General features: G+C 47.1%; 1 long non-coding RNA gene across 1 annotated transcript; it reads left to right on the forward strand.

Moving 5' to 3' along the window:
* Positions 1 to 5,415: 5,415 nt before the first annotated feature.
* Positions 5,416 to 28,326, forward strand: LOC137532460 (uncharacterized). The gene is made up of 2 exons (XR_011023937.1): positions 5,416 to 5,776; positions 28,084 to 28,326. It is a non-coding gene; the product is annotated as an uncharacterized lncRNA (long non-coding RNA).
* The last annotated feature ends 43,763 nt before the right edge of the window (positions 28,327 to 72,089 follow it).

The raw sequence follows: 72,089 nt of genomic DNA on the forward strand, positions 1-72,089 counted from the left end.
TTGGCCAGGCTGCACAGGGGGTCTTGGGGGGGGGGGAGCGGCACGGCACGGCGAGTAGCGGCGAATCAGCGCGGAGCAGCGGTGATCGGTATATACACGCAGCTAGCAAAGTGCTAGCTGCGTGCAACAAAAAAAAAATTATGCAAATCGGCCCACCAGGGCCTGAGAAAACCTCTGTGGCGGCTTACCCCAAGCTCAGCTCGGGATTATCCTCCAGAGGGTTAATATCACTGTCCCTTTATAAATAGGCTCCTTAGTGATGATGTCTGTAAGCATCTTCCACGCAGCTTTCCTCTCCCACATCACACCTGGCATAAAGGAAGAGATGGTAATACTCACTGACAGATGAAGAAACTGCAAAGTCGCTGAACAACTGCTTCTGGCTCAGGAATGAACAGTCTGTAAATGGAAAGAAGAATGTTATTATTATGTATTGGATTTATATAGCACCAACATATCACGCAGCACTGGACAATAAATGAGGTTACAGCCAATGATAATAGGGGTGACAGACTACACAATACAGGTAATGAGCAGTAAGGCACACAATGCCAGATCATGCACTGGAGTATTAGTCCCAATAATACAAGTGACACTATAGGCTTACAGTGTAATGGTAGAGGGTAGTGACATGATAGAGGGGGCTGCACCCAGAGGCAGAGAGAGGTAGGGCACAGGGGAGGTGGGGTAGGATCTTGAAGAGGTGAGTTTTGAGGGCTTGTTTGAAGGTGTTGAAGGAGCGGGAAAGCCTTGTGTGCAGAGAACTGAAAGGACAACTAAAGTGAGAGGCATATGGAGGCTGCCATGTTTATTTCCTTTTGAGCAGTACCATTTGCCTGGCAGCCCTGCTGATCCCTGGCCTCTAATACTTTTAGCCATAGACCCTGAATAAGCATGCAGCAGATCAGCTGTTTCTGGCATTATTGTCAGGTCTGACAAGATTAGCTGCATGTTTGTTTCTGGTGTGATTCAGACACTACTGTAGCCAAATAGACCAACAGGGCTGCCAGGCAACTTGTATTGGTTAAAAGTAAATAAATATGTCAGCTTCCATATTCCTCTCACTTCAGTTCCCTTTTAAATTGCCTGAAACTAAAAATTCCTCATCTGGTTTATACGGACATTCCCGAGAGACAGAAATGACATGAGTAGTGATTTGTAGTGACAAAACAAAATAAAAGTTAGTGGCTTTCAAGGGGGCATTTCCTGTAAACTCAGAGGAACACTTCGCTGTGTGTGAAAAACAAACAAAAGAAAAAACAGCATTTTTTTCATGCGAATTTCGCATGTGTAAGCGATTTTTTTTCAATTTTCCTGTTGCCATTCATTACTATTGACATCCGCACGCAAAACGCCTAAACCACGTGGATAATTGTTACAAAGGCGGACGTGTTTTTTTTTTCGCCTACAGGGGGAAAAAAAATTCCCATGTAATGGAAACAGGCCCATTGAAATACATTGTGTATGCGAATTTGCATACACAATTAAAGGAGTTATCAGCCAAAATAGCTCAAATGAACTTTACTCACCTGGGGCTCTCTCCAGCCACTTGCAGCCGACTGTCCCACGCCGACCGCTCCGCTCCCTGCCGCTCGTTATTCAGGCCGACTGCGGGGTCAGCCTCACTGCAGCTGTGCGAAGCGCCGCTGTCAATCATGGCCACGTGGGCAGCGGCAAACTTGCGCAGCCGCAGTAAGGCCGACCCTGTGGTCGGCCTGAACAACGAGCAGCGAGACCGGGATAGCGGCGGGGAGTGGAGTGGTCGGCGTGGGACAATCAGCTGCAAGGGGCTGGAGAGAGCCCCAGGTGAGTAAAGCTCATTTCAGCTATTTTGGCTGATAACTCCTTAAAAAAAAAAAAAAAAAACCCTCTGGGGAACACCTAGGTCAAGGGGGGGAGGGGGAAGCCTCAGTGAAAGTGGTGATATATTTACCTGCAGCGATCCTGCGCAGGCGCACTAGCGGCTCTTCGCTCTGGCTAGGCGTAAATAGCCGAGCCCGATCATATCCGCTGTACTGCGCAGGCGCAAAGGACTCGCAGTAGAGCGGATATGATCAGGTTTGGCTATTTTTCAGCCTTACCCGAAGGAAGAGCCGCTAGTGCACCTTCGCAGAATCGCGGTAGGTAAATATTTACCTTTCCGCACTTTGGTGGGTCCCGGCGCTTGAATGAAGGGATGGAAAAGGATGGGGAATCCTTGTTAGGATCCCCCTCCCGAGGTAAGTATCCCCCAGAGGGGTTTTTCAGTTACAGACTCTCTGTTTGGGGAACAGCGGTATATACATACAGGGGGCCCCACACACAAAGATGGTTGCAAGGCTTGGCCAGAGATAGGTTGAGGCTGGGAGCTTCTGTCAGGTTCTTATTGATATTGGAAGAAATGTCATTTCACTTTGGGAACAGTCACTGATAAGAGAAAGTGGTGAATCTTTGCAGCCGGGACACAGACAAGCAATGTGTCATCTGTGTTACTGGAAGATGAAGCGCTGCGCAGCTAGTGGGCAAGGGCCCTTAGGGTATTGTAGTGATTAGATTTACAGTGCAAGCTTCTCTGAGGGACAGATAATGATATCATTTGATCTTTGTACTACATAAAGCTCTGTGGTAAATGTCTGCAGTCCATAAAAGAACAATAATAATTATAAATATTACCACAACTATTTGCTATAAAACATAATAAGCTTCACTTCCCAGTGCTGCCAGCAGGGGGAGGCAGCTAACCAGAACAGATCCAAGTACACAGCAGCATTACTATACAATAGCCAACCATTAGTAGTATTATTACCATTTTGTATTGATGAAGCACTGAAATATTCTGTAGCACTTTATAGAGAATATGATTATGCCAGAGATTGTCCCTCGAAGAAGCTCACAATCAAATCCCTGCCATATTTACAATCATCAGATTTCACTACTAAAAAGTAAAAAACAACAAAACCTGATCAATGTTGTGGGGTGCTGGAGGAACCAGATGGGCTGGAGGAAACCCATGCTACAATAGGCAGAACATACAAACCCCATGCACACTGGCATAATTACAAGGGGCTGCGAGAGGACCCGGCAGCGGGGGGATCTGGTGGTCAATAGTGGTCCTTGAGGACAGGGTTGGGAGACACTGCTTTACAGGGTACCAGAGGCCAAAAAGTTTGGAGAAATAGGGGGAGCAGGCATATACTACCACATGTCCTGAGGCCCACCACTCTCCCCCTTCTCCTCTCTACGCCTAACTCACCTAAACCCCCCCGGAATCCTCTCCCGGTCGGGACTTACTGAGCAGGCGCCGGCCGGTAAGTGACCGTAAGAGGATCCCGGGGGTTTAGGTGAGTTAGCAGGGGCAGAGAGATAGGGGGAGCGGTGGGCATAAGGACAGCTGATATTATATGCCTGCTCCCATTTCTCCAAACTTTTTAACCTCTGGTATCCTTTAAACATCAGTTTGGTGTTGGAAATAACTGTTAATTCCCTAAAGTCTGCAATAAAGATGCAGCCTCTGTGGAACCAGAAGGCTCAGCATGTCCCACATTTCAGGTCATGCTGAGGTATTGTAGGTTTATTGCTCACACATACAGCCTGGTCTGAGAGGACGTGCTGGCCCTTGTGATTCCAGGCCAGGGCTTGGTGAATCCACAGCAAGGGTTATTAAAGAAGAAAGGAGGAGGAGGAAGATATCTGCAGGGGGAGAGCGTGCTGTGCAGACAGACTGAGGTCACGGCTGGGCCGGACTGATAGAAGCTCCCGGCTGGCTGTGCACGAGCCTCCCAGCAGCATCTCCCGGCAGCTTCCCCCTATCTCTGCAGATAATAGCCTATTAGCCAGGTGATAATAATTATCAGCCAGGTGGTCACTGGCCGCTTCACTCGCCTAGCCAACTATTGCTGCTGCTGCTCTTCAGAGGCAGGGGAGGGACGCGGGGCGGGACTCAGCCGGGTCTCAACACTCACATTGGTGTCGGGGAAAGGGGCGGGCGTGGAGGTAGAGAATCTCGCTCGGCTACACTGCTCTTCATACACTACATTTGGGAGACACACTGCTGTAGAATGTAGGCGGGGGAACATAGAGGCGGGATCACATACCACCAGAAACGACCGTCGTCTTCGAGGCTCGGAAGCGAAGTGCGGTGCCTAGTGGGCGGGGTTAGATCCTGCACGCGGAGCTGTAGAGCGAGATAGTGAGTGTGACGCCAGACTACAGAGTGGGGCATGCTGGGAGTTCTGCAGGGGGTGGGGGGGGAGCGTGCTGTGCGAACAGACTGAGGTAACGGCTGGGCCGGACTGATAGAAGCTCCCGGCTGTCTGTGCTCGAGCCTCCCAGCAGCATCTCCTGGCAGCTTCCCCCTATCTCTGCAGATAATAGCCTATTAGTCAGGCGATAGTAATTATCAGCCAGGTGGTCACTGGCCGCTTCACACGCCTATAGCCTATTGCTGCTGCACTTCAGAGGCAGGGGAGGGACGCGGGGCGGGGACTCGGCTGGGTTTCAACACTCGCATTGGAGTCGGGGAAAAGGGGCGGGCGTGGAGGTAGACAATCTCGCTCGGCTACACACTGCTCTGTATACACTACAGTTGGGGAGACACGCTGCTCTAGAATGTATACGGTGGAGCATAGAGGCGGATTACATACCAGAAACGACCGTCGTCTTCGAGGCTCGGAAGCGATTAAGCGAAGTGCCTAGTGGGCGGGGTTAAGTCCTGCACGCGGAGCTGTAGAGCGAGGTAGTGACACCAGACTACAGAGTGGGGCGTGCTGGGAGTTGTAGTCGGCAGACAGTGGGCGGGGTTAAATCCTGCACGAGGAGCTGTAGAGCGAGGTAGTGACACCAGACTACAGAGTGGGGCGTGCTGGGAGTTGTAGAGATTAGTGATGGGAATTCCGGCTCTTCTCAGAGAATCGGCTCTTCTGAATCGGCTCCCATTAAAGAGCCGGCTCTTACGGCTCTCAATCGGCTCTTCATTAAATATCACTGGACACCACTCAGAATCGGAGTAAAAGCCCCGCCCCCGTCTCCATGACAACTCCAGACTGCTTCTCTGACTGGTGCAATCCCTCCTGCTCCTGCTCTGCCCCATACACTCCTACAAGCTGCGAGAGGAGGACTACATCTCCCAGCATGCCTCAGCGCCCTTTATCACAGAGCAAAGCAGAGCTGTGTGGGACGGCTGAGGCATCGGCAGGGCCGGATTTGTGGGCAGGCCTCCAAGGCACAGGACTAGGGCGACGAAATTAGCCATATACTGTGGGGCGGGTGACAGGTTAACAGTATCTGTCACCCTCCATGTGAAGCGACTACTGTCTGAGCCGCGCGCTTCGGCTCCACAAGTCTGCAGCCGCCCGCCCTGCTTTGCTCTGTGGCTGTCTGCCTGTGACTCCCAGCAGGTCGGCAAGGGGCGGCCGCAGTTGCCGGCTACAAGGAAGAGAGAGGACTAAGGACAGTGGAGTGAGGCTGCTGCCGAGTGAGAGCGAGCCTGCAGCAGCCAACAGGCAGACTCTCGTTTCGGAGTCCCAGGCAGCACAGCTTCTACTGACAGGCAGCGGGCGCATCTCTCAGCCCGGCTCCGCTGTCAATCAAGTCACGTGATGATACTATGCCACGTGACTTCAGCCTAAGCCAGGAGTGTGAAGTGTATGGGGAGGTCTCGCGGTTCCGCTGGCCCAGGCTGATGGATTAATGAGAGAGCCCCAGTGCACAAGCGCAGACCCCATTTCGTGCTAAAAGAAGTTTATCTGCTGTGCACAGTCTTCAGGGTGTCTCCTCCTTCAGGCTGCTATAAATGAAAGTAAGTCAACTTAAAGAGAATCTGTACTCTAATATTCTTACACTAAAAAGCATACCATTCTATTCCTTATTTTCTCCTGTGCCCCTCTGTGCTGTTTCTGCCACTCTCTGCTGCAATCCTGGCTTGTAAGTAAGCCAGGATTGCAGCAGAGAGTGGCAGAAACAGCATTGGATAGAAGCGATACACACCCTCTGCAGGCCCCCTGCACACTCTGAATGACTCACACACTCTGGATATGTGATCCTATTACAAGCTGGTTAGTTTGTTTGTAAACACTGCCTAAAACTAACCAGCTTGTAATAGGATCACATATACAGAGTGTGTGAGTCATTCAGAGTGTGCAGGGGGCCTGCAGAGGGTGTGTATCGCTTCTATCCAATGACAAGCAGCCCTGCACATTCCACACATTCAAAGCCTTAGCCCGACAGACACGACAGAGGAAAGATACATTGATTTATTACAGAGACAGTGTAATTAGGAAAGGCTGCAGTAAGCCCCAGCACATTAGAACAGGCATAGGAACTCATAGGATAGAAGAACTAAGGCTGAAAAAATTGTTACAGAGTCTCTTTAACGTTTCCTGCATATAAACACTAGTGGTGATGTTCGCTGTGTTCCCTCCCTCCAACCTTTAGAAACTAAATGTTATTTTAAAATGAAATTATATGGGGGGGCTTCTTACCAGTCCCCATCCTCTATCTCTCTGTCTTGCTCAGTCGCACTTAACTGCGCATGTGCAGTTTTGCCATGAGTCCTCAACCAATCGCGCTCCGATGGCATGGAGCGTCCTGTGCAAGCACAGTTCATTAAGACTGTATCTATGCTTGTGTGCAAGGCTCCCAGTCACAGGATTTGTAACTGTGGCCCTTTCCGGGATTGCACATGCACTCTGCCATGTGACTGGGCTGGATCGCGGACTCCTCTGCGGAAGAATGGAGGTGATCAGAAGAGCGACGATCAAGCGGACGGACTACAGGGGGCTGGAGGAAGCCCCAGGTAAGTATAAAACTGTTTCCTTTAAAATGCCCCTTAGACTGAAAAAAGGTTTTTTTTTATTTTACCTACCTGGAGTTCCTCCATCCCCTCATAGCCTTACAGGTCCCTTGTTTTCCTCTGTCTGTTATGTTGTGTCGCTGTCTCCCTCCGAAAGCTTGCCCATTAGACCAGTCGTGAGCTACTGCACATGCGTGGCTCAGGCTGTGTACCTCCTTAATTGTGCTCCTGCCGCTGGGTGCGTTCTGCGCATGAATAGAATGCTCCTAGCCAAGGGAGCACGATCAAGGAGTTGTGTGACCTGGCCCACACATGCGCAGTAGCCCACGACTTGTGATCTTTTAGGCGGAGAGTGACAAAACAGAATGGACCAGGCAGGAACCAAGGGACTTGTAAGGCTATGAGGGTCTGAAAGAAGCCTCAGGTAAGGTAAGTTTACTTTAAATTCACACTAGCTGATGGAGGTGCCACTTTTTTTCTGGGAATAGGGATGAGTGTTTCAATTGGTACCGCTGTTCTCATTGCTTCTGAACAGAACTCATATTGAACCTGATGTACACTGCGGAGGGTTGGTTAACTTGTCTTTGTCACCACCTCTGTGTGCTGCATTCGACGTTGCATTTTTGCTCTCCAACTACTTCCAGCTGTGAACAATGGAGTAGCTGGAGAGCTGAAATGTATGTGGAGGACAGTGCACAGAGGTGGAGACAAGGGTAAGTTAACTGACCCTCTGCAGTGCCGCATCAAGTTCAATTTGAGTTCTATTTTAAAGCATTCAGAACAGATGTACCAATCGTAACGCTCATCCCTAGTTGGGAGCATGATTTCACATCACACCACGGAGAGGACAGAACATGTGCTGGATGGAGCATTAAAGGGGTCCCAGCGCAGCAACAGAGGGGCCCCAAGCAAAGCAAAACAGAGGAGCCATCTACCTTATGGGTATTGGTATGGCTACTTTAAAATAAAGAAGTGAAACTTTACTTACCTGGGTTCCTTAGAAATCTATCTGTCCCATTGCTGAAGTTCCACTGTCCTGCAGGCTGCTGCTGTCCCATTCTAGGGACTGTAAGAAGTGTAAGTGAGTAAAGCTTCACATCTTTAGTTTACATATTCTGACAGAGATCCAGTTGGGACGGCTTGATGCTCACGCTCCTGTGCACGCTAACAAGCTGCACATACCAAATGCATGGAAGCTTGTCGGTTGGGGGGGGGGGGGGTTGGTGACAGTGGGAATTGGGTGGAGAAAAGTACAAATCCGGCCCTGGGCATCGGCTCTTTCAAAACTGAGAACCGGCTCTTGTTGTTCGCAGCAAAGAGCCGGCTCTTAGAGCCGGCTCGTTCGCGAACGACCCATCACTAGTAGAGATGGGAAGTTCGGATCTTTTCAATGATTCGAATCGGATCATTGAAAAGATCCGGATCTTTGATCCGAATCTCGGATCATTTTACTATCGAAGCATTCGGGGGTGAAATGACTAGCAGGACAGGAGAAGGGGAGGGAGGGTGGACACACAGAGAAGGGGAGAAGATGGACAGAGGGCAGGGAGTGGACAGAGAAGGGAGGAGGGACGAGCAGAGAGCAGAAATGTTTGCTTGCACACAATACCCACATGCTGCAATCATATGCTTTACATGTATTTCACCTATATGTTCATCTGTGTACTTTGAACGCAAACGTCAAACAGTGAAAGAAAGCATTCCCCAAAGCATTCCCAGAAGTAAAGTGCAGCTGTTTAGAGCAGTGCAGGAGGATCATATTGCACAGCAATCACAGTGCCTGCAAAGTTACTGAGCTGTGCTGAGCCAAAAGTTTCTAATGTGTTCACTGTGCACAACTACGGAACAGACAGCCTATAACAAGCAGCACATTATAGCCAGTATGTGTGCTCTACACAAATCTGGCAGTGGCACCGATGTCCCCTCTCTCTCATCTACCTGTCCCTGCAAGGCTGGCTCCCCTCCAACAGAGCGATCCATCTCAGCTCTGCTTCCAGGACCCCGCTGCCCGCTGAGAGGGGGCGTGTCGCTCCTGGCCCCGCCACTTTTGCGATCCGAATCACTCATTTTGATGATTCGGATGATTCGACTCACAAAATAGATTCGGATCAAAGATCCGAATCGTTCATGATCCGGACAACACTAGGGAGTTGTAGTCCTGATCCCGGCAGGCGGTGCTGCACCGTGACAGCTGCTTCCACAGGCGCGCTCTGAGGGGCCCCAATACCAGGGGTGAGTGCAGAGGAGGTGGTGTGCGGGGGAACCATCTGGAAGAGGGCGGTAGAGGCTCTGTGTTGCTAGCTGGTGACCACTGCGTGTTCCCATATGAACCTGGAGACCCAATGCTGCAACGTGAGAGTGCCGCCCACCTTTACAGGTCCCCTAAATTGGTTGTCAACAGCTTCAATCACCTGAGTGGAGAAAGAGCTCGTTTCCACTACAAGAAAGCATATTCGCATGCTAATTTCTGCACGCAAATTTGCATACGAATGCCAATTTGCGTGCATTTGCAGACTTTTTTTTTCATGTGAATCCGAATGTGTAAGTGAATTATTTGTATTATTTTCTTGTCCTCATTAACATACACATGCAAAAACACATTAAAACCATGCAAATGAGTAAACCGTGAGTGATTGTTAGGGCCCATTGACACTAGAGCGTTTTGCCGGCGATTTCAGCAAAATGCACAAACGCTAGCGCTTTTGAAAGCGCTAGTGAAATAAAACCCTATGGGCCCGTTCTTACTTGGGCGATTTGCGCTAATCGCCCAAAATCGCAAAACTCAAATGTGTAGCCTACACCATTTTCATGCGATTTCCCGGCGATCGCGTTTCAGTGCTATAGAAGCACTAAAAGCGATCGCGGGAAAATCGCCGCAGTGTCCACTGATTTTTCCGTGGGAAAATCACTCCCGCAAAACAATGGCAAAAATCTCTGGCGGTTTTCACTTCTAAGTGTGAATGGGCCCTAAGAGGTGTTTTTTTTTTTTTTCCTCCTGTGGGGGGAAAGCCAGGTACTTTTCCGTTAGCCAATAGCCGATAGGCTGCATCTAATGTATCCTAAAGGTGTTTGTGGCCAGCAGCCAACAAGGTGCAGTTCAGCCTCCTACGGAAAAGAGGTCTTTGGGCTTGTTTTCATCTGTGCGATTTTAGCCGCACTTTTGGAAACAGCGCAATGCACGATCGCAGGGACATCAGAAGTGCATACACTGCACTGTCTGATGTTTCCATACATGCTTTCTATTCACCACGTAATCCCAACGTATGGTTGCATGTATTTTAGTGCGTTAGTGCAACTATCCCAATCATTTTAAATGAATGGGATCGCAAGTGCATCTGGGAGAACCGTGATGCAATGCAGAACTGTGCATCACCACGCCCACCTGCGTTGAGAGTGAAAATGAGGCCTAACAGATTGCCAGCCACGCTGTTACTGCAAACTAGAAGAAGTAGCAGTGTATTGACTTTCATTGCGGCCATGCGGCCATGCGGCCACCACTGCTCCACGTGCGAAGTAGAGAATACTATTTCATGATCAGATCAGCATTATTACCACATTAAAGTATAATGATCAGAGATTTAGATTGTGGATTTCTGCTGAAACGGGTGATGAAATGAAGAAGTCAGACTGATCGGCAGTAAACTTTTTAGCTTGTGGTTCCTTTTATAAACATGGAAATCTGAATAGTGGTGGTGAACAGGCTGACTGCCCCCTTTCTAACTAATCCCCAGCCATGAGAAGAGCTTACAACCTAAAGTCCCTACCAAAGTGGTAAAGCCAGTTAAAGACAAAGACAAACACTTATATAGCGCTTTTCTCCTGGCGGACTCAAAGCGCCAAGTTAAGGCTCCCTGCACACTGCAAATCCGTTTTGCGATTCCGATTTTCCCTGAATACATTCAACAGAAAAACGGATCAAAAAATGCAGCATGCAGTAAAGATTAAAAATCAGCATAGGATGTAAAAACCGATTAAAAAGCGGAATCGGAATCGTATGCAGGGAGCCTAACCCCTCAGTATGTGTTTGGAATATGGGAGGAAATGGGATTGCACATTGATGACACGCGCTATCATGGGAAGCTTATACAATCTCCATGCAAATACTGTCCTTGCTTAAAGTAATATATGTATGTTGTCTCTGTGGGTTTTCTCCCACACCCCAAAAACATACAGATAAGTTAATTTGCTTCCCCCTAAACTGGCCCTAGACCACGATGGACATATGACTATGGAGGGGATGGGGATTAGATTGTGAGCTCGGATGACAGTTTGAGGCCTAATTCTGTGTGTTGCTATGGTGGGGGGAGGGCGTTGGAGTCGGAATCGGGGAGTTGAAGTCAGAGTAATTTTTGGGTACCTAGAGTCTGAAAAAATTAACCAACGCCTAATGAACATAAACTGTAATTACAGTAGAAAATATGATAAAATGTTCTATTTCTCATATAATAGGCATCATAAATAACTTGTGTATACCGTATATACTCGCATACAAGCCGAATTTTTGACCCCCAAAAAGGGGGTCAAAAGTTGGGGGGTCGGCTTGTATGCGAGTCTTCCCTGGTGGTCCGTGGTTCGCAGCCCTCGCTCCCCCCTCCCCCGCTGCTATTACTTGTTTCGCAGCGGCTTCCTCGTCCCCGGCGGCGCTTGATACTGATCGCCGCTACAGGGAGCCACGCTCTTTCCTGCCCCCTGCATCATCAGAGCAGCAGCGCCGGGCGCGCTGCTGTGATCTCTTCATAGAGGGATGAGAACGGAGAAGAGGAAGCGCCGCCGGGGATGAGGAAGCCGCTGCAGGTAATAGCAGCGGGGGGAGCAGGGCACTATACCGGCCACTACCTACCTACACTGGGTACTATACTAGCTATACTGGGGCACTACCTACCTATACTGGGCACTATACTAGCTAAACTGGGCACTATACTAGCTATACTGGGGCACTATACTAGCTATACTGGGGCACTACCTACCTATACTGGGTACTATACTAGCTAACCTGGGCACTTTACTAGCTATACTGGGGCACTACCTACCTATACTGGGGCACTACCTACCTATACTGGGCACTATACTAGCTATACTGTGAACTATACTAGCTAAACTGGGCACTTTACTAGCTAAACTGGGCACTATACTAGCTATACTGGGCACTTTACTAGCTATACTGGGGCACTACCTACCTATACTGGGGCACTACCTACCTATACTGGGCACTATACTAGCTATACTGTGAACTATACTAGCTAAACTGGGCACTTTACTAGCTAAACTGGGCACTATACTAGCTATACTGGGGCACTATACTAGCTATACTGGGGCACTATACTGGCTATACTGGGGCACTACACTAGCTATACTGGGGCACTATACTAGCTATACTGGGGCACTATACTAGCTATACTGGGGCACTATACTAGCTATACTGGGGCACTCTACTAGCTATACTGGGGCACTCTACTAGCTATACTGGGGCACTCTACTAGCTATACTGCGCACTATACTAGCTATACTGGGCACTATACTAGCTATACTGGGGCACTACCTACCTAAACTGGGCACTATACTGGCTAAACTGGGCACTATACTAGCTAAACTGGGCACTATACTAGCTATACTGGGGCACTACCTACCTATACTGGGCACTATACTGGCTAAGCTGGGCACTATACTAGCTAAACTGGGCACTATACTAGCTATACTGGGGCACTACCTACCCATACTGGGCACTATACTAGCTAAACTGGGACACACTGGGGGGATTACGCGGCCTGCACCAATCCAGCATTTCCTACCCCCGGCTTATATGGGGGTCAATCATTTTTCCCTGTTTTTTCATGGAAAAGTTGGGGGGTCGGCTTATATGCGGGTCGGCTTATATGCGAGTATATACGGTATATAGTAATAGCAGTGCTTAGTCCACACAAATGAAATAAACCAATTAAAAATAGTTACTTGTGCTGCTGCAATAAAGTAGTTGCTGTATTTTTAAAGTCAGATAAACATATCTGATAGTGACTGTATATCTGATGTGTACACAAGAATCTTTTATGCTGGGAATACACGATGAGACTTTTCAGTCGATTCACTGTCCAAGATTATTTTCGATCGATTTTCTTATCAATTTCCATTCACTTCTATGAGAAATCGATCAGAAAACAACCGAAAATAAGATCAGACATGTCGAAAATTATCTATCGAACCATCTATCTAGCAGTGGCTGGATAGTGTAATGGTTAAGGGCTCTGCCTTCGACACAGGAGACCTGGGTTCAAATCTCGGCTCTGCCTGTTCAGTAAGCCAGCACCTATTTCAGTAAGGAGTTTCTTGGGCAAGTCTCCTTAACACTGCTACTGCCTACTGAGTGCGCTCTAGTGGCTGCCTCGCAAGTGCTTTGAGACTGACAGGAGAAAGGCACTATACAAATACTGCCATTATTATTATCTATCTGCTGAAAAAAAATGATGCTAATCCTGCATTCAAAACTGCTAGTTGGGCATTGTTTATCTGCAACGGGCTACCTGAGCATTGTTTCTGACCAAGTCCATCCCTTCATGACCACCATGTACCCATCCTCTGATGGCTACTTCCAGCAGGATAATGCACCATGTCACAAAGCTTGAATCATTTCAAATTGGTTTCTTGAACATGACAATTAGTTCACTGTACTAAAATGGCCCCCACAGTCACCAGATCTCACTCCAATAGAGCATCTTTGGGATATGATGGAACGGGAGCTTCGTGCCCTGGATGTGCATCCCACAAATCTCCATCAACTGCAAGATGCTATCCTATCAATATGGGCCAACATTTCTAAAGAATGCTTTCAGCACCTTGTTGAATCAATGCCACATAGAATTAAGACAGTTCTGAAAGCGAAAGGGGGTCAAACACCGTATTAGTATGGTGTTCCTAATAATCCTTTAGGTGAGTGTACAGCAGCATTACTATGCAATTGTCAACCATTATTATTATTATTATTACTATTTTGTATTGAAGCACTGAAATATTCTGTAGCGCTTTATAGAGAATATGATTATACCAGAAACTGTCCTCAATGAAGCTCACAATCTAATCCCTGACATATTTACACTCAGATTTCACTACTCAAAAAAACACCCTGATCAGTGTTGTGGGATGCTGGAGGAACCAAACTGGTTGGAGGAAACTCACGCTACAATAGGCAGAACATACAAACTCCATGCACACTGGCATAATTACAAGGGGCTGTGAGAGGACCCGGCAGCTGGGGGGGGGGGGGGGGGACAATAATGACTAGGGAAGGTCAGTGAGATGCAAATAATTGAGTTGATGCAGGATTATGCAAAACTCCTGAGGGTAGGAACACAGAAGGGCAGTATAAGGCACCATTGACACTTAGAAGCGCAAAATGCCAGCAATTTTTGCGGGAGTGATTTTTCCACGATTTGATGTGGAAAAATCACTGGACAGTGCAGCGATTTTTCTGCGATCGCGTTTAGAGCTTCTTTAGCAATGAAACGCAATTGCCGGGAAATCGCCTGAAAATTACGCAGGCTACGTGTTTGCGTTTCGCGATTTTTGGCGATTTGCGGCGATTAGCGCAAATCGCCCAAGTAAGAACGGGTCCATAGGGTTTTAATACACTAGCGCTTTCAAAAGCGCTAGCGTTTGAGCGTTTTGCCGAGATCGCCGGCACAATGCTCTAGTGTGAATGGGGCCTAAGGGCTGGAACCCATTAGAGCGATTTTTTTTGAGTGTTTAGGGAGGTTTTCAGAACGCTAGCGATTTCCCTAGCGATTTCCCTAAACACTCAGCTAATGTTAATAAATGGGCTAAATTCCACTGGAGCGATTGTCCTTACTAAAACGCAGGACATGCAGCATGTTTAGCGTTCCAGCAATGTAACGGTATATAAACACTGCCGTAATCGATCCTCAGAAACTACACAGCGATTTTGCTAGCGTGCTAGCGTTTTGAAATTACTGCACACTGTAAAAAAATAAAAGTTAATTGAAAGGACCAATCAGAATTAAAAACGCTAATTGCAAATTGCTACACAATCGCTGGCAAAATGCTTACACCTTTTAAAATCGCTACCAAAATCACCAGAAAACACTCATGAAATCACTTACAAAACGCTCATTAAAAATGCTAGCGATTGCGATTAGCGATAGCACTTTGTAGCGGGTTCCATAGGCTCAGTTCCCACTTGTGCCAGACCAGCGGGAGCAGACAGTGTAATGTCCACTCCGGTGGTCCGGCTGCAGCCCGTGGTAGATGCGTTACCCCCATAGGCTATATGGTGGATGGCGTCCCCCTGCCTGGGATTATCGCGGACTGCAAAGAAGTGCAGCCCGCTTACTGCCACGGATCCCGTGGATCCATTGCAGCGTGACAAGTGTGACCGGCTCCTAATTATAAAATAGGAGCTGTTCACTCAATGAGCTGAGGACAGACAAAAAAATCTCCGCTCTAGTGGGAACACAGCCTCGGGGTCAATAAACATTGAGTACTAGGAGCAGATTTGTGGAGGTAAACCCTCACACAACATGGAGGTGGTAAAATTGATCAGCGATTGGCCAATCAAAATTTTAAGTGTTTTATTAAGCATGAAAGCATTTAAAAAAGGAAGTAAATAATAATAATAATAATAATGTATAGAGTTATTGCACAAAATTGGCCATATACACCTAGTACCTCTCAGTTGTATAAATGATTCTTTATTAAACATATAGAACTGCCGGTATACACCTTTTACGACCAAACTACAGACAGTATTAAAAACCTATTTCTGCGCAGAAATTAGAACAATAAAACCAAGGAGCCATCCCACATTTCCCCTAGATCAATGCTCTAGGCTTGTGTGCACGGAGTCTGTCATAGACTCCTCTGCTCCATGCGCACAAGCCCAGTCCACCCACAACTCACACACGACCCTGCAAAGTGCAGCAAGCAAGCGTTAGTCGGAATAGAGGGGTACCCCTCTATCCCGACTTAGGCCTCTTGCACACTGCACGCGATTCAGATTCAGATTCCGCTTTTTTAATCAGTTTTTACTTCAGATTCAGATTCCGATTTGCAGTTTGCTCCCTGCACACTGCAAATCGGAATCTGAATTGGATGTAAAAACATTAAAAAGCGGAATCTGAATCGGAGTCGCGTGCAGTGTGCAAGAGGCCTAACGCTTGCTTGCTGCACTTTGCTCTATAACACAGGTCTGTAGTTTGGTCGTAAAAGGTGTATACCGGCAGTTCTATATGTTTAATAAAGAATCATTTATACAACTGAGAGGTACTAGGTGTATATGACCAATTTTGTGCAATAACTCTATACATTAATTTATACTGGCTGCACCAATTCACCAGTTGTTTATATAGCAATATAAAGTGAGCAACTTTGAACATATGTGCTGCAGTTCCATGGCAAACTCCTAGCTCTTCGAAATAATAATAATAAGCCTGGTACACACTTTCAATTATGATTGGCCAATTACTGACCAATTTTACCATCTCCATGTAGTACGAGGGTCAACTGATATTGAATACAATGAGCAGATTTTGTAGGTAAGCACTAATACTACACAGAGATGGTAAAATTGTGCTATATTTTGTTTAAAAATAATGTTTTATTAAGTTATAAATCATTAAATAATGTGTATGAAATCGGCAATTGTAAAAACGTTAATCTTCCCTGTTTAAAAAGTGAAATGTATAATAACGTTTTATAAAAGATTAAGAATTTTACTAAAGCTATACCTAACCCTACTCTCATACAGAACCATCCCTGTTCCTACCCCTAACCCCTAGACCCCCCAGGTGGTGCCTAAACCTAAGACCCCCCTGGTGGTGCCTAAACCTAAGACCCCCCAGGTGGTGCCTAACCCTAAGACCCCACAGGTGGTGCCTAACCCTAAGACCCCACAGGTGGTGCCTAACCCTAAGACCCCCCTGGTGGTGCCTAACCCTAAGACCCCCCTGGTGGTGCCTAAACCTAAGACCCCCCTGGTGGTGCCTAACCCTAAGACCCCCCTGGTGGTGCCTAAACCTAAGACCCCCCTGGTGGTGCATAAACCTAAGACCCCCCCCCCCCCCCCTGTGATAAGCATTAATAACGTTTGAAAAAAATATTGTGCTGTTTTTCGTTTAAAAATAATGTTTTAAAAAAGATTGTACTGTTTTTCGTTTAAAAATAATGTTTAAAAAATTATAAATCATTAAATAATGTGTAATCATGAGAAGCAGTTATAAAACAGTAAAAGTCTCCGGGCGCCACTTGTAAAACTTTATCTTTCTCCGGCGCCCTTTTTTCCTTTTGGGCGCCCATTAAACGATATTTATTATGGGAGTGAATGGCGGCGCCCTTTTTGTCCACTTGCCTCAGGCGCCCGAATTTACTGTTTCCGCCTCCATAGTCTTCTCAGTTGTCCTTAAAGAGACACTGAAGCGAAAAAAATATATATGATATAATGAATTGGTTGTGTACTATGAATAATTACTAGAAGATTAGCAGCAAAGAAAATATTCTCATATTTTTATTTTCAGGTATATAGTGTTTTTTCTAACATTGCATCATTCTCTAATATGTGCAGATTACACAACACTCAGCATTCAAAATGATTCTTTCAGAGCAGTCTGTGAACTAATGACCTCTCCTCTGGCAGAGGAAAAGTAAAAAATTAACTAACAGTTGAGATAATAAAAGTCAGAAAACAGCCCTCTCCACGACTTTGAAAGTCGTAGAGCTTAATGGCTTTTTTATATAGAGATAACAACTGGAGTTTCTTAAATCTTCCTGTACTGGCAACAATTTGACTGATGTATCTGATCTTAATGTTTTATTTCTTAGCTGTACTACACATACAAATCATAAGATCATAATTTTTTATTCGCTTCAGTGTCTCTTTAAGAGCCCTTTCACAGGGGCAGCTGACAAGAGGTGAAGTCACCGCCTGCCAGCTGTTCTCCTGAATCTGAGCGCCATTGCCGCCTTGTAACAACGCCGTGTGTCAACACTTGACATGTGCGGTGTTACAACCTCTGCAATTCGGCTGCATTTAAAGTGCACCCGAATTGCACCAGCGGGTGGCAGAACTGTCCTTCCTGTCCCCTGCATTTCTGTTCGGGTGTCAGTGGAAATAGCCAAGCTCTATTTAGCAGGCGCAGATGGCTCTCGTCTGTTTAGTTGGGCAAAACAGATTGGGCTTGGCTATTTTGGCTAAAGCTCGAGAAGCTGCAGCTACTGGCTGCAGTAATAAACTGAATTACACCAGCAACAAGCATGCAGCTAATCTTCTCAGTTCTGAGAATATTGTCAGAAACCCCTGACCTGCTGCATGCTTGTTCAGGGTCTATGGTTGAAAGAATAAGAGGCAGAGGACCAGCACGGCAGCCAGGCAACTGGTATTGCTTAAAAGGAGAGAAATATGGCAGCCTCAAGATTATTCTCACCTCAGGTTCCCTTGAAAAGTGCAACGCAAAGACAGTGGGCCCAAGTTTTGGTGACCCTTTCCCCAGAAAATTCACATAATTGTGCAGGTTTTCTTAAGAAAATACAAATCATGTCGGCAGATATGCCCAGAAAATACGTGCAATCATGTCGGCAGATATGCCCAGAAAATACGTGCAATCATGTCGGCAGATATGCCCAGAAAATACGTGCAATCAAGTCGGCAGATATGCCCAGAAAATACGTGCAATCATGTCGGCAGATATGCCCAGAAAATACATGCAATCAAGTCGGCAGATATGCCCAGAAAATACGTGCAATCAAGTCGGCAGATATGCCCAGAAAATACGTGCAATCAAGTCGGCAGATATGCCCAGAAAATACGTGCAATCATGTCGGCAGATATGCCCAGAAAATACATGCAATCATGTCGGCAGATTTGCGCAGAAAATACATGTAATCATGTGGCAGACCTGCCCAGAACATACACCTGCTAATATAAATAAAAAAACAAAAACATTTACTCACCTGCAGCAGCAGACCTCCTGTCCCAGCCTCCATCCGGCGCGCAGCTCCCATGGGTGGTTGGGTGGATAGGTAGCCTGGTGGGTGGGTGGGTGGGTGAGTGGGTGGGTTGGTAGCCTGGTGGGTGGGTGGGTAGGTAGCCTGGTGGGTAGGTAGCCTGGTGGGTGGGTAACTAGCCCGGTAGGTAGGTAGGTAGCCGGGTGGGTGGGTAGGTAGGTAGCCTGGTGGGTGGGTTGGTAACTAGCCCGGTAGGTAGCCGGGTGGGTGGTTAGGTAGGTAGCCTGGTGGGTGGGTAGGTAGGTAGCCTGGTGGGTGGGTAGGTAGGTAGCCTGGTGGGTGGGTAGGTAGCCTGGTGGGTGGGTTGGTAACTAGCCTGGTAGGTAGCCGGGTGGGTGGTTAGGTAGGTAGGTAGCCGGGTGGGTGGGTAGGTAGCCTGGTGGGTGGGATGGTAACTAGCCCGGTAGGTAGCCGGGTGGGTGGTTAGGTAGGTAGCCGGGTGGGTAGGTAGGTAGGTAGCCGGGTGGGTGGTTAGGTAGGTAGCCGGGTGGGTGGTTAGGTAGGTTGCCGGGTGGGTAGGTAGGTAGGAAGCCTGGTGGGTGGGTAGCCGGGTGGGTGGGTAGGTAGCCTGGTGGGTGGGTTGGTAACTAGCCCGGTAGGTAGCAAGGTGGGTGGTTAGGTAGGTAGCCGGGTGGGTAGGTAGGTAGCCGGGTGGGTAGGTAGGTAGGAAGCCTGGTGGGTGGGTAGGTAGCCGGGTGGGTAGGTAGGAAGCCTGGTGGGTGGGTAGGTAGCCGGGTGGGTAGGTGGTTAGGTAGCCGGGTGTGTAGGTAGGTAGGTAGCCGGGTGGGTAGGTGGCTTGGTGGGTGGGTAGGTAGCCGGGTGGGTAGGTAGCCGGGTGGGTGGTTAGGTAGTCGGGTGGGTGGTTAGGTAGGAAGCCTGGTGGGTGGGTAGGTAGCCGGGTGGGTAGGTAGGTAGGAAGCCTGGTGGGTGGTTAGGTAGTCGGGTGGGTAGGTAGGTAGGAAGCCTGCTGGGTGGGTAGGTAGCCGGGTGGGTAGGTGGTTAGGTAGCCGGGTGGGTAGGCAGGTAGCCCTTTGAGTAGCTATCCGGGTGGGGGGCCCGACTCCTATCCTCCCCCCCTCCCGATATGCGCGGCGGGAGAGCGAGCGAGCAGCAAATGCAGGAAGTCTTCAGGGCTCTCCAGGCAGACGCTAGAGGCCCAGCCGCTTAGTCTCCAATATGTCTCCAACTTGGAGACATATCAGAGACCAAGCGGCTGAGCCCTCTAGCGGATGCCTGGAGACCCGGATTTGCCGCTCTCCCGCCGTGCATACCGGGAGGGGGGCCCCCGAGGTGAGGGAGGGAGGGAGGATAGGAGTCGGGGCCCCCCGGGGGAAGAAAATAATAAAAAAAAATATTAAAAAAAAAATACTTAATGGGCCCCTGAAGAAAACGGTACTTCAGGGGCCCTCGTGCGGCGGCACGGCCTGCACGGCCGTATGTCCGCCACTGTCTGGTAGATCTTGTTTCTCAGCAGTTTTCTCCTTCCAGTTCTCCCAATAGGTTTGGTGACAGGTAGTGATAAAATAAGCATGAACTACAGGGCATGATAACCCTGACTCCTTTAAATGGTGGGCAGACCACCAACTCCTTTTAGTTAAGAATTTTCTGACAGGCAGAGGCCTCCTCTCTTGGGCGGACATCAAAGATAAATACAGCCCTCCCCCACAGGAATACTTTAGATTTCTACAGATCAAGCACTGGATCTCTACGCTCATACGGGATAAAGAACCTCCACTTTTGACCTCCTTCTTTGAGAACATGTGCCTTGGAAATCCATCTGTCCCCGGTTCAATCTCACTAATTTACTCCAGGCTCTCCCGCCCGGAATCTGCTAGGCTGCACTCCTACATTTCGGGTTGGGAAAGAGAACTAGGCCAACATAGAGACAGAGAGGAATGGTCAGACTGCTGGTCTCGCATAGCTAGCTGCTCTACAAACGTGTACGCTATGGAATCTGCATATAAAGTACTATCTAGGTGGTACCTAGTCCCATCTAGACTTCATAAACTCTCATCTGTCATTGACTCAACATGCTTCAGAGGCTGTGGAAGGGAGGGCACAATGTACCATATCTGGTGGCAATGTCCACGCCTTACCCGTTTTTGGAGCAGGATCTTTGGCCTCTTACAATCCCTCTTCCACATTACCATAAGAAAAGACCCATGGCTGGCCCTCTTCCACGGTAAAATTTCTGGCCTCACAACTACTCAAAACAAGCTTGCTGCCTTCCTCTTCTTATCAGCTAAAATGACCATAGCAAAGAATTGGAAAAAGACGCCCTCAAATTTTTCTGAGGTCAAGGCACGTATGTCTGAATTTATGGTTAATGAAAAATTAACAAGCATCTTGCGTAATACACATAATAAATTCCTCCGCATATGGCAGCCCTGGATAGATTTTGAATACCCAGGTATGGACGCCAATCTATTCACAACATACTGACCTCCTCTGGACTCCTTCGGACTCTACTCTTCTTCCCCCTCTCTTGTCTCTCCCTCCTCTCTTTCTTTTCTTCTGCCTCTTCTATTCTTTCTCTCCTTGTCGAGGCCCTTGGTCAAGGGTCACGGAACAAGGAGGGTGAGCGGGTGTTTAGCCCTTCTCCCCCCCTTCTAGCCCTACCCGTGAAAAATAGGCCCCCAGTACTGAATGCTGGGGAACCTCTCAGGACCGAGTTCTATGTTCTTGTTCACTGTTTAGAGTTAATGTTGTACATGCCACATGCTCAGGTTTGTCCTTTCTGGTATATGTTGCCAGAGGCTGCCAGTCTGTTTCAAACCATGTCTTGCCCTTTTTATGTATAGCTTATGTACAACTGTTTGACATTGTTCTTTTATGTTGTATTACTTTTATAAAATCAATAAAAATATTGATACCAAAATAAGCATGAACTAGAAACAGCCTCTAAGGGCTCGTTTCCACTAGTGCGGCGTGCCCTATGGCAGAGTTCCCCCGCGCGATTTGCCTGCGGGGAAACTCTGCGGATTCGAGGCCCTGAGTGTAAACCGCTGTGAAGTGCTACGGAAGATTTCAGCGCTATAAAACACTCGTATTACAAATGATTATTAGTAGGGATGGTCAGTGAAATGCAAAGGGCCTGATTCACAAAGCGGTGCTAACAGTTAGCACCCTGGTGAAAAGCCCTTTATCACGCCTAAACTCAGTTTAGGCATGATAAGTTTAGGTGTGATAAGTTTAGGTGTGATAAGTTTAGGCATGATAAGTTTAAGCACCAACTGCATTAGCACCGCAGTGCACAGCTGATCAAAAGTTTTGCGCTGCAAAGTCTGGTGCACTTCGCATAGAGTTTAATGGCGCTGATTTGCGTGCGGGACTTTGCGCGCTATCTACACTTATCTAAACTTATCACGCCTAAAGTTAGCACACCTAAACTTACCACACCTAAACTTATCACTCCTAAACTGGCTTTTCACCAGCGTGGTGCAATGGTTATCATGCCTAAAGTCTCTAACTGGGTTAGCACCGCTTTGTGAATCGAGCCCAAAGAGTTGATGCAGTTATGCACATTTTTATGAAAATGTGTGCAGCTTCAATATGCGCCAATCAAACCCCTCCTGTTTCATTCAATTGGTTCCAAGCTGCATACATCTGCATCAACTCAGAATCATTTGTTTCTCATTGACCATCCCTAATTATTAATAGTATATAGGTATGTGCTGTTTTCATTATTAGATATTATAGATACTATGTAGACCTGTGCAGCCCTCAGCATATCTGATTATTAGTAGTGTGTAGCTGTGGCTAGCTATGGGCTATGGGCCCCAGTGCAAACTTTACACTGCCCTTCCCCCAGCACTATATGTGTAATAATCACATGATAATGATGAACAAAACCAGTTCTCCAATTACAACCGCTTTGTGGGAGGTGTAAAGAGATGAAAAGAAATGCTTTATTATTGATTACCACTAGTCAAAGCACATAAAGAGGTGATCATTACCAGCATAGCATCAACAGAGAGCTAATGCAGGGACTAGAGGAGGGCTCCTTAGGTCCAGGGGCCCTAGTGCAACCTCTGCTACCCCTACTGCTACACCACTGCTATGTTGATATGTGTGACCCACAGGTTAACAAATTAGTAGCAGTGTGCAGATATGTGCGGCCCTCAGTTAACAGATTTGGTACCCATGGGGCCCTCGAACATTTAGCCCTCTGCCACTCTGGCGTTTCCTGTGCCTGCTTTGAGTTGTAGCCATCTTGCAGTGCATGCTGGGAGTTGGACTTTCTCACCATCGGTTGTCTGAAGTTTGTTAATCCATTAGGAGAAGTAAAAGAGGAATATCCAAACTGAACTCCCAACCAGGCCCGTTTCTAGGGGCCATGTAGCAGTGCGGCTGCCCTGAGCACTATTGGGAGGAGGGCGCTGTAATGGAGGGCTCTCCCCGGGTTGCCCTCCGTGCTCCCCCCTCAGATGCAGAGTGATTGCAGCAGGGAAGTGCTATAAATAGCTACTCACCTCCCTGCAGCGTGTGTATCAGCGTCTATGCAGAGAGGAGACCGGCGGCAAGTGAGTGATTGAAACCAGGGAGGTGAGTCACTATTTACAGCGCTTCCCTGCTGCAATCACTCTGAATCTGAGGGGGAAGCACGGAGGGTGGCCCGGGGAGAGGAAGGGAGGGAGAGGTTGGGCTGCCCTTCCCGCGGCTCCCCCCTCCATTATGGGGGGGACCTACCTACCCACCTACCTAACCTACACTGGGGCCCTGGGGACAGCTACCTAATCTAAACTATACTTGGGGGGCACCTACCTAATCTAACCTATACTGGGGGGGGGCAGCTACTAATCTAACCTATAATGGGGGCAGCTACCAATCTAACCTATACTGGGGGGCAGCTACCTATCTAACCTATACTGGGGGGCAGCTACCAAACCTATACTGGGGGGCAGATACCCAACATAACCTATACTGGGGGGCAGCTGCCTATCTAACCTATACTGGGAGGCACCTACCTAATCTAACCTATACTGGGGGGCAGCTACAGTACCTATCTAACCTATACTGGGGGGCAGCTACCAATCTAACCTATACTGGGGGGCAGCTACCTATCTAACCTATACTGGGGGGCAGCTACCAAACCTATACTGGGGGGCAGATACCCAACATAACCTATACTGGGGGGCAGCTGCCTATCTAACCTATACTGGGAGGCACCTACCTAATCTAACCTATACTGGGGGGCAGCTACAGTACCTATCTAACCTATACTGGGGGGCAGCTACCAATCTAACCTATACTGGGGGGCAGCTACCTATCTAACCTATACTGGGGGGCAGCTACCAAACCTATACTGGGGGGCAGCTACCCAACATAACCTATACTGGGGGGCAGCTGCCTATCTAACCTATACTGGGAGGCACCTACCTAATCTAACCTATACTGGGGGGCAGCTACAGTACCTATCTAACCTATACTGGGGGGCAGCTACCAATCTAACCTATACTGGTTATACAATGAACAGAGGCGCCAAAAGTATAAAATTAGATTAAATGAGCCTCTGAGGTGCTTAACTTGAATCCTTGTGCAGATCGCTTGATACTCCTCCCTGTATTGCCTGATGAAGTGGGTTTGAGCCTGCGAAATGCGTTGCAAATTTTTTTGGGGAGTTTCTAATAAATGTGTTTAACTGTCTAAATCGCAGTCGTTGTCGTGTCTGCTTGAGGGAGGTAAGACCACAACTTCCTCCTTCATTTTTGCCATTTGAGTTGGTTTTTAAGCTCAATTAATCTAATTTTATACTTTTGGCGCCTCTGTTCATTGTACACAATTTCGAGTCCACCCTTGGTGGAGGGTTGCTACCCTTTTTTCCTGTCTACAGAGAGCGACTTCTTATTCCTGAGTGGGGTCAGTATAATACGACACCTGCCTTTACAGTGGTTGCCTGCTGGTGACCCTGACTTGTGAGTATCTAGCAATACAAATTTATTGCCACCTTATCCAGTACGTATAACACTATTGGGGCTCTTGGTGTTCCCTGTTTTTATCTCTTTGTAACCTATACTGGGGGACAGCTATCTAATCTAACCTATACTGGGGGACAGCTACCTAATCTAACCTATACTGGGGGGCACCTACCTAATCTAACCTATACTGGGGGGCAGCTACCTATCTAACCTATATTGGGGGGCAGCTACCTTACCTATACTGGGGGGCAGCTACCTAACCTATACTGGGGGGCACCTACCTAATCTAACCTATACTGGGGGGCAACTACCTATCTAACCTATACTGGGGGGCAGCTACCAATCTAACCTATATTGGGGGGCAGCTACCTATCTAACCTATACTGGGGCACCTACTTATCTAACCTGTATTGGGGGCACCTACCTACCTAGCTAGCCTATGCTGGTGGCAACCACACTGGCTACCTATATTGGAGGCACCTACCTAACTTACCTATACTGGGGGTACCTACCTATCTAACCTATGCTGGGGGCAACTATTCTGGCTACCTATATTAGAGGCACCCACCTAGCTAACCTGTACTGGGGGCACCTACCTATCTAACTTATACTGGGGGCGCCTGCCTTTGTAACCTATGCTGGGGCAACTATACTGGCTAACCTATACTAGGGGCAACTATACTGGGGCACCTATGCCTGGCTACCTATACTGTGGGGACCTATAGCTGGCTACCTATACTGGGGTACTTATTCCTGGCTACCTATACTGTGGGGACCTATACTGAGTTCAACTAGACCTGGCTAAGTTATACTGCGGGCACCTATACCTGGCTCCGCAGGGGGAGGGGGGCACGCAATTTTTACACCCTCGCCCTGGGTGCATTTTAGTCTAGAAACTGCCCTGCTGCCAACACTAATGCAGTAATAATATTCAACGCTATGCAGAAGCTCAGGCTGGACCCGCTCTACAGTTATTCCATTTGGATTCCATTAGAAGCACAGTAGAGTCATTATAAGGTTACATGAGTTCTAAAATATTATTCAATCTGCACTCAGGGCTGGTGCACACCAAGCGGCTTTTTGGGCGTTTTCAGATCCGCTTGCGGCTGCGGATCTGCTTGGTCAATGTATCAATGGGGTGGTGCACACCAGAGCGGGAGGCATTTTGCAGAAACGAAAAATGCCTGGGTGAGGCATTTTTTGGATTGTGGATGCGTTTCTGCCTCAATGTTAAGTATAGGAAAAACGCAAACCGCTCTAAAAAACGGCACTTCAGAGCGGTTTGCCAGGCGTTTTTGTTACAGTAGCTGTTCAGTAACAACTTTACTGTAACAATACAGGAAATCTACTACACCAAAACCGCTAGACAAAACCGCAAAACGCTAGCTGAAACGCTACAGAAAAAGAAGAAAAAGCGTTTCAAAATCTGCTAGCATTTTGCGGATCTGCTAGCGGGTTTTGGTGTGCACCGGGCCTCAACTAGTGAAAGCAGTTGATGGTAAATTATAGTAGACAGCAGCGCCCCCTTGTGTCTGTCCTGGAAACTATTCATCTCTCCCTCTGTAATGCTGAATACACACGGTGCGTTTGCGCACTCGATTTTCCCGTCGATTCGTTTATTTCCAACATGTCCGATTTGGATTTCGATGGGTCGTTAGGTCGATTCGGCATACTTTGCATGCGAATCGACCTAACGATCCATCGAAATCCAAATCGGACATGTTGGAAATAAACGAATCGAGCGGGAAATCGAGTGCGCGAACGCACCGTGTGTATCCAGCATAATAGTGTACACAGTTCCCCAATGTTTACTCACCTCTATTTCCAGGCTTCAGCACACTTGAGGCAACTGATAAAACAGATACTTACCACAGTAGCTGGAAGCCTCTGGGTGGGCTAGAGGCTTCCCAGAGCCTGGCAGAGCTCACCATTCCAGCACAGGCTCTCTCTTCATCTTCTGGCCATGAACAAGCGCATCCAGACTGAGCATGCCCAGTAGAATGAAGCCTCTCAGGCAGGACATTTTCCTCTTTGCATGAATGCTTCACAATACTGGGCATGTGCAGACCTCACTCATGTATGCCCATGTGCTTATCCTTTGCTGGGAGCGCGGCCATAGGAAACCTATGTGTCTAGTGCAGTGATCTGCAAACTTGGCTCTCCAGCTGTTAAAGTGATCCTTAAAGAGAACCAGAGACAAACTAATTGAAAGCTTTTATACATACCTGGGGCTTCCTCCAGCCCCATAAGCACGGATCGCTCCCACGCCGCCGTCCTCCGCTGCCTGGATCTGCCGGTACCGGGTCCCGTCATCACCGCCAGTCGGCCGCGGCCAATTGTCCGCATCACAGGGGCTCCCGCCATATACTTACGCGTGCGGGCGCATACTGCGCAGCCGCATGTGTAAGGGTATGGAGGGAGCCCCTGTGCATGCAGAAAATCGGTTGCGTCCGCCGGAAGTGACGAGACCCGGTACCGGCGATAGAGGAAGCGAAGGATGGCGGCATGGGAGCGATCCGTGCTTATGGGGCTGGAGGAAGCCCCAGGTATGTATAAGGGCTTTTTAATTTTTTCAGTATTGTTCATCTCTGGTTCCCTTTAAGTAAAAAAAAAAAAAAGAGAGCTTTACTCACCTGGGGCTTCCAATAGCCCCCTGCAGCTGTCCGGTGCCCTCGCCGTGTCCCTCCGATCCTCGTGTCCCTGCCAGCAGCCACTGCCGGTTTCGGCAACAGCCGCCGACAGGCTGGGAACGCGAGTGATTCTTCGCGTTCCCAACCACAATTGCGCCTTCTATGCTGCTATATGCTTCATGCTATATGCACTTTAAATAACTACAAGTCCCACAATGGATTACAGGAGTCTGACAGCCACAGTCATGGTTCAAAAAGGCAAATGCATTGTGGGACTTGTAGTTCCTTAACAGCTGGAGAGCCAAGTTTGCAGATCACTGGTGTAGTGTGAGTGTAATAGGTATAGAGAGACCCTGTGCTGGAAGCGTACAAGAGAAGTCGCCGCCGGGAGACTTAGGCGCAGGATACAGCCAATATACGGCTTACTCTGCTCCTGCACAAGTCCCGGCAGAGTTAATTACTATTCCCCCTCCAGATCAGCACTCGGGCTTCGAAACTCGCCTTTCAGTTGCATTCCATACCTACAGAAGTGCAGGCTGGGGATAATGCCCAGCTAATAGTGAAATAAAGCATATGTGGTATCATTTTCATCAGGAAGAACAAAAGAATATGTTTATATGTATTTTATAACTGTGGGGCTTGTCATGTGAAAATCAGAAAGGGTGAAACCTGAAAAAAAAAAAGTGTACTATTTGCATTTGTCAATTTTTCCTACAAAAATGCTTATTGAGAAAATAATTCTTGGACAAATTATTACCCATAGAAAGCCTAGATTGTCCCAAGAAGAACAATATATATCACTTGGATGTTACAAGTAATGAAAAGATAGTACTTCCTAGAACTGAACAATTGTGGAACAATCCCAGAACATATCCCCACAATCAGCTTCTGGCATCTTGCACTTTGGTCATTCTCCCAAGTCGGAATCCTGGATCTTCTGCAATGTTTTTGGAGAAAGTTATGTCTGATGTATAAATAAATTATGGTTAAATGAGCTTGTTGAAAACTGAGAGAGATATACGTTTTAATGTGAAGATAGCAACTTGATGAGCTTATGATAAAGAATTTTTAAAGCAGAGACCTGTTTCTTGCAACCTGGCATTTATTGCAGACAGCAGTTAGTTCTTACTAAGCTTCTCCTTTTCTTTACCTTTTATGGTAAATATGATAAAAAAAATCTCAGTCTGGCTCCTCATCATATGATTATGCCTACAGGGTGGTGCATGGTGGGATATTTATATCAGCAGAGGCTGCAGTTAGCCCCGCCCTGTCTCTCCCTCTTTGTAGCACTGCAGTAGAAGATGCTGGCTAAACACTTTGATAGTGCCCTTCGGTCAGTACAGAAGAATGTCTTCATAAACTACATTGCTATGGTTATGACTAAGGGTACGTACAGACATACGATAACGATCGTTCGTTCTGAACGACGAACGATGTTAAAGGAGGTATCGGCCGATGATCGTTTGAAGAAAGGCTACTTTGAACATCGTTCGTGTACGAACGATCTTGGAATGAGCGTTGCGTGCGCAACATAATGTATAAACTGATTTCAAACACAAGTGTCAAAAAGAACTGTTTGAGCATGTGCAAAGCTTTGAGAACGAACGATCAACGACCGATCGTTGTACAGACATTACTTTTTGAACGATGGTCGTTGGAAAAGATCTGGCAGAATGGATCGTTCTTTACCAACGACATATCTCGTTGGTCGGTCGTTTTAATGATCGTTAGTGCACTTTTTACGAACGATCGTCGGGCAATGCCGTCGGTAACGATCGTTTTAAACGACTATAGTCGCATGTCTGTACGCACCCTTAGAAACCGGATATACTCAAAATTCTGTTGCTTAGTTGGGCCTTAGATTTGTCAAAATTGGTTCCATTTTAAAGCCTTGGTTGACATAGTTTCAATTATTTATATGAATTTATTATATTATTTTGAAAAATAAGAAAACTCTAAACTCAACTTTAGTCTCTGCAACCTGCGCTGCCTGCTCACTCCTGCCTCCCGGTGACAGTAAAGCCACGCCCCCCCCAGCTCCTATGACTGACAGTCACAATACACAATCTGTCTTCCCCTGGCATGCTCATGTGACCTAAAGCTGGCCACTAACGGTCCAATTTCTAGCGAAAAATCGTTTCTAGCGATCAGAAATTCTGATTGGATTGGTTGTAAATAATCTCCAGTAGTGGACACAATAGATTATGAACGAGCGAAAAAAATGTCGCCCGAATGAATTTTTGTCGAACGAAAATTTGGATTTTCTTGGTGGTTGTGATAGATAGAAAGCAATGATTGGTTAGTTGATAGTGTAGTGAACGATTTTTCGTCCGATCAGAATTTCTGATCGCTCGAACGATTTTTCGCTAAAAATTGGACTGTTAGTGGCCAGCTTAAGGGAGGAGTATCTTAGTTAGGCCTTAGATTTTTCAAAATTGGTTCCATTTTAAAGCCTTGGTTGAGACAGTTTCAATTTATATAAATGTAATATATTGACGGCATGCTCATGTGACCTAAGGGAGGAGTATCTCAGACTAGTTGGGTGTGAGCAGGCTGTGGTCAGTCATAACGATCTACTATTTGTGCATCAGGTATTTTCCACTTCTATTTTGCAAATAACAGTGCAGTGTTTTCTTCATAAAGCTTTTTTTTTTTTCATGTGGTCAATATGGACAAACCAAAACCATTGCACAGCATGGTGATGCCATCTTCCCAATTAGCTAATTCAGCATCCACTAGCTTCTGTTGCATCTTCCCATTCTCCCCGGGCCCATATGCAATTAACTTTTTCTCCTGAGCTTTCTACTAGGAGATAATTTTACATCTTCTCTTTAAAATAACTTTTCAGTACGTTGCAATTGAAAAAAATATCAAAAAGTAGTAACAAAATAATTTTGAGTATTTTCATGCTTGCTGGAGCTTTAAAAGGCATTTTATTGACAAGATGTGAAAATAGCACCTAAGAGACAACTCAGGTGAAAAAGTTAATTGCATATGTGCCCATGTTGTGTATCCTGCGCCCTTCCCTATTCCCCGCCTCTCTGCAACCGCTATGATGAGGCTGCTGACATACCCGCTGCATTACATGTTGCTCCGCCCCCACCAACATCTTTGCACAATAGCACATCTTCTCTCCCCATACTGCTTCCTTGCTCAACTATTTGCCCCTAACTGAAGGCTCCCTAAATAAATGCAGCTCACCGTTATTTTCACTGCCCACCTCCCACACCCTCCCCAAACGTCACCCCCATTTATACACCCGCTCACTGGGCTAGTGACTCCTCTGCCATGTCCAACACACATTCACAAGTCTCAGGTAATAGAGGCATCATGTATAATGACTAAATATATCATCCTCTTATTAGTAGCTATAATGTAGAAGACAAACATGCAGTGAAATAAGGGCAAGTAGTATTTTATTGAAGGTTTTAAAATGAAGCAGAGTTTTTGGTGACATGACTGGGGAGGAGAAATGATGGTAGTGGACTCAGCACGCAGGAGAGGAAAAACCCCCTGTGGAGGAAACCTCTTAGAGAGAACCATGGCTGAGTCCGGCCTCTCTCGTGGCACTCCCCTTGTAAAAGTACTCTGGCTGTAGAAGATGATTCAGCGGTACTCTTCTGCTTCTGTCCTTCAGTCACACTTAATAGAAGCCTTCAGTGGGGAATGAACCCCAGAATAAGTCTGCCACGGGGCAAGCCAGCCGTGACCATCGGTTAGATGCACAGAGTGCAAAGACAAGTCCAGGTATGTCACATCCGGTAGTTAAAGGGGGACTCAGGCATGCTCGATATGAACGGGTGATACACCATCTGCCCTAATCCAGGAAGCGTCCCTACGTCCTCGCACACCGGTCACGCCCAATAGAAAGTCCGGTAAATATGTCTAATTTGGTAGGAGAATTGGGGACTCAGGTGTGCGCGATATTAATGGATGTTACACCATCTGCCCTTATCCAGGGAGTGTCCCTACATCATTGCACACCGGTCGCGCCAATTAGAAAGTCCGGTAAATAAGACTAATTTGGTAGGAGAATTGGGGACTCAGGTGTGCGCGATATTAATGGATGTTACACCATCTGCCCTTATCCAGGGAGTGTCCCTACATCATCGCACACCGGTCACGCCAATTAGAATGTCCGGTAAAAAAAGTCTAAAGGTGTCCGTACATCTAGCGATAATGGGCAGATCGACCAACAGACACATCTCTCTCTGATCGAATCTGATCAGAGAGAGATCATTCGGCTGCCCATACACTGGAGATCCATTCCCGATCGATTTCAGGGTGTAATCTATCGGAAATCGGCCTCATGACGCCGCATCTGCCGCATTACCGACGTCCCCCCAAATGTTAATGTGCCCCCTCTTCTGTTGCCCATTAAAATCTCTCACCTGTCCATTCAACACAAGTGTCCAGACACAAGTGTTCCTTCTTCCCCACTGGCGTCTCACATGGCTGCCGCGCATAGTATGTGACGCGTGTGACCTCACACACGCCAGAGCTATATGTGGCGGCCATGTGGGACGCCAATGGAGGAAGCAGAAACAGCTGGACACTCGTGGTGGCCGGACAGGTGAAAGATATTCATTAACATTTGGGGGGGAACGCCCAGGGGTTCCGTTGCGTTCGATGCTCGTCCCGATATTGCACGTCGTTACTGCAGCGCACCTGATTGTCACAACAGCCTGAGATTTTCCAGCTTGCTCGATCGATAGATTTGACTGATTGCTGCCCAAAATCAGTTAAATCGTCGATCGGGTATGCTTGTTGAGGCAACAATTTTTTGCTGTTTTTTATCTAATTCACTAAAATGATCGAATCTGATGGTCGAGTGGGCCGCAAAATCGCTAGATGTATAGACACCTTAAGACTATTCTGATGAGGTATTTACATACCTAGTCCAGGGTCCTGCGGCTGGAGCAGGAAAAGAAGCTCCTCACTCTCTCGCAGGCTCTTCTGAATCTGGGGAAAAATACAAAAGTTTGAGTCACATAAAGGTACAAATGGCTACACATGGTCACTGAGATGCAAATCATTTCATGCTGATAGGAATTTTTTTATTAATTTACACAGCATGGAATTGGACTGCGGTACCTGATGCTTTTGACTGGTCAGGTTCAAAGCTATATGCTTGTGTGTAAAATTATCATAATTTGCATCAGCTTGAAATAAGCATCACCCGACCATCTCTACTAGAGACAGGAAAAACCTGCAGAATAAACGCATCTAATTCCAGCAGCTCTGATAGTGTAGTAGAAAGTATATCAGCTGCTAGTGAGGACACAGAGTGCAGGATAATATACATATGAAAGGATAAAGTGCACCTGTCTTCATGTAACTCTGTACACATGCTCCACCGCCATTGCCTGAAATGAACGACAATCGATGCTTTCGCTGCAAATTGTTTGAAAAAAGTGTCCTATTTGTCCCTCTTTCATGACTCATGTAGAGGCCTATGGGTAAATATATGTATTTTTCTACTACAAAATGTGTTTAATAGACTATAAATGTTATTTCTATCATTTAAATTGATATATTATTTATTTTTAAAATGCAGAACGCATGATGATAGAGAGGACCAGTGTGTTCTGAATAATAAAACTGGGTCTTTTGCTCCCAAATTCTTTCTGTTATCAGCAACTAGAGGTGTGTCTGGCATGTGATTAGGGGGGTGGCAGGGGTGTGTCTTATGGTGACCCTCTAAAGTGACCCTGTTTCTTTGTCTCATACAGTTGGGAGGTATGTACATGAGAAGTATGAGAGGTCATTATTATAAATAGCAATGGAGGAAGTATTTCTGAAAACACACTTACCTGGACCTCAGCGGCGCTCCAGCAGTCGGCGGGGCTGGGATGGACCTAGATAAGGAAAACAGAAATAAATGAATATTGTAAAATGTAACCCAGCAGTTATGTTAGAAGCACAAGTCACACTGTGTAAGTAAGGAGAATACAATACAATAAATGATGGCCACCAGATCAACCATCAGATCCATCTCTTATCTGATCTCATCAGAGAGGGGTCTGTTGCTTGCCCACACACTGCAGACAGATTTCCAATAGATTTAAGCATGAACTCTTTTGGAAATCATCCCAGTGCCACCGTCTCCCCCAGCCAGGCCACCCCATGCCAGGCTGCCTCCCCCAAGAAATGACTCCCCCTCAGGCCCGTGCGGAGTGGCAGAGTGTTGCAGGCTCACCTGTCCCTCCAGTGTAACTCCTGGCCTTATCCTGTGTCCAGCATCTTTCTGTATTGCCAGAGCGAGCAATAGTGCAGTGTACTGATGTCAGATCATGCGGTGGTGTCACTCATGGTGGCAATTCAAAAAGATGCTGAACACAGGTGGAGGCGAGGAGTTGTGCTGGTGTGATATGTGAGCCTGCAACACTCACCCCAGGCCCGGGCGGTACACATACACCTGGGAGACCGGTCGGGCGTCTATCGGGTCCATCGGAAATGGAACGGTTACCGCAGCGCACAAAATCAAGCCCTTTTGACTGAGAATTTTTCAGCATGCCGGATTGATCAAAACAATGATCGGGTGGCCATGTCTCTGCCAGATTCGGTTTCACTGCGGTTGGCGCACGCACCCGTTCGGTCTGAAGCAGATCAGAGCCCAGCAGAAGCATGGGACACCCCACTGGTTTCCAGAAATCAATGGAAATCTTCTTGTTGGTTCATGGTGGACCAATGTGAATACTCCCTTTTGCTAGGTAGGTCTCCTGTTGATTTTTTACAATCAAACAAGGAGCCCCATGCAGCAGCAAATGATACAGCGGATGGGTGGCGACACGAACGCATTAGATGCAAAATGGCAGGTATGTGAGGTTCATGGTGTGGACACCAACACGTCCTGAGCGGATGCGCTTACTGCACCATTTCAGGAATCGTTTGTGTCATTGATTTCTGGCAGATTCAATCAAATGTTTGAATCAAATAGATATTGATGAAAAAAAAAATAATTGCATTTATGGCCACCTTTATTTCATACATTCACATTTGCTTTAGTATATAGTAAAGGTCAAGGGTGATTCTATTCATTATTATTATGTTTTTGGATTATACTTACTGCTCCTGTGAAGAGAGAAATGATGTCTCATACATCACCTTCCAGGGTGCGGCAGGTCTGGCTGGAACAGGCCTAGAATAGAAAATATACATAAATCAGGAATTGCTCTCAGATAGCCCCCCTCCCTACAGTGTTCCTATTATTACGTCTTTAGATTGTACTCACTGCTCCTGTGAAGACAAAAAGGAAGTCTCATACATCACCTTCCAACTCATGGTGGGTTTGGCTGGAACAGGCCTAGAAAGGAAAATATAGATAAATTAGGAATTGCTTCCAGATAGTGCCCCCCTCTCTACAGTGCTGCACCTTATAGTGGCGCCACACCAGCCAAGCTAGAGAGAGATGAGAAGAAATAGTCATAAAACACACTGTAAACTACCTACATGAAGATTACAGGAGGGTTCCTGCACAATGCATGCACATACTTACAGGTCTTCCAAGACATCTCCCCGCTCTTCCCTGATGGTTACAGCAATCACTTACAAGGATATAAAACATGACAAAGAGCTCTAGAAACCAACTGCAAAAGTAGAAACATTGTCTTTAACATTAATATTCAAAATGTTGTAAAAAAAACTAAACAAAACAAACAAACATGAATAGCATCTTCAATAAATTCTCAGGTTTGATAACCCTTCTTCAGGCCTTATAAATACAATTTATATCTGAATAATGCAAAAGAACTAGAGCAGCCTTCCTCAGCCAGGGTTCCCTGGAGCCCCGGGGTTCCTTGGCGACTTTGCAGCGGTTTCCCGGCATTTTTCCCCTCGAGGTGAATTGCCTCAGCTGATAGGTTGAGAAAGTTTCAAAATGACATCCCTAACTTCTCAATGTCCTCTTCACTCATTTCCTGCCCACCCTGAATTCTACCTGCCCTACTTGCTCTTCACTGGTGCAATGGCCTTGACTCAATGACACATTACATTGGTGATGAATAAAATGTGGCATGTGGGATGCCAGAAGCAAGGATGTGTGTGCAGCAGATGAAGAGGAAGGAGAGAAAACCCGGAAACCAGGCAACTGTAATGGGGTATGCAATAATAGTGGGCATGAAATGGGTGTCCTGGAAATGTGAAACATGGAATGGGGACTATTACAATAATAAAGTGTTTGACCTCACCCACTTTTAGTGACAAATCAAAATGTAAAATAAATTGCCTCTCCCTCCAGTAATTCAGGGTTACCCGAGATAAGAAAATTATATGAAGGGTTCCTCCAGGGTAAAAAGTCTGAGAAAGGCTGAACTAGAGATTACATCTGGACACAACAGGGAAGGCCACCCCTAAAGATGCCGGTACACAGATCCGCTATGAAGCTGAATGGACATTGTGCTTCATAGCGGCAGATCCATGTGCTGGCATCTTTAGGGGTGGCCTTCCCTGGCTTTATTTTGTCCAGATGTAGCCTTTAGTTCCCTAATGGTGGCCACTAATGATCCAATATTTTTCATCCAATCTTACCAAATCGATGTAGTAGAACAGTAAATTGAGTGAATATACTGAATGGATACTTCAGGCAGTTACCTTATATTACATAGAAATGATAAGATTGGATGAAAAAGATTGGATCATTAGTGGCCAGCTTAGGCAGCCTTCAGAAGTACCGATGTCCCTGAGTACTTCTGAAGACAAGCCCATCCGTACTGCACATGCACAAGCCCAGCTCGCTGTATGGATGCACACGTCTTCAGAAGCACTCAGGGATGTAACTGCCCAAGGAGTACTGAAGACACAGCCGCTCACATAACTTCAACGGATGGCGCTGGAACGACAGGACAGAGTGAGGACTGGGAAGCTCTATGGGCTCCAGAGCCTTCCCTCTACATAGGTATAGATCTAACCTGAAGTAAGTTTCCAGACTTCTCACAGTTACACTGGTCTATAATATCAGGGGCGTAACTAGAAATGACTGGGCCCCCCTGCAAAACTAACACCCCTTCCCTCCCAAATCCCCGACCCCCGCTTTCTGCACAGGTAAACTGAGAACCAATGTTATACAATTTCTAGTGCAGTTTTGAATTTGTTTTCCCATGTGGCTCTGCAGACTCTTCCAGCATCACTACAGAACAGAGCACTTGGGGAGGGAGTGGGGAGGGGGGGCAGAGCGCAGCTGTACACAATAGCCTGCTGCACACTGAAAAGGGACGGTCTACAAATCTTTCTCTACAAAACTTTGTATGATTTGTTATCAGTGGCTGAGCAGATGCAGAACAATTGTGCAGAGAGCAGAAAGTTTTTATTCTCTCTGTGCCCTTAGTCGTCAGTCTCTCAGGACAGGTATAAGAAACATCTCCCTCCATAGGGCCCCCTGCGGCTTCTGGGCCCCCTGCAGCTACATCCCTTGCAGGGTCTATTGTTACGCCCCTGTTTAATATGTGATTGTCCCGCTTTAATGATGTTGCAGCTCATGCCAGACTTGCCATTGTATAACTCACATGTGCTGCATACAGGATTCTGCAACTGATTGCAATGCAATTCACATTCCCCAAACCAAGAATCACAAAGCGCAATTACAGGAAGAGGGTCCCGGGCAGCAGTGGGGGGGGGGGGGGTCAAGGACTAACTGGGGAGCCTCTGGAGCACTACTTAGGTGAGTATCTATTCATTTTTACTTGTTTTTATGTCACAGGCTTGCTTTAACCTCCTGGGGGATACAATTATATCGCCCAGGAGGTGGCGCAGCACTATTTTTAAATTTTTTTATTTTTTAAATCATGTAGCGAGCCCAGGGCTCGCTACATGATAGCCGCTGTGCAGCGGCATCCCCCCACCCCCTCCGATCGCCTCCGGCATACAAAGCAAACAGGAAATCCCGTTCAGAACGGGATTTCCTGTTTGGCTTCCCCCGTCGCCATGGCGACGATCGGGATGACGTCATCGACGTCGTGACGTCAGAGGGAGTCTCGATCCACCCCTCAGCGCTGCCTGGCACTGATTGGCCAGGCTGCGCAGGGGGTCTAGGGGGGGGGGAGCGGCACGGCACGGCGAGTAGCGGCGAATCAGCGCGGAGCAGCAGTGATCGGTATATACACGCAGCTAGCAAAGTGCTAGCTGCGTGCAACAAAAAAAAAATTATGCAAATCGGCCCACCAGGGCCTGAGAAAACCTCTGTGGCGGCTTACCCCAAGCTCAGCTCGGGATTATCCTCCAGAGGGTTAATATCACTGTCCCTTTATAAATAGGCTCCTTAGTGATGATGTCTGTAAACATCTTCCACTCAGCTTTCCTCTCCCACATCACACCTGGCATAAAGGAAGAGATGGTAATACTCACTGACAGATGAAGGAACTGCAAAGTCGCTGAACAACTGCTTCTGGCTCAGGAATGAACAGTCTGTAAATGGAAAGAAGAATGTTATTATTATGTATTGGATTTATATAGCGCCAACATATCACGCAGCACTGGGCAATAAATGAGGTTACAGCCAAAGATAATAGGGGTGACAGACAACAATACAGGTAATGAGCAGTAAGGCACACAATGCCAGATCATGCACTAGAGTATTAGTCCCAATAATACAAGTGACACTATAGGTTTACAGTGTAATGGTAGAGGGTAGTGACATGATAGAGGGGGCTGCACCCAGAGGCAGAGAGAGTTAGGGCATAGGGGAGGTGGGGTAGGATCTTGAAGAGGTGAGTTTTGAGGGCTTGTTTGAAGGTGTTGAAGGAGCGGGAAAGCCTTGTGTGCAGAGAACTGAAAGGACAACTAAAGTGAGAGGCATATGGAGGCTGCCATGTTTATTTCCTTTTGAGCAGTACCATTTGCCTGGCAGCCCTGCTGATCCCTGGCCTCTAATACTTTTAGCCATAGACCCTGAATAAGCATGCAGCAGATCAGCTGTTTCTGGCATTATTGTCAGGTCTGACAAGATTAGCTGCATGTTTGTTTCTGGTGTGATTCAGACACTACTGTAGCCAAATAGACCAACAGGGCTGCCAGGCAACTTGTATTGGTTAAAAGTAAATAAATATGTCAGCTTCCATATTCCTCTCACTTCAGTTCCCTTTTAAATTGCCTGAAACTAAAAATTCCTCATCTGGTTTATACGGACATTCCCGAGAGACAGAAATGACATGAGTAGTGATTTGTAGTGACAAAACAAAATAAAAGTTAGTGGCTTTCAAGGGGGCATTTCCTGTAAACTCAGAGGAACACTTCGCTGTGTGTGAAAAACAAACAAACAAAAGAAAAAACAGCATTTTTTTCATGCGAATTTCGCATGTGTAAGCGATTTTTTTTCAATTTTCCTGTTGCCATTCATTACTATTGACATCCGCACGCAAAACGCCTAAACCACGTGGATAATTGTTACAAAGGCGGACGTGTTTTTTTTTCGCCTACAGGGGGAAAAAAAATTCCCATGTAATGGAAACAGGCCCATTGAAATACATTGTGTATGCGAATTTGCATACACAATTAAAGGAGTTATCAGCCAAAATAGCTCAAATGAACTTTACTCACCTGGGGCTCTCTCCAGCCACTTGCAGCCGACTGTCCCACGCCGACCGCTCCGCTCCCTGCCGCTCGTTATTCAGGCCGACTGCGGGGTCAGCCTCACTGCAGCTGTGCGAAGCGCCGCTGTCAATCATGGCCACGTGGGCAGCGGCAAACTTGCGCAGCCGCAGTAAGGCCGACCCTGTGGTCGGCCTGAACAACGAGCAGCGAGACCGGGATAGCGGCGGGGAGTGGAGTGGTCGGCGTGGGACAATCAGCTGCAAGGGGCTGGAGAGAGCCCCAGGTGAGTAAAGCTCATTTCAGCTATTTTGGCTGATAACTCCTTAAAAAAAACAAAAAAAACCCTCTGGGGAACACCTAGGTCAAGGGGGGGAGGGGGAAGCCTCAGTGAAAGTGGTGATATATTTACCTGCAGCGATCCTGCGCAGGCGCACTAGCGGCTCTTCGTTCTGGCTAGGCGTAAATAGCCGAGCCCGATCATATCCGCTGTACTGCGCAAGCGCAAAGGACTCGCAGTAGAGCGGATATGATCAGGTTTGGCTATTTTTCAGCCTTACCCGAAGGAAGAGCCGCTAGTGCACCTTCGCAGAATCGCGGTAGGTAAATATTTACCTTTCCGCCCTTTGGTGGGTCCCGGCGCTTGAATGAAGGGATGGAAAAGGATGGGGAATCCTTGTTAGGATCCCCCTCCCGAGGTAAGTATCCCCCAGAGGGGTTTTTCAGTTACAGACTCTCTGTTTGGGGAACAGCGGTATATACATACAGGGGGCCCCACACACAAAGATGGTTGCAAGGCTTGGCCAGAGATAGGTTGAGGCTGGGAGCTTCTGTCAGGTTCTTATTGATATTGGAAGAAATGTCATTTCACTTTGGGAACAGTCACTGATAAGAGAAAGTGGTGAATCTTTGCAGCCGGGACACAGACAAGCAATGTGTCATCTGTGTTACTGGAAGATGAAGCGCTGCGCAGCTAGTGGGCAAGGGCCCTTAGGGTATTGTAGTGATTAGATTTACAGTGCAAGCTTCTCTGAGGGACAGATAATGATATCATTTGATCTTTGTACTACATAAAGCTCTGTGGTAAATGTCTGCAGTCCATAAAAGAACAATAATAATTATAAATATTACCACAACTATTTGCTATAAAACATAATAAGCTTCACTTCCCAGTGCTGCCAGCAGGGGGAGGCAGCTAACCAGAACAGATCCAAGTATACAGCAGCATTACTATACAATAGCCAACCATTAGTAGTATTATTACCATTTTGTATTGATGAAGCACTGAAATATTCTGTAGCACTTTATAGAGAATATGATTATGCCAGAGATTGTCCCTCGAAGAAGCTCACAATCAAATCCCTGCCATATTTACAATCATCAGATTTCACTACTAAAAAGTAAAAAACAACAAAACCTGATCAATGTTGTGGGGTGCTGGAGGAACCAGACGGGCTGGAGGAAACCCATGCTACAATAGGCAGAACATACAAACCCCATGCACACTGGCATAATTACAAGGGGCTGCGAGAGGACCCGGCAGCGGGGGGATCTGGTGGTCAATAGTGGTCCTTGAGGACAGGGTTGGGAGACACTGCTTTACAGGGTACCAGAGGCCAAAAAGTTTGGAGAAATAGGGGGAGCAGGCATATACTACCACATGTCCTGAGGCCCACCACTCTCCCCCTTCTCCTCTCTACGCCTGCTAACTCACCTAAACCCCCCCGGAATCCTCTCCCGGTCGGGACTTACTGAGCAGGCGCCGGCCGGTAAGTGACCGTAAGAGGATCCCGGGGGTTTAGGTGAGTTAGCAGGGGCAGAGAGATAGGGGGAGCGGTGGGCATAAGGACAGGTGATATTATATGCCTGCTCCCATTTCTCCAAACTTTTTAACCTCTGGTATCCTTTAAACATCAGTTTGGTGTTGGAAATAACTGTTAATTCCCTAAAGTCTGCAATAAAGATGCAGCCTCTGTGGAACCAGAAGGCTCAGCATGTCCCACATTTCAGGTCATGCTGAGGTATTGCAGGTTTATTGCTCACACATACAGCCTGGTCTGAGAGGACGTGCTGGCCCTTGTGATTCCAGGCCAGGGCTTGGTGAATCCACAGCAAGGGTTATTAAAGAAGAAAGGAGGAGGAGGAAGATATCTGCAGGGGGAGAGCGCGCTGTGCAGTCAGACTGAGGTCACGGCTGGGCCGGACTGATAGAAGCTCCCGGCTGGCTGTGCACGTGCCTCCCAGCAGCATCTCCCGGCAGCTTCCCCCTATCTCTGCAGATAATAGCCTATTAGCCAGGTGATAATAATTATCAGCCGGTCACTGGCCGCTTCACTCGCCTAGCCAACTATTGCTGCTGCTGCTCTTCAGAGGCAGGGGAGGGACGCGGGGCGGGACTCAGCCGGGTCTCAACACTCACATTGGAGTCGGGGAAAAGGGGCGGGCGTGGAGGTAGAGAATCTCGCTCGGCTACACTGCTCTGTATACACCACAGTTTGGAGACACGCTGCTCTAGAATGTAGGCGGGGGAACATAGAGGCGGGATCACATACCACCAGAAACGACCGTCGTATTCGAGGCTCGGAAGCGAAGTGCGGTGCCTAGTGGGCGGGGTTAGATCCTGCACACGGAGCTGTAGAGCGAGATAGTGAGTGTCACACTCACTATCTCTCTCTACAGCTCCGCGTGCAGGATCTAACCCCGCCCACTAGGCACCGCACTTCGCTTCCGAGCCTCGAAGACGACGGTCGTCACGCCAGACTACAGAGTGGGGCATGCTGGGAGTTCTGCAGGGGGGGAGCGTGCTGTGCGAACAGACTGAGGTAACGGCTGGGCCGGACTGATAGAAGCTCCCGGCTGTCTGTGCTCGAGCCTCCCAGCAGCATCTCCCGGCAGCTTCCCCCTATCTCTGCAGATAATAGCCTATTAGTCACTCAGGCGATAGTAATTATCAGCCAGGTGGTCACTGGCCGCTTCACACGCCTAGCCTATTGCTGCTGCACTTCAGAGGCAGGGGAGGGACGCGGGGCGGGGACTCGGCTGGGTTTCAACACTCGCATTGGAGTCGGGGAAAAGGGGCGGGCGTGGAGGTAGACAATCTCGCTCGGCTACACACTGCTCTGTATACACTACAGTTGGGGAGACACGCTGCTCTAGAATGTATACGGTGGAGCATAGAGGCGGATTACATACCAGAAACGACCGTCGTCTTCGAGGCTCGGAAGCGATTAAGCGAAGTGCCTAGTGGGCGGGGTTAAGTCCTGCACGCGGAGCTGTAGAGCGAGGTAGTGACACCAGACTACAGAGTGGGGCGTGCTGGGAGTTGTAGTCGGCAGACAGTGGGCGGGGTTAAGTCCTGCACGAGGAGCTGTAGAGCGAGGTAGTGACACCAGACTACAGAGTGGGGCGTGCTGGGAGTTGTAGCCGGCAGACAGTGGGCGGGGTTAAGTCCTGCACGAGGAGCTGTAGAGCGAGGTAGTAACACCAGACTACAGAGTGGGGCGTGCTGGGAGTTGTAGAGATGGGAAGTTCGGATCTTTTCAATGATTCGAATCGGATCATTGAAAAGATCCGGATCTTTGATCCGAATCTCGGATCATTTTACTATTGAAGCATTCGGGGGTGAAATGACTAGCAGGACAGGAGAAGGGGAGGGAGGGTGGACACACAGAGAAGGGGAGAAGATGGACAGAGGGCAGGGAGTGGACAGAGAAGGGAGGAGGGACGAGCAGAGAGCAGAAATGTTTGCTTGCACACAATACCCACATGCTGCAATCATATGCTTTACATGCATTTCACCTATATGTTCATCTGTGTACTTTGAACGCAAACGTCAAACAGTGAAAGAAAGCATTCCCCAAAGCATTCCCAGAAGTAAAGTGCAGCTGTTTAGAGCAGTGCAGGAGGATCATATTGCACAGCAATCACAGTGCCTGCAAAGTTACTGAGCTGTGCTGAGCCAAAAGTTTCTAATGTGTTCACTGTGCACAACTACGGAACAGACAGCCTATAACAAGCAGCACATTATAGCCAGTATGTGTGCTCTACACAAATCTGGCAGTGGCACCGATGTCCCCTCTCTCTCATCTACCTGTCCCTGCAAGGCTGGCTCCCCTCCAACAGAGCGATCCATCTCAGCTCTGCTTCCAGGACCTGGCTGCCCGCTGAGAGGGGGCGTGTCGCTCCTGGCCCCGCCACTTTTGCGATCCGAATCACTCATTTTGATGATTCGGATGATTCGACTCACAAAATAGATTCGGATCAAAGATCCGAATCGTTCATGATCCGGACAACACTAGGGAGTTGTAGTCCTGATCCCGGCAGGCGGTGCTGCACGGTGACAGCTGCTTCCACAGGCGCGCTCTGAGGGGCCCCAATACCAGGGGTGAGTGCAGAGGAGGTGGTGTGCGGGGGAACCATCTGGAAGAGGGCGGGAGAGGCTCTGTGTTGCTAGCTGGTGACCACTGCGTGTTCCCATATGAACCTGGAGACCCAATGCTGCAACGTGAGAGTGCCGCCCACCTTTACAGGTCCCCTAAATTGGTTGTCAACAGCTTCAATCACCTGAGTGGAGAAAGAGCTCGTTTCCACTACAAGAAAGCATATTCGCATGCTAATTTCTGCACGCAAATTTGCATACGAATGCCAATTTGCGTGCATTTGCAGACTTTTTTTTCATGTGAATCCGAATGTGTAAGTGAATTATTTGTATTATTTTCTTGTCCTCATTAACATACACATGCAAAAACACATTAAAACCATGCAAATGAGTAAACCGTGAGTGATTGTTAGGGCCCATTGACACTAGAGCGTTTTGCCGGCGATTTCAGCAAAATGCACAAACGCTAGCGCTTTTGAAAGCGCTAGTGAAATAAAACCCTATGGGCCCGTTCTTACTTGGGCGATTTGCGCTAATCGCCCAAAATCGCAAAACTCAAATGTGTTGCCTACACCATTTTCATGCGATTTCCCGGCGATCGCGTTTCAGTGCTATAGAAGCACTAAAAGCGATCGCGGGAAAATCGCCGCAGTGTCCACTGATTTTTCCGTGGGAAAATCACTCCCGCAAAACAATGGCAAAAATCTCTGGCGGTTTTCACTTCTAAGTGTGAATGGGCCCTAAGAGGTGTTTTTTTTTTTTCCTCCTGTGGGGGGAAAGCCAGGTACTTTTCCGTTAGCCAATAGCCGATAGGCTGCATCTAATGTATCCTAAAGGTGTTTGTGGCCAGCAGCCAACAAGGTGCAGTTCAGCCTCCTACGGAAAAGAGGTCTTTGGGCTTGTTTTCATCTGTGCGATTTTAGCCGCACTTTTGGAAACAGCGCAATGCACGATCGCAGGGACATCAGAAGTGCATACACTGCACTGTCTGATGTTTCCATACATGCTTTCTATTCACCACGTAATCCCAACGTATGGTTGCATGTATTTTAGTGCGTTAGTGCAACTATCCCAATCATTTTAAATGAATGGGATCGCAAGTGCATCTGGGAGAGCCGTGATGCAATGCAGAACTGTGCATCACCACGCCCACCTGCGTTGAGAGTGAAAATGAGGCCTAACAGATTGCCAGCCACGCTGTTACTGCAAACTAGAAGAAGTAGCAGTGTATTGACCTTCATAGCGGCCATGCAGTCACCACTGCTCCACGTGCGAAGTAGAGAATACTATTTCATGATCAGATCAGCATTATTACCACATTAAAGTATAATGATCAGAGATTTAGATTGTGGATTTCTGCTGAAACGGGTGATGAAATTAGAAGTCAGACTGATCGGCAGTAAACTTTTTAGCTTGTGGTTCCTTTTATAAACATGGAAATCTGAATAGTGGTGGTGAACAGGCTGACTGCCCCCTTTCTAACTAATCCCCAGCCATGAGAAGAGCTTACAACCTAAAGTCCCTACCAAAGTGGTAAAGCCAGAGACAAAGACAAACACTTATATAGCGCTTTTCTCCTGGCGGACTCAAAGCGCCAAGTTAAGGCTCCCTGCACACTGCAAATCCGTTTTGCGATTCCGATTTTCCCTGAATACATTCAACAGAAAAACGGATCAAAAAATGCAGCATGCAGTAAAGATTAAAAATCAGCATAGGATGTAAAAACCGATTAAAAAGCCGAATCGGAATCGTATGCAGGGAGCCTAACCCCTCAGTATGTGTTTGGAATATGGGAGGAAATGGGATTGCACATTGATGACACGCGCTATCATGGGAAGCTTATACAATCTCCATGCAAATACTGTCCTTGCTTAAAGTCATATATGTATGTTGTCTCTGTGGGTTTTCTCCCACACCCCAAAAACATACAGATAAGTTAATTGGCTTCCCCCTAAACTGGCCCTAGACCACGATGGACATATGACTATGGAGGGGATGGGGATTAGATTGTGAGCTCGGATGACAGTTTGAGGCCTAATTCTGTGTGTTGCTATGGTGGGGGGAGGGCGTTGGAGTCGGAATCGGGGAGTTGAAGTCAGAGTAATTTTTGGGTACCTAGAGTCTGAAAAAATTAACCAACGCCTAATGAACATAAACTGTAATTACAGTAGAAAATATGATAAAATGTTCTATTTCTCATATAATAGGCATCATAAATAACTTGTGTATACCGTATATACTCGCATAGAAGCCGAATTTTTGACCCCCAAAAAGGGGGTCAAAAGTTGGGGGGTCGGCTTGTATGCGAGTCTTCCCAGGTGGTCCGTGGTTCGCAGCCCTCGCTCCCCCCTCCCCCGCTGCTATTACTTGTTTCGCAGCGGCTTCCTCGTCCCCGGCGGCGCTTGATACTGATCGCCGCTACAGGGAGCCACGCTCTTTCCTGCCCCCTGCATCATCAGAGCAGCAGCGCCGGGCGCGCTGCTGTGATCTCTTCATAGAGGCATGAGAGCGGGGAAGAGGAAGCGCCGCCGGGGATGAGGAAGCCGCTGCAGGTAATAGCAGCGGGGGGAGCAGGGCACTATACCGGCCACTACCTACCTACACTGGGTACTATACTAGCTATACTGGGGCACTACCTACCTATACTGGGCACTATACTAGCTAAACTGGGCACTATACTAGCTATACTGGGGCACTATACTAGCTATACTGGGGCACTACCTACCTATACTGGGTACTATACTAGCTAACCTGTGCACTTTACTAGCTATACTGGGGCACTACCTACCTATACTGGGGCACTACCTACCTATACTGGGGCACTACCTACCTATACTGGGCACTATACTAGCTATACTGTGAACTATACTAGCTAAACTGGGCACTTTACTAGCTAAACTGGGCACTATACTAGCTATACTGGGGCACTATACTAGCTATACTGGGGCACTATACTGGCTATACTGGGGCACTATACTAGCTATACTGGGGCACTATACTAGCTATACTGGGGCACTATACTAGCTATACTGGGGCACTATACTAGCTATACTGGGGCACTCTACTAGCTATACTGGGGCACTCTACTAGCTATACTGGGGCACTCTACTAGCTATACTGGGGCACTCTACTAGCTATACTGGGGCACTACCTACCTAAACTGGGCACTATACTGGCTAAACTGGGCACTATACTAGCTATACTGGGGCACTACCTACCTATACTGGGCACTATACTGGCTAAACTGGGCACTATACTAGCTAAACTGGGCACTATACTAGCTATACTGGGGCACTACCTACCCATACTGGGCACTATACTAGCTAAACTGGGACACACTGGGGGGATTACGCGGCCTGCACCAATCCAGCATTTCCTACCCCCGGCTTATATGGGGGTCAATCATTTTTCCCTGTTTTTTCATGGAAAAGTTGGGGGGTCGGCTTATATGCGGGTCGGCTTATATGCGAGTATATACGGTATATAGTAATAGCAGTGCTTAGTCCACACAAATGAAATAAACCAATTAAAAATAGTTACTTGTGCTGCTGCAATAAAGTAGTTGCTGTATTTTTAAAGTCAGATAAACATATCTGATAGTGACTGTATATCTGATGTGTACACAAGAATCTTTTATGCTGGGAATACACGATGAGACTTTTCAGTCGATTCACTGTCCAAGATTATTTTCGATCGATTTTCTTATCAATTTCCATTCACTTCTATGAGAAATCGATCAGAAAAACAACCGAAAATAAGATCAGACATGTCGAAAATTATCTATTGAACCATCTATCTAGCAGTGGCTGGATAGTGTAATGGTTAAGGGCTCAGCCTCCGACACAGGAGACCTGGGTTCAAATCTCGGCTCTGCCTGTTCAGTAAGCCAGCACCTATTTCAGTAAGGAGTTTCTTGGGCAAGTCTCCTTAACACTGCTACTGCCTACTGAGTGCGCTCTAGTGGCTGCCTCGCAAGTGCTTTGAGTCCGACAGGAGAAAGGCGCTATACAAATACTGCCATTATTATTATCTATCTGCTGAAAAAAAATGATGGTAATCCTGCATTCAAAACTGCTAATTGGGCATTGTTTATCTGCAACGGGTTACCTGAGCATTGTTTCTGACCAAGTCCATCCCTTCATGACCACCGTGTACCCATCCTCTGATGGCTACCTCCAGCAGGATAATGCACCATGTCACAAAGCTTGAATCATTTCAAATTGGTTTCTTGAACATGACAATGAGTTCACTGTACTAAAATGGCCCCCACAGTCACCAGATCTCACTCCAATAGAGCATCTTTGGGATATGATGGAACGGGAGCTTCGTGCCCTGGATGTGCATCCCACAAATCTCCATCAACTGCAAGATGCTATCCTATCAATATGGGCCAACATTTCTAAAGAATGCTTTCAGCACCTTGTTGAATCAATGCCACGTAGAATTAAGACAGTTCTGAAAGCGAAAGGGGGTCAAACACCGTATTAGTATGGTGTTCCTAATAATCCTTTAGGTGAGTGTACAGCAGCATTACTATGCAATTGTCAACCATTATTATTATTATTATTACTATTTTGTATTGAAGCACTGAAATATTCTGTAGCACTTTATAGAGAATATGATTATACCAGAAACTGTCCTCAATGAAGCTCACAATCTAATCCCTGACATATTTACACTTAGATTTCACTACTCAAAAAAACACCCTGATCAGTGTTGTGGGATGCTGGAGGAACCAAACTGGTTGGAGGAAACTCATGCTACAATAGGCAGAACATACAAACTCCATGCACACTGGCATAATTACAAGGGGCTGCGAGAGGACCCGGCAGCTGGGGGGGGGGGGGACAATAATGACTAGGGAAGGTCAGTGAGATGCAAATAATTGAGTTGATGCAGGATTATGCAAAACTCCTGAGGGTAGGAACACAGAAGGGCAGTATAAGGCACCATTGACACTTAGAAGCGCAAAATGCCAGCAATTTTTGTGGGAGTGATTTTTCCACGATTTCATGTGGAAAAATCACTGGACAGTGCAGCGATTTTTCTGCGATCGCGTTTAGAGCTTCTATAGCAATGAAACGCGATTGCCGGGAAATCGCCTGAAAATTACGCAGGCTACGTGTTTGCGTTTCGCGATTTTTGGCGATTTGCGTCGATTAGCGCAAATCGCCCAAGTAAGAACGTGTCCATAGGGTTTTAATACACTAGCGCTTTCAAAACCGCTAGCGTTTGAGCGTTTTGCCGAGATCGCCGGCACAATGCTCTAGTGTGAATGGGGCCTAAGGGCTGGAACCCATTAGAGCGATTTTTTTTGAGTGTTTAGGGAGGTTTTCAAAACGCTAGCGATTTCCCTAAACACTCAGCTAATGTTAATAAATGGGCTAAATTCCACTGGAGCGATTGCAATTACCAAAAACGCAGGACATGCAGCATGTTTAGCGTTCCAGCAATGTAACGGTATATAAATACTGGCGTAATCGATCCTCAGAAACTACACAGCGATTTTGCTAGCGTGCTAGCGTTTTTAAATTACTGCACACTGTAAAAAAATAAAAGTTAATTGAAAGGACCAATCAGAATTAAAAACGCTAATTGTAAATTGCTACACAATCGCTGGCAAAATGCTTACACCTTTTAAAATCGCTACCAAAATCGCCAGAAAACACTCATGAAATCGCTTACAAAACGCTCATTAAAAATGCTAGCGATTGCGATTAGCGATAGCACTTTGTAGCAGGTTCCATAGGCTCAGTTCCCACTTGTGCCAGACCAGCGGGAGCACAGTGTAATGTCCACTCCGGTGGTCCGGCTGCAGCCCGGGGAAGATGCGTTACCCCCATAGGCTATATGGTGGAAGGCATCCCTCTGCCTGGGATTATCGCGGACTGCAAAGAAGTGTGGCTCACTTACTGCCACGGATCCCATGGATCCTTTGCAGCGTGACAAGTGTGACCGCCTCCTATTTATAAAATAGGAGCTGTTCACTCGATGAGCTGAGAACAGACAAAAAAATCTCCGCTCTAGTGGGAACACAGCCTCGGGGTCAATAAACATTGAGTACTAGGAGCAGATTTGTGTAGGTAAACCCTCACACTACATGGAGGTGGTAAAATTGATCAGCGATTGGCCAATCAAAATTTTAAGTGTTTTATTAAGCATGAAAGCATTTAAAAAAGGAAGTAAATAATAATAATAATGTATAGAGTTATTGCACAAAATTGGCCATATACACCTAGTACTTCTCAGTTGTATAAATGATTCTTTATTAAATATATAGAACTGCCGGTATACACCTTTTACGACCAAACTACAGACAGTATTAAAAACCTATTTCTGCGCAGAAATTAGAACAATAAAACCAAGGAGCCATCCCACATTTCCCCTAGATCAATGCTCTAGGCTTGTGTGCACGGAGTCTGTCATAGACTCCTCTGCTCCATGCGCACAAGCCCTGTCCACCCACAACTCACACACGACCCTGCACCATGCATACAGCAGCTGTCTCCCCCTATTGGGGATAAGTCCTGTGCTATAGAGCAAAGTGCAGCAAGCAAGCGTTAGTCGGAATAGAGGGGTACCCCTCTATCCCGACTTAGGCCTCTTGCACACTGCACGCGATTCAGATTTCCGATTTTTAATCAGTTTTTACTTCAGATTCAGATTCCGATTTGCAGTTTGCTCCCTGCACACTGCAAATCGGAATCTGAATCGGATGTAAAAACATTAAAAAGCGGAATCTGAATCGGAATCGCGTGCAGTGTGCAAGAGGCCTAACGCTTGCTTGCTGCACTTTGCTCTATAACACAGGTCTGTAGTTTGGTCGTAAAAGGTGTATACCGGCAGTTCTATATGTTTAATAAAGAATCATTTATACAACTGAGAGGTACTAGGTGTATATGACCAATTTTGTGCAATAACTCTATACATTAATTTATACTGGCTGCACCAATTCACCAGTTGTTTATATAGCAATATAAAGTGAGCAACTTTGAACATATGTGCTGCAGTTCCATGGCAAACTCCTAGCTCTTCGAAATAATAATAATAAGCCTGGTACACACTTTCAATTATGATTGGCCAATTACTGACCAATTTTACCATCTCCATGTAGTATGAGGGTCAACTGATATTGAATACAATGAGCAGATTTTGTAGGTAAGCACTAATACTACACAGAGATGGTAAAATTGTGCTATATTTCGTTTAAAAATAATGTTTTATTAAGTTATAAATCATTAAATAATGTGTATGAAATCGGCAATTGTAAAAACGTTAATCTTCCCTGTTTAAAAAGTGAAATGTATAATAACGTTTTATAAAAGATTAAGAATTTTACTAAAGCTATACCTAACCCTACTCTCATACAGAACCCTCCCTGTACCTTCCCCTAACCCCTAGACCCCCCAGGTGGTGCCTAAACCTAAGACCCCCCTGGTGGTGCCTAAACCTAAGACCCCCCAGGTGGTGCCTAACCCTAAGACCCCACAGGTGGTGCCTAACCCTAAGACCCCACAGGTGGTGCCTAACCCTAAGACCCCCCTGGTGGTGCCTAACCCTAAGACCCCCCTGGTGGTGCCTAAACCTAAGACCCCCAGGTGGTGCCTAACCCTAAGACCCCACAGGTGGTGCCTAACCCTAAGACCCCACAGGTGGTGCCTAACCCTAAGACCCCCCTGGTGGTGCCTAACCCTAAGACCCCCCTGGTGGTGCCTAAACCTAAGACTCCCCAGGTGGTGCCTAACCCTAAGACCCCCCTGGTGGTGCCTAACCCTAAGACCCCCCTGGTGGTGCCTAAACCTAAGACCCCCCTGGTGGTGCATAAACCTAAGACCCCCCCCCCCTGTGATAAGCATTAATAACGTTTGAAAAAAATATTGTGCTGTTTTTCGTTTAAAAATAATGTTTTAAAAAAGATTGTACTGTTTTTCGTTTAAAAATAATGTTTAAAAAATTATAAATCATTAAATAATGTGTAATCATGAGAAGCAGTTATAAAACAGTAAAAATCTCCGGGCGCCACTTGTAAAACTTTATCTTTCTCCGGCGCCCTTTTTTCCTTTTGGGCGCCCATTAAACGATATTTATTATGGGAGTGAATGGCGGCGCCCTTTTTGTCCACTTGCCTCAGGCGCCCGAATTTACTGTTTCCGCCTCCATAGTCTTCTCAGTTGTCCTTAAAGAGACACTGAAGCGAAAAAATATATATGATATAATGAATTGGTTGTGTACTATGAATAATTACTAGAAGATTAGCAGCAAAGAAAATATTCTCATATTTTTATTTTCAGGTATATAGTGTTTTTTCTAACATTGCATCATTCTCTAATATGTGCAGATTACACAACACTCAGCATTCAAAATGATTCTTTCAGAGCAGTCTGTGAACTAATGACCTCTCCTCTGGCAGAGGAAAAGTAAAAAATTAACTAACAGTTGAGATAATAAAAGTCAGAAAACAGCCCTCTCCACGACTTTGAAAGTCATAGAGCTTAATGGCTTTTTTATATAGAGATAACAACTGGAGTTTCTTAAATCTTCCTGTACTGGAAACAATTTGACTGATGTATCTGATCTTAAAGAGACTCCGTAACAAAAATTGCATCCTGTTTTTTATCATCCTACAAGTTCCAAAAGCTATTCTAATGTGTTCTAGCTTACTGCAGCACTTTCTACTATCACAGTCTCTGTAATAAATCAATGTATCTTTCCCCTGTCAGACTTGTCAGCCTGTGTCTGGAAGGCTGCCAAGTTCTTCAGTGTTGTGGTTCTGCTATGAACTCCCCCTTCCAGGCCCCTCTATGCACACTGCCTGTGTATTATTTAGATTAGAGCAGCTTCTCTCTTCTCTCTTATCTTTTACAAGCTGGATAAATCTTCCTCTGAGCTGGCTGGGCTTTCACATACTGAAGAATTACAGACAAGGGCAAAGCTGTTTGCAGGAAGAAACGAGCAGCCTGAAACTTCAGTGCATGAGAGATGCAGAGGGAAAGAAACACACAAATGATCTCTTGAGATTCAAAAGGAAGGCTGTATACAGCCTGCTTGTGTATGGATGTATTTTCTATGTGTGGACATACTGTACATCAACCTACTTCCTGTTTTGGTGGCCATTTTGTTTGTTTATAAACAAACTTTTTAAAACTGTTTTTAACCACTTTTAATGCGGCGGGGAGCGGCAAAATTGTGTCAGAGGGTAATAGGAGATGTCCCCTAACGCACTGATATGTTTACTTTTGTGCGATTTTAACAATACAGATTCTCTTTAATGTTTTATTTCTTAGCTGTACTACACATACAAATCATAATATCATAATTTTTTATTCGCTTCGGTGTCTCTTTAAGAGCCCTTTCACAGGGGCAGCTGACAAGAGGTGAAGTCACCGCCTGCCAGCTGTTCTCCTGAATCTGAGTGCCATTGCCGCCTTGTAACATTGCCGTGTGTCAACACTTGACATGTGCGGTGTTACAACCTCTGCAATTCGGCTGCATTTAAAGTGCACCCGAATTGCACCAGCGGGTGGCAGAACTGTCCTTCCTGTCCCCTGCATTTCCGTTCGGGTGTCAGTGGAAATAGCCAAGCTCTATTTCGTAGGCGCAGATGGCTCTCGTCTGTTTAGTTGGGCAAAACAGATCGGGCTTGGCTATTTCGGCTGAAGCTCGAGAAGAAAACTGCTACTGTGCATGCGCTTTGCACTGACAAGCCCTTGTCGCCGGACTTTCAGTGTTCCAATACTGGAATGGGGCTGAAAGGGTGGGGGGGGGGGGGACATGAGCGTTGCTAGGATCTTAAGAGATCCGGGGGAACTCCTGCCAGAAATGGGTGTGGCCACACACCAGAATTTCGGAATTTTGGTGTGGTAGAGGGTGAAGCCAAGTTTTCATTAACTTAACAGCAGTCTAAGTAGGCCTGTTTAGCAAAATGTTGGATGAAGCTTCCTCTCAATTAATTAAAAAAAATAAAAATGCAGCATATCACATAAATGGGCAGTGTCACTTAAACGTAACTAGGCAGAGTTACCTGGCTTATGTGCTGGCTGGTCTGGCTTGCTGCTGGGTGGGCTAGCCTGCTGCCAGGTTATCTGGCAGTCCCCCCAAAGCATTCCCTGACCTTCTAGTGGACCCCTCCCATGCCCCCACGGCCTCCCATTGAGGCACCACAACTCCCAGCAAGCCCCTATAGAAGAACCACAGCACCATGCATGCCCTCATAAAGGCATCACAGTGCCCAGAATGGCACCAATTGATGCACCACAGCTCCCAGCATACCTGCCATTGAGGCACCACAGCTGACTCTGCCTGGTGGACATGCAGGGCACCCCAGAATAGATCCAGGGCACATGCTACTGATCTTTAGGGCTAGCAACACCCCTGGGGGGGGGGGGTGAGAGAAGCCTCTTTAGGATCCAAAGGCTTCCTCCTCTTGAGGTAACTGTCCAATAGGGACACTTTTTTTAACCTTCAGTGTTTTTCCAGCAATTGTGAGTTGGGAAGGGGGAGGGTAGTGGTGCGTAATCCACAGCTTCACTGTTTATGCTGTGTGATCAATAGTTGATCAGATTTCTGGTAAACTGATGCAAGGTGGTGTTTCAGGTGAACGGTCAACATCTGGTAGCAGTGGCGGACACAGCCAGCAGTGGGCCCCTGTGCAAAATTGTATTTGTGGGCCCTCTACGACCTGCGTCGCGCGTGGCGCGCCGCGGCAAAATATGGGCGTTGCTACAACCTGCAAAAAATAGTGGATAGAACAAAAAAATGGGCGTGGCAATGACCGGATGAGGGCGGAGCTAACTGTAACTTCAAGCGAACCCGGGGTGAGGGTTTATTTCCTTTTAAACAATACTAGTTGCCTGGCGGCCCTGCTGGTCTATTTGGCTTCAGTAATAAACTGAATTACACCAGCAACAAGCATGCAGCTAATCTTCTCAGTTCTGAGAATATTGTCAGAAACCCCTGACCTGCTGCATGCTTGTTCAGGGTCTATGGTTGAAAGAATAAGAGGCAGAGGACCAGCACGGCAGCCAGGCAACTGGTATTGCTTAAAAGGAGAGAAATATGGCAGCCTCAAGATTATTCTCACCTCAGGTTCCCTTGAAAAGTGCAACGCAAAGACAGTGGGCCCAAGTTTTAGTGACCCTTTCCCCAGAAAATTCACATAATTGTGCAGGTTTTCTTAAGAAAATACAAATCATGTCGGCAGATATGCCCAGAAAATACGTGCAATCATGTCGGCAGATATGCCCAGAAAATACGTGCAATCATGTCGGCAGATATGCCCAGAAAATACGTGCAATCAAGTTGGCAGATATGCCCAGAAAATACGTGCAATCATGTCGGCAGATATGCCCAGAAAAATACGTGCAATCATGTCGGCAGATATGCCCAGAAAATACATGCAATCAAGTCGGCAGATATGCCCAGAAAATACGTGCAATCAAGTCGGCAGATATGCCCAGAAAATACGTGCAATCAAGTCGGCAGATATGCCCAGAAAATACGTGCAATTATGTCGGCAGATATGCCCAGAAAATACATGCAATCATGTCGGCAGATTTGCGCAGAAAATACATGCAATCATGTGGCAGACCTGCCCAGAACATACACCTGCTAATATAAATAAAAAAACAAAAACATTTACTCACCTGCAGCAGCAGACCTCCTGTCCCAGCCTCCATCCGGCGCGCAGCTCCCATGGGTGGTTGGGTGGATAGGTAGCCTGGTGGGTGGGTGAGTGGGTGGGTGGGTTGGTAGCCTGGTGGGTGGGTGGGTGGGTAGGTAGCCTGGTGGGTAGGTAGCCTGGTGGGTGGGTAACTAGCCCGGTAGGTAGGTAGCCGGGTGGGTGGGTAGGTAGGTAGCCTGGTGGGTGGGTTGGTAACTAGCCCGGTAGGTAGCCTGGTGGGTGGGTAGGTAGGTAGCCTGGTGGGTGGGTAGGTAGGTAGCCTCCTCACACACAAATGGTTTCTTCGCAGCAGCGCTTCTGTGGTTTATTCCTGTGCAGGATTAGGCACCTATATGAAAAGAGATCGGGTACATAGCGGGTAAACCTTTAAACACACGTACACCCTGTGTCAACACAACACACTGTGCTCTGGGGTAACCACCGCATGCAGATGGGGGTAAGAGTCCCCCCTCAGTCCCCTGCTCACCGGATGTCTGCTTTAAACCAGGCACGTAAAAACACTGCAACAGGTGCTAGGAGAAAGCACATAAGACAAGGCCGCCTGGCGGAGCCTGGACACGCACGCTTTACTACTACACTACGGAACACGGAACTATCAGCGCTGCGGCGTGGAGACTCAGAGGAATTGGATGCCGGTGAGCCGGACTTATGTTATGAGCTGTTGTTTTTATGATACATGGTACGCATATGCTTTTAGGGGTTTTTACCCATATTAAATAAGGATTTTACACATGAGAGGCCTTGTCTTATGTGCTTTCTCCTAGCACCTGTTGCAGTGTTTTTACGTGCCTGGTTTAAAGCAGACATCCGGTGAGCAGGGGACTGAGGGGGGACTCTTACCCCCATCTGCATGCGGTGGTTACCCCAGAGCACAGTGTGTTGTGTTGACACAGGGTGTACGTGTGTTTAAAGGTTTACCCGCTATGTACCCGATCTCTTTTCATATAGGTGCCTAATCCTGCACAGGAATAAACCACAGAAGCGCTGCTGCGAAGAAACCATTTGTGTGTGAGGAGGACTTTTTTAGGTTTTTCTCTCATTGTGGCAGTCAGCTGCAGACTGGAAATAATTGTCAGCAGGTGGTGAGCGCTGTGTCGCTTTGTGAATATAGGTAGGTAGCCTGGTGGGTGGGTAGGTAGCCTGGTGGGTGGGTTGGTAACTAGCCCGGTAGGTAGCCGGGTGGGTGGTTAGGTAGGTAGCCAGGTGGGTAGGTAAATAGCCGGGTGGGTGGTTAGGTAGGTAGCCGGGTGGGTGGGTAGGTAGCCTGGTGGGTGGGTTGGTAACTAGCCCGGTAGGTAGCCGGGTGGGTGGTTAGGTAGGTAGCTGGGTAGGTAGGTAGCCGGGTGGGTGGTTAGGTAGGTTGCCGGGTGGGTAGGTAGGTAGAAAGCCTGGTGGGTGGGTAGCCGGGTGGGTGGGTAGGTAGCCTGGTGGGTGGGTGGGTAGGTAGGTAGCCGGGTGGGTGGGTAGGTAGCCTGGTGGGTGGGTTGGTAACTAGCCCGGTAGGTAGCCAGGTGGGTGGTTAGGTAGGTAGCCGGGTGGGTAGGTAGGTAGCCGGGTGGGTAGGTAGGTAGGAAGCCTGGTGGGTGGGTAGGTAGCCGGGTGGGTAGGTAGGAAGCCTGGTGGGTGGTTAGGTAGCCGGGTGGGTAGGTGGTTAGGTAGCCGGGTGTGTAGGTAGGTAGGTAGCCGGGTGGGTAGGTAGCTTGGTGGGTGGGTGGGTAGGTAGCCGGGTGGGTAGGTAGCCGGGTGGGTGGTTAGGTAGTCGGGTGGGTGGTTAGGTAGGAAGCCTGGTGGGTGGGTAGGTAGCCGGGTGGGTAGGTAGGTAGGAAGCCTGGTGGGTGGTTAGGTAGTCGGGTGGGTAGGTAGGTAGGAAGCCTGGTGGGTGGGTAGGTAGCCGGGTGGGTAGGTGGTTAGGTAGCCGGGTGGGTAGGCAGGTAGCCCTTTGAGTAGCTATCCGGGTGGGGGGCCCGACTCCTATCCTCCCTCCCTCCCGATATGCGCGGCGGGAGAGCGAGCGAGCAGCAAATGCAGGAAGTCTTCAGGGCTCTCCAGGCAGACGCTAGAGGCCCAGCCGCTTAGTCTCCAATATGTCTCCAACTTGGAGACGTATCGGAGACCAAGCGGCTGAGCCCTCTAGCGGATGCCTGGAGACCCGGATTTGCCGCTCTCCCGCCGCGCATACCGGGAGGGGGGCCCCCGAGGTGAGGGAGGGAGGGAGGATAGGAGTCGGGGGCCCCCGGGGGAAGAAAATAATAAAAAAAATATTAAAAAAAAAATACTTAATGGGCCCCTGAAGAAAACGGAACTTCAGGGGCCCTCGTGCGGCGGCACGGCCTGCACGGCCGTATGTCCGCCACTGTCTGGTAGATCTTGTTTCTCAGCAGTTTTCTCCTTCCAGTTCTCCCAATAGGTTTGGTGACAGGTAGTGATAAAATAAGCATGAACTAGAAACAGCCTCTAAGGGCTCGTTTCCACTAGTGCGGCGTGCCCTATGGCAGAGTTCCCCCGCGCGATTTGCCTGCGGGGAAACTCTGCGGATTCGAGGCCCTGAGTGTAAACCGCTGTGAAGTGCTACGGAAGATTTCAGCGCTATAAAACACTCGTATTACAACTGATTATTAGTAGGGATGGTCAGTGAAATGCAAAGGGCCTGATTCACAAAGCGGTGCTAACAGTTAGCACCCTGGTGAAAAGCCCTTTATCACGCCTAAACTCAGTTTAGGCATGATAAGTTTAGGTGTGATAAGTTTAGGCATGATAAGTTTAAGCACCAACTGCATTAGCACCGCAGTGCACAGCTGATCAAAAGTTTTGCGCTGCAAAGTCTGGTGCACTTCGCATAGAGTTTAATGGCGCTGATTTGCGTGCGGGACTTTGCGAGCTATCTACACTTATCTAAACTTATCACGCCTAAAGTTAGCACACCTAAACTTACCACACCTAAACTTATCACTCCTAAACTGGCTTTTCACCAGCGTGGTGCAATGGTTACAGAGCAGGGACGAGGTCCTCCAGCACCCAAGGCTGAGACACCAAAGTGCGCCCCTCCATCCCTCCCACCCCAGCCGTCACACACTGATTGCTATTAGACTAAGAGGGCCACAGGGCCCACAACGTCCCCAACACCTTAATATCTAGTTATCTGGCTTGCAGTCACTGCTATGTATCCCCTTTTCTTATTTCTTTCTGCTTCATACACAATTAGGAATGACACTGCACCCTGAGGCTGGAGCCTCTCCAGCCTATGCCTCGGCCCGGCCCTGAATGGTTATCATGCCTAAAGTCTCTAACTGGGTTAGCACCGCTTTGTGAATCGAGCCCAAAGAGTTGATGCAGTTATGCACATTTTTATGAAAATGTGTGCAGCTTCAATATGCGCCAATCAAACTCCTCCTTTTTCATTCAATTGGTTCCAAGCTGCATACATCTGCATCAACTCAGAATCATTTGTTTCTCATTGACCATCCCTAATTATTAATAGTATATAGATATGTGCTGTCTTCATTATTAGATATTATAGATACTATGTAGACCTGTGCAGCCCTCAGCATATCTGATTATTAGTAGTGTGTAGCTGTGGCTGGCTATGGGCTATGGGCCCCAGTGCAAACTTTACACTGCCCTTCCCCCAGCACTATATGTGTAATAATCACATGATAATGATGAACAAAACCAGTTCTCCAATTACAACCGCTTTGTGGGAGGTGTAAAGAGATGAAAAGAAATGCTTTATTATTGATTACCACTAGTCAAAGCACATAAAGAGGTGATCATTACCAGCATAGCATCAACAGAGAGCTAATGCAGGGACTAGAGGAGGGCTCCTTAGGTCCAGGGGCCCTAGTGCAACCTCTGCTACCCCTACTGCTACACCACTGCTATGTTGATATGTGTGACCCACAGGTTAACAAATTAGTAGCAGTGTGCAGATATGTGCGGCCCTCAGATTTGGTACCCATGGGGCCCTCCAACATTCAGCCCTCTGCCACTCTGGCGTTTCCTGTGCCTGCTTTGAGTTGTAGCCATCTTGCAGTGCATGCTGGGAGTTGGACTTTCTCACCATCGGTTGTCTGAAGTTTGTTAATCCATTAGGAGAAGTAAAAGAGGAATATCCAAACTGAACTCCCAACCAGGCCCGTTTCTAGGGGCCATGCAGCAGTGCGGCTGCCCTGAGCACTATTGGGAGGAGGGCGCTGTAATGGAGGGCTCTCCCCGGGTTGCCCTCCGTGCTCCCCCCTCAGATGCAGAGTGATTGCAGCAGGGAAGTGCTATAAATAGCTACTCACCTCCCTGCAGCGTGTGTATCAGCGTCTATGCAGAGAGGAGACCGGCGGCAAGTGAGTGATTGAAACCAGGGAGGTGAGTCACTATTTACAGCGCTTCCCTGCTGCAATCACTCTGAATCTGAGGGGGGAGCACGGAGGGTGGCCCGGGGAGAGGGAGGGAGAGGTCGGGCTGCCCTTCCCGCGGCTCCCCCCTCCATTATGGGGGGGGGGGGGGGGGACCTACCTACCCACCTACCTAACCTACACTGGGGCCCTGGGGACAGCTACCTAATCTAAACTATACTTGGGGGGCACCTACCTAATCTAACCTATACTGGCGGGGGGGGGGGGGGGGGGGCAGCTACTAATCTAACCTATACTGGGGGCAGCTACCAATCTAACCTATACTGGGGGGCAGCTACCTATCTAACCTATACTGGGGGGTAGCTACCAAACCTATACTGCGGGGCAGCTACCCAACATAACCTATACTGGGGGGCAGCTGCCTATCTAACCTATACTGGGAGGCACCTACCTAATCTAACCTATACTGGGGGGCAGCTACAGTACCTATCTAACCTATACTGGGGGGCAGCTACCAATCTAACCTATACTGGGGGGCAGCTACCTATCTAACCTATACTGGGGGGCAGCTACCAAACCTATACTGGGGGGCAGCTACCCAACATAACCTATACTGGGGGCAGCTGCCTATCTAACCTATACTGGGAGGCACCTACCTAATCTAACCTATACTGGGGGGCAGCTACAGTACCTATCTAACCTATACTGGGGGGCAGCTACCAATCTAACCTATACTGGGGGGCAGCTACCTATCTAACCTATACTGGGGGGCAGCTACCAAACCTATACTGGGGGGCAGCTACCCAACATAACCTATACTGGGGGGCAGCTGCCTATCTAACCTATACTGGGAGGCACCTACCTAATCTAACCTATACTGGGGGGCAGCTACAGTACCTATCTAACCTATACTGGGGGGCAGCTACCAATCTAACCTATACTGGTTATACAATGAACAGAGGCGCCAAAAGTATAAAATTAGATTAAATGAGCCTCTGAGGTGCTTAACTTGAATCCTTGTGCAGATCGCTTGATACTCCTCCCTGTATTGCCTGATGAAGCGGGGTTGAGCCTGCGAAATGCGTTGCAAATTTTTTTGGGGAGTTTCTAATAAATGTGTTTGACTATCTGAATCGCAGTCGTTGTCGTGTCTGCTTGAGGGAGGTAAGACCACAACTTCCTCCTTCATTTTTGCCATTTGAGTTGGTTTTTAAGCTCAATTAATCTAATTTTATACTTTTGGCGCCTCTGTTCATTGTACACAATTTCGAGTCCACCCTTGGTTGAGGGTTGCTACCCCTTTTTCCTGTCTACAGAGAGCGACTTCTTATTCCTGAGTGGGGTCAGGATAATACGACACCTGCCTTTACAGTGGTTGCCTGCTGGTGACCCTGACTTGTGAGTATCTAGCAATACAAATTTATTGCCACCTTATCCAGTACGTATAACACTATTGGGGCTCTTGGTGTTCCCTGTTTTTATCTCTTTGTAACCTATACTGGGGGACAGCTACCTAATCTAACCTATACTGGGGGACAGCTACCTAATCTAACCTATACTGGGGGCACCTACCTAATCTAACCTATACTGGGGGGCAGCTACCTATCTAACCTATATTGGGGGGCAGCTACCTTACCTATACTGGGGGGCAGCTACCTAACCTATACTGGGGGGCACCTACCTAATCTAACCTATACTGGGGGGCAACTACCTATCTAACCTATACTGGGGGGCAGCTACCAATCTAACCTATATTGGGGGGCAGCTACCTATCTAACCTATACTGGGGCACCTACTTATCTAACCTGTATTGGGGGCATCTACCTACCTAGCTAGCCTATGCTGGTGGCAACCACACTGGCTACCTATATTGGAGGCACCTACCTAACTAACCTATACTGGGGGTACCTACCTATCTAACCTATGCTGGGGGCAACTATTCTGGCTACCTATATTAGAGGCACCCACCTAGCTAACCTGTACTGGGGGCACCTACCTATCTAACTTATACTGGGGGCGCCTGCCTATGTAACCTATGCTGGGGGCAACTATACTGGCTAACCTATACTAGGGGCAACTATACTGGGGCACCTATGCCTGGCTACCTATACTGTGGGGACCTATAGCTGGCTACCTATACTGGGGTACCTATTCCTGGCTACCTATACTGTGGGGACCTATACTGAGTTCAACTAGACCTGGCTAAGTTATACTGCGGGCACCTATACCTGGCTCCGCAGGGGGAGGGGGGCACGCAATTTTTACACCCTCGCCCTGGGTGCATTTTAGTCTAGAAACTGCCCTGCTCCCAACACTAATGCAGTAATAATATTCCACGCTATGCAGAAGCTCAGGCTGGACCCGCTCTACAGTTATTCCATTTGGATTCCATTAGAAGCACAGTAGAGTCATTATAAGGCTACATGAGTTCTAAAATATTATTCAATCTGCACTCAGGCCTAGTGCACACCGGAGCGTTTCCGCTGCGGTTTGCGATCTGCTTGCGGGTGCGGATCTGCTAGGGTAATGCATTTCAATGGGGTGGTGCACACCAGAGCGGGTGGCGTTTTGCAGAAACGCATACTCCCGGGCTGCAGCAGATTTTGGATTGCGGATGCGTTTCTGCCTCAATGTTAAGTATAGGAAAAACGCAAACCGCTCTGAAAAACGGCACTTCAGAGCGGTTTTCCAGGCGTTTTTTGTTACAGAAGCTGTTCAGTAACAGCTTTACTGTAACAATATATGAAATCTACTACACCAAAACCGCTAGACAAAACCGCAAAACGCTAGCTGAAACGCTACAGAAAAAGAAGAAAAAGCGTTTCAAAATCTGCTAGCATTTTGCGGATCTGCTAGCGGTTTTTGGTGTGCACCAGGCCTCAACTAGTGAAAGCAGTTGATGGTAAATTATAGTAGACAGCAGCGCCCCCTTGTGTCTGTCCTGGAAACTATTCATCTCTCCCTCTGTAATGCTGAATACACACGGTGCGTTTGCGCACTCGATTTTCCCGTCGATTCGTTTATTTCCAACATGTCCGATTTGGATTTCGATGGGTCGTTAGGTCGATTCGGCATACTTTGCATGCGAATCGACCTAACGATCCATCGAAATCCAAATCGGACATGTTGGAAATAAACGAATCGAGCGGGAAATCGAGTGCGCGAACGCACCGTGTGTATCCAGCATAATAGTGTACACAGTTCCCCAATGTTTACTAACCTCTATTTCCAGGCTTCAGCACACTTGAGGCAACTGATAAAACAGATACTTACCACAGTAGCTGGAAGCCTCTGGGTGGGCTAGAGGCTTCCCAGAGCCTGGCAGAGCTCACCATTCCAGCACAGGCTCTCTCTTCATCTTCTGGCCATGAACAAGCGCATCCAGACTGAGCATGCCCAGTAGAATGAAGCCTCTCAGGCAGGACATTTTCCTCTTTGCATGAATGCTTCACAATACTGGGCATGTGCAGACCTCACTCATGTATGCCCATGTGCTTATCCTTTGCTGGGAGCACGGCCATAGGAAACCTATGTGTCTAGTGCAGTGATCTGCAAACTTGGCTCTCCAGCTGTTAAAGTGATCCTTAAAGAGAACCAGAGACAAACTAATTGAAAGCTTTTATACATACCTGGGGCTTCCTCCAGCCCCATAAGCACGGATCGCTCCCACGCCGCCGTCCTCCGCTGCCTGGATCTGCCGGTACCGGGTCCCGTCATCACCGCCAGTCGGCCGCGGCCAATTGTCCGCATCACAGGGGCTCCCGCCATATACTTACGCGTGCGGGCGCATACTGCGCAGCCGCATGCGTAAGGGTATGGAGGGAGCCCCTGTGCATGCAGAAAATTGGTTGCGTCCGCCGGAAGTGACGAGACCCGGTACCGGCGATAGAGGAAGCGAAGGATGGCGGCATGGGAGCGATCCGTGCTTATGGGGCTGGAGGAAGCCCCAGGTATGTATAAGGGCTTTTTAATTTTTTCAGTATTGTTCATCTCTGGTTCCCTTTAAGTAAAAAAAAAAAAAAAAAGAGAGCTTTACTCACCTGGGGCTTCCAATAGCCCCCTGCAGCTGTCCGGTGCCCTCGCCGTGTCCCTCCGATCCTCGTGTCCCTGCCAGCAGCCACTGCCGGTTTCGGCAACAGCCGCCGACAGGCTGGGAACGCGAGTGATTCTTCGCGTTCCCAACCACAATTGCGCCTTCTATGCTGCTATATGCTTCATGCTATATGCACTTTAAATAACTACAAGTCCCACAATGGATTGCAGGAGTCTGACAGCCACAGTCATGGTTCAAAAAGGCAAATGCATTGTGGGACTTGTAGTTCCTTAACAGCTGGAGAGCCAAGTTTGCAGATCACTGGTGTAGTGTGAGTGTAATAGGTATAGAGGGACCCTGTGCTGGAAGCGTACAAGAGAAGTCGCCGCCGGGAGACTTAGGCGCAGGATACAGCCAATATACGGCTTACTCTGCTCCTGCACAAGTCCCGGCAGAGTTAATTACTATTCCCCCTCCAGATCAGCACTCGGGCTTCGAAACTCGCCTTTCAGTTGCATTCCATACCTACAGAAGTGCAGGCTGGGGATAATGCCCAGCTAATAGTGAAATAAAGCATATGTGGTATCATTTTCATCAGGAAGAACAAAAGAATATGTTTATATGTATTTTATAACTGTGGGGCTTGTCATGTGAAAATCAGAAAGGGTGAAACCTGAAAAAAAAAAGTGTACTATTTGCATTTGTCAATTTTTCCTACAAAAATGCTTATTGAGAAAATAATTCTTGGACAAATTATTACCCATAGAAAGCCTAGATTGTCCCAAGAAGAACAATATATATCACTTGGATGTTACAAGTAATGAAAAGATAGTACTTCCTAGAACTGAACAATTGTGGAACAATCCCAGAACATATCCCCACAATCAGCTTCTGGCATCTTGCACTTTGGTCATTCTCCCAAGTCGGAATCCTGGATCTTCTGCAATGTTTTTGGAGAAAGTTATGTCTGATGTATAAATAAATTATAGTTAAATGAGCTTGTTGAAAACTGAGAGAGATATACGTTTTAATGTGAAGATAGCAACTTGATGAGCTTATGATGAAGAATTTTTAAAGCAGAGACCTGTTTCTTGCAACCTGGCATTTATTGCAGACAGCAGTTAGTTCTTACCAAGCTTCTCCTTTTCTTTACCTTTTATGGTAAATATGATAAAAAAAATCTCAGTCTGGCTCCTCATCATATGATTATGCCTACAGGGTGGTGCATGGTGGGATATTTATATCAGCAGAGGCTGCAGTTAGCCCCGCCCTGTCTCTCCCTCTTTGTAGCACTGCAGTAGAAGATGCTGGCTAAACACTTTGATAGTGCCCTTCGGTCAGTACAGAAGAATGTCTTCATAAACTACATTGCTATGGTTATGACTAAGGGTACGTACAGACATACGATAACGATCGTTCGTTCTGAATGACGAACGATGTTAAAGGAGGTATCGGCCGATGATCGTTTGAAGAAAGGCTACTTTGAACATCGTTCGTGTACGAACGATCTTGGAACGAGCGTTGCGTGCGCAACATAATGTATAAACTGATTTCAAACACAAGTGTCAAAAAGAACTGTTTGAGCATGTGCAAAGCTTTGAGAACGAACGATCAACGACCGATCGTTGTACAGACATTACTTTTTGAACGATGGTCGTTGGAAAAGATCTGGCAGAATGGATCGTTCTTTACCAACGACATATCTCGTTGGTCGGTCGTTTTAATGATCGTTAGTGCACTTTTTACGAACGATCGTCGGGCAATGCCGTCGGTAACGATCGTTTTAAACGACTATAGTCGCATGTCTGTACGCACCCTTAGAAACCGGATATACTCAAAATTCTGTTGCTTAGTTGGGCCTTAGATTTGTCAAAATTGGTTCCATTTTAAAGCCTTGGTTGACATAGTTTCAATTATTTATATGAATTTATTATATTATTTTGAAAAATAAGAAAACTCTAAACTCAACTTTAGTCTCTGCAACCTGCGCTGCCTGCTCACTCCTGCCTCCCGGGGACAGTAAAGCCACGCCCCCCCCAGCTCCTATGACTGACAGTCACAATACACAATCTGTCTTCCCCTGGCATGCTCATGTGACCTAAAGCTGGCCACTAACGGTCCAATTTCTAGCGAAAAATCGTTTCTAGCGATCAGAAATTCTGATTGGATTGGTTGTAAATAATCTCCAGTAGTGGACACAATAGATTATGAACGAGCGAAAAAAATGTCGCCCGAATGAATTTTTGTCGAACGAAAATTTGGATTTTCTTGGTGGTTGTGATAGATAGAAAGCAATGATTGGTTAGTTGATAGTGTAGTGAACGATTTTTCGTCCGATCAGAATTTCTGATCGCTCGAACGATTTTTCGCTAAAAATTGGACTGTTAGTGGCCAGCTTAAGGGAGGAGTATCTTAGTTAGGCCTTAGATTTTTCAAAATTGGTTCCATTTTAAAGCCTTGGTTGAGACAGTTTCAATTTATATAAATGTAATATATTGACGGCATGCTCATGTGACCTAAGGGAGGAGTATCTCAGACTAGTTGGGTGTGAGCAGGCTGTGGTCAGTCATAACGATCTACTATTTGTGCATCAGGTATTTTCCACTTCTATTTTGCAAATAACAGTGCAGTGTTTTCTTCATAAAGCTTTTTTTTTTTTCATGTGGTCAATATGGACAAACCAAAACCATTGCACAGCATGGTGATGCCATCTTCCCAATTAGCTAATTCAGCATCCACTAGCTTCTGTTGCATCTTCCCATTCTCCCCGGGCCCATATGCAATTAACTTTTTCTCCTGAGCTTTCTACTAGGAGATAATTTTACATCTTCTCTTTAAAATAACTTTTCAGTACGTTGCAATTGAAAAAAATATCAAAAAGTAGTAACAAAATAATTTTGAGTATTTTCATGCTTGCTGGAGAAGGCATTTTATTGACAAGATGTGAAATTAGCACCTAAGAGACAACTCAGGTGAAAAAGTTAATTGCATATGTGCCCATGTTGTGTATCCTGCGCCCTTCCCTATTCCCCGCCTCTCTGCAACCGCTATGATGAGGCTGCTGACATACCCGCTGCATTACATGTTGCTCCACCCCCACCAACATCTTTGCACAATAGCACATCTTCTCTCCCCATACTGCTTCCTTGCTCAACTATTTGCCCCTAACTGAAGGCTCCCTAAATAAATGCAGCTCACCGTTATTTTCACTGCCCACCTCCCACACCCTCCCCAAACGTCACCCCCATTTATACACCCGCTCACTGGGCTAGTGACTCCTCTGCCATGTCCAACACACATTCACAAGTCTCAGGTAATAGAGGCATCATGTATAATGACTAAATATATCATCCTCTTATTAGTAGCTATAATGTAGAAGACAAACATGCAGTGAAATGAAGGCAAGTAGTATTTTATTGAAGGTTTTAAAATGAAGCAGAGTTTTTGGTGACATGACTGGGGAGGAGAAATGATGGTAGTGGACTCAGCACGCAGGAGAGGAAAAACCCCCTGTGGAGGAAACCTCTTAGAGAGAACCATGGCTGAGTCCGGCCTCTCTCGTGGCACTCCCCTTGTAAAAGTACTCTGGCTGTAGAAGATGATTCAGCGGTACTCTTCTGCTTCTGTCCTTCAGTCACACTTAATAGAAGCCTTCAGTGGGGAATGAACCCCAGAATAAGTCTGCCACGGGGCAAGCCAGCCGTGACCATCGGTTAGATGCACAGAGTGCAAAGACAAGTCCAGGTATGTCACATCCGGTAGTTAAAGGGGGACTCAGGCATGCTCGATATGAACGGGTGTTACACCATCTGCCCTAATCCAGGAAGCGTCCCTACGTCCTCGCACACCGGTCACGCCCAATAGAAAGTCCGGTAAATATGTCTAATTTGGTAGGAGAATTGGGGACTCAGGTGTGCGCGATATTAATGGATGTTACACCATCTGCCCTTATCCAGGGAGTGTCCCTACATCATTGCACACCGGTCGCGCCAATTAGAAAGTCCGGTAAATAAGACTAATTTGGTAGGAGAATTGGGGACTCAGGTGTGCGCGATATTAATGGATGTTACACCATCTGCCCTTATCCAGGGAGTGTCCCTACATCATCGCACACCGGTCACGCCAATTAGAATGTCCGGTAAAAAAAGTCTAAAGGTGTCCGTACATCTAGCGATAATGGGCAGATCGACCAACAGACACATCTCTCTCTGATCGAATCTGATCAGAGAGAGATCATTCGGCTGCCCATACACTGGAGATCCATTCCCGATCGATTTCAGGGTGTAATCTATCGGAAATCGGCCTCATGACGCCGCATCTGCCGCATTACCGACGTCCCCCCAAATGTTAATGTGCCCCCTCTTCTGTTGCCCATTAAAATCTCTCACCTGTCCATTCAACACAAGTGTCCAGACACAAGTGTTCCTTCTTCCCCACTGGCGTCTCACATGGCTGCCGCGCATAGTATGTGACGCGTGTGACCTCACACACGCCAGAGCTATATGTGGCGGCTATGTGGGACGCCAATGGAGGAAGCAGAAACAGCTGGACACTCATGGTGGCCGGACAGGTGAGAGATATTCATTAACATTTGGGGGGGAACGCCCAGGGGTTCCGTTGCGTTCGATGCTCGTCCCGATATTGCACGTCGTTACTGCAGCGCACCTGATTGTCACAACAGCCTGAAATTTTCCAGCTTGCTCGATCGATAGATTTGACTGATTGCTGCCCAAAATCAGTTAAATCGTCGATCGGGTATGCTTGTCGAGGCAACAATTTTTTGCTGTTTTTTATCTAATTCACTAAAATGATCGAATCTGATGGTCGAGTGGGCCGCAAAATCGCTAGATGTATAGACACCTTAAGACTATTCTGATGAGGTATTTACATACCTAGTCCAGGGTCCTGCGGCTGGAGCAGGAAAAGAAGCTCCTCACTCTCTCGCAGGCTCTTCTGAATCTGGGGAAAAATACAAAAGTTTGAGTCACATAAAGGTACAAATGGCTACAGATGGTCACTGAGATGCAAATCATTTCATGCTGATAGGAATTTTTTTATTAATTTACACAGCATGGAATTGGACTGCGGTAGCTGATGCTTTTGACTGGTCAGGTTCAAAGCTATATGCTTGTGTGTAAAATTATCATAATTTGTATCAGCTTGAAATAAGCATCACCCGACCATCTCTACTAGAGACAGGAAAAACCTGCAGAATAAACGCATCTAATTCCAGCAGCTCTGATAGTGTAGTAGAAAGTATATCAGCTGCTAGTGAGGACACAGAGTGCAGGATAATATACATATGAAAGGATAAAGTGCACCTGTCTTCATGTAACTCTGTACACATGCTCCACCGCCATTGCCTGAAATGAACGACAATCGATGCTTTCGCTGCAAATTGTTTGAAAAAAGTGTCCTATTTGTCCCTCTTTCATGACTCATGTAGAGGCCTATGGGTAAATATATGTATTTTTCTACTACAAAATGTGTTTAATAGACTATAAATGTTATTTCTATCATTTAAATTGATATATTATTTATTTTTAAAATGCAGAACGCATGATGATAGAGAGGACCAGTGTGTTCTGAATAATAAAACTGGGTCTTTTGCTCCCAAATTCTTTCTGTTATCAGCAACTAGAGGTGTGTCTGGCATGTGATTAGGGGGGTGGCAGGGGTGTGTCTTATGGTGACCCTCTAAAGTGACCCTGTTTCTTTGTCTCATACAGTTGGGAGGTATGTACATGAGAAGTATGAGAGGTCATTATTATAAATAGCAATGGAGGAAGTATTGCTGAAAACACACTTACCTGGACCTCAGCGGCGCTCCAGCAGTCGGCGGGGCTGGGATGGACCTAGATAAGGAAAACAGAAATAAATGAATATTGTAAAATGTAACCCAGCAGTTATGTTAGAAGCACAAGTCACACTGTGTAAGTAAGGAGAATACAATACAATAAATGATGGCCACCAGATCAACCATCAGATCCATCTCTTATCTGATCTCATCAGAGAGGGGTCTGTTGCTTGCCCACACACTGCAGACAGATTTCCAATAGATTTAAGCATGAACTCTTTTGGAAATCATCCCAGTGCCACCGTCTCCCCCAGCCAGGCCACCACATGCCAGGCTGCCTCCCCCAAGAAATGACTCCCCCTCAGGCCCGTGCGGAGTGGCAGAGTGTTGCAGGCTCACCTGTCCCTCCAGTGTAACTCCTGGCCTTATCCTGTGTCCAGCATCTTTCTGTATTGCCAGAGCGAGCAATAGTGCAGTGTACTGATGTCAGATCATGCGGTGGTGTCACTCATGGTGGCAATAAAAAAGATTCTGAACACAGGTGGAGGCGAGGAGTTGTGCTGGTGTGATATGTGAGCCTGCAACACTCACCCCAGGCCCGGGCGGTACACATACACCTGGGAGACCGGCCGGGCGTCTATCGGGTCCATCGGAAATGGAACGGTTACCGCAGCGCACAAAATCAAGCCCTTTTGACTGAGAATTTTTCAGCATGCCGGATTGATCAAAACAATGATCGGGTGGCCATGTCTCTGCCAGATTCGGTTTCACTGCGGTTGGCGCACGCACCCATTCGGTCTGAAGCAGATCAGAGCCCAGCAGAAGCATGGGACACCCCACTGGTTTCCAGAAATCAATGGAAATCTTCTTGTTGGTTCATGGTGGACCAATGTGAATACTCCCTTTTGCTAGGTAGGTCTCCTGTTGATTTTTTACAATCAAACAGGGAGCCCCATGCAGCAGCAAATGATACAGCGGATGGGTGGCGACACGAACGCATTAGATGCAAAATGGCAGGTATGTGAGGTTCATGGTGTGGACACCAACACGTCCTGAGCGGATGCGCTTACTGCACCATTTCAGGAATCGTTTGTGTCATTGATTTCTGGCAGATTCAATCAAATGTTTGAATCAAATAGATATTGATGAAAAAAAAAATAATTGCATTTATGGCCACCTTTATTTCATACATTCACATTTGCTTTAGTATATAGTAAAGGTCAAGGGTGATTCTATTCATTATTATTATGTTTTTGGATTATACTTACTGCTCCTGTGAAGAGAGAAATGATGTCTCATACATCACCTTCCAGGGCGCGGCAGGTCTGGCTGGAACAGGCCTAGAATAGAAAATATACATAAATCAGGAATTGCTCTCAGATAGCCCCCCTCCCTACAGTGTTCCTATTATTACGTCTTTAGATTGTACTCACTGCTTCTGTGAAGACAAAAAGGAAGTCTCATACATCACCTTCCAACTCATGGTAAGTTTGGCTGGAACAGGCCTAGAAAGGAAAATATAGATAAATTAGGAATTGCTTCCAGATAGTGCCCCCTCTCTACAGTGCTGCACCTTATAGTGGCGCCACACCAGCCAAGCTAGAGAGAGATGAGAAGAAATAGTCATAAAACACACTGTAAACTACCTACATGAAGATTACAGGAGGGTTCCTGCACAATGCATGCACATACTTACAGGTCTTCCAAGACATCTCCCCGCTCTTCCCTGATGGTTACAGCAATCACTTACAAGGATATAAAACATGACAAAGAGCTCTAGAAACCAACTGCAAAAGTAGAAACATTGTCTTTAACATTAATATTCAAAATGTTGTAAAAAAACTAAACAAAACAAACAAACATCAATAGCATCTTCAATAAATTCTCAGGTTTGATAACCCTTCTTCAGGCCTTATAAATACAATTTATATCTGAATAATGCAAAAGAACTAGAGCAGCCTTCCTCAGCCAGGGTTCCCTGGAGCCCCGGGGTTCCTTGGCGACTTTGCAGCGGTTTCCTGGCATTTTTCCCCTCGAGGTGAATTGCCTCAGCTGATAGGTTGAGAAAGTTTCAAAATGACATCCCTAACTTCTCAATGTCCTCTTCACTCATTTCCTGCCCACCCTGAATTCTACCTGCCCTACTTGTTCTTCACTGGTGAAATGGCCTTGACCCAATGACACATTACATTGGTGATGAATAAAATGTGGCATGTGGGATGCCAGAAGTAAGGATGTGTGTGCAGCAGATGAAGAGGAAGGAGAGAAAACCCGGAAACCAGGCAACTGTAATGGGGTGTGCAATAATAGTGGGCATGAAATGGGTGTCCTGGAAATGTGAAACATGGAATGGGGACTATTACAATAATAAAGTGTTTGACCTCACCCACTTTTAGTGACAAATCAAAATGTAAAATAAATTGCCTCTCCCTCCAGTAATTCAGGGTTACCCGAGATAAAATTATTTGAAGGGTTCCTCCAGGGTAAAAAGTCTGAGAAAGGCTGAACTAGAGATTACATCTGGACACAACAGGGAAGGCCACCCCTAAAGATGCCGGTACACAGATCCGCTATGAAGCTGAATGGACATTGTGCTTCATAGCGGCAGATCCATGTGCTGGCATCTTTAGGGGTGGCCTTCCCTGGCTTTATTTTGTCCAGATGTAGCCTTTAGTTCCCTAATGGTGGCCACTAATGATCCAATATTTTTCATCCAATCTTACCAAATCGATGTAGTAGAACAGTAAATTGAGTGAATATACTGAATGGATACTTCAGGCAGTTACCTTATATTACATAGAAATGATAAGATTGGATGAAAAAGATTGGATCATTAGTGGCCAGCTTAGGCAGCCTTCAGAAGTACCGATGTCCCTGAGTACTTCTGAAGACAAGCGCATCCGTACTGCACATGCACAAGCCCAGCTCGCTGTATGGATGCACACGTCTTCAGAAGCACTCAGGGATGTAACTGCCCAAGGAGTACTGAAGACACAGCCGCTAACATAACTT

Source organism: Hyperolius riggenbachi, chromosome 9, assembly GCF_040937935.1.
Source record: "Hyperolius riggenbachi isolate aHypRig1 chromosome 9, aHypRig1.pri, whole genome shotgun sequence".
NCBI lineage: Eukaryota > Metazoa > Chordata > Amphibia > Anura > Hyperoliidae > Hyperolius > Hyperolius riggenbachi.